This window comes from Mytilus edulis, chromosome 5, assembly GCF_963676685.1.
Source record: "Mytilus edulis chromosome 5, xbMytEdul2.2, whole genome shotgun sequence".
In the NCBI taxonomy this organism is placed as follows: Eukaryota; Metazoa; Mollusca; class Bivalvia; order Mytilida; family Mytilidae; genus Mytilus; species Mytilus edulis.
This window is the reverse complement of record NC_092348.1, coordinates 63,255,264-63,327,352: the sequence shown is the minus strand read 5'-3', so window position 1 is coordinate 63,327,352 and position 72,089 is coordinate 63,255,264. Positions and strand designations below refer to the sequence as shown.

At 31.7% G+C, this 72,089-nt stretch overlaps 2 protein-coding genes across 2 annotated transcripts in view; both read left to right on the top strand.

Moving 5' to 3' along the window:
• The first annotated feature begins 27,249 nt into the window (after nt 1-27,249).
• LOC139525180 (leucine-rich repeat-containing protein 15-like) lies at nt 27,250-64,732 on the top strand. Its single transcript, XM_071320370.1, has 12 exons — nt 27,250-27,310; nt 29,339-29,510; nt 32,067-32,138; nt 37,537-37,608; nt 46,350-46,421; nt 51,311-51,382; nt 53,278-53,349; nt 54,937-55,008; nt 57,791-57,862; nt 58,453-58,524; nt 59,973-60,044; nt 64,657-64,732. Exons 2-12 carry the CDS (start codon nt 29,341-29,343, stop codon nt 64,730-64,732), a joined length of 894 nt encoding a protein of 297 aa, XP_071176471.1. The 5' UTR covers nt 27,250-27,310; nt 29,339-29,340.
• Nucleotides 64,733-70,450: 5,718 nt separating this feature from the next.
• Nucleotides 70,451-72,089, top strand: part of LOC139524194 (integumentary mucin A.1-like) — a 13,747-nt gene continuing 12,108 nt past the window's right edge. The window contains exons 1-2 of the mRNA XM_071318825.1: nt 70,451-70,586; nt 71,943-72,077. Of these exons, the coding sequence (XP_071174926.1) occupies nt 70,478-70,586; nt 71,943-72,077 (244 nt within the window). The 5' untranslated portion in view covers nt 70,451-70,477. The remainder of the gene's footprint in view (nt 70,587-71,942; nt 72,078-72,089) is intronic.

The window sequence follows — 72,089 nt, the reverse complement described above, 5'->3', positions numbered from 1 at the left end:
GGACAGTTTTCTTTTATGGAACTTTTTATATTTTACTTGTAACTGTACGTGTAAGTATACATGTAAAGAAAAGGGTTTATCATGTTTTTCTATATCTATTTTTCTTTGTTGTTGTTGAATTTTTGTACATTGAATGCCCTTTTTGGTGCGTCAATGTTGTTTAATACATATTTTGATTCTCATGGTGCCTAGGTCCCTATGGTTGGTGTCCTAAGTCCATATATGTGCCATATATATAGTTTATTTCTAGTCGTATAAGGAGATTTATACCGTCCTGTGTTTGTTTTTTTTATATAGCTTTACTGTTTTATTTACATGTATACAAAAAGCATAATGTGAGTACACATTCCATTTATTTTGATGTGTTTATACTAATTTTAGAGAAACAGAATAATGTATTTTATTTAACACGTTTAAGTGTGTTAAGTATTACATTTTTTTTTACTTAATTACATGTATCATTCCAGTGCTAACATAATTATCATTCCGGTGCTAACTTAATTACATGTATCATTCCAGTGCTAACATAATTATCATTCCGGTGCTAATTTATTCACCTTTATCTTAAAACGGTACCATATTTTACATTTTTCATTAATTTCATTTATTTATGTTGTTTTTTGTTATTGAGAGAGAAATATAATGCCAAAAAGTGTTCCGTACTAAATGTATAAATATTTTTGTCATAATTAAGTATCATGATTATATAATGTTAAGCGTGCCAAAATCATATGTTAATACTCAATCCTAAAACTATCTCACATATCTTTTTTTATTATTATTATGATCAGATATCATATTCATTTTAATTGTGTCATTTTTCTTGCTGAACAGTGGAAGTTCAGGGCTAAGAGGGGGAGCTGTGTAATGAATATTGTATTTTGGTATTCTCCCCCTTTTCAAGAATTTATATCATGTATATGTTTTTGTATGTATTTACAGTTATAGCAATAGTGTTATCATTTACTTTGCTCTTTTTAAGGTGGGGTCAACAAGTTTCATCATTCATATATATGGTTGTCAGTTATAATTAGTCAGCCCACTGTTTTTAAAGGTTGTTCTTTGTTTCATAATTGTTATTTAACTATTAATGACAGACATATCCTGTTTTGTTGACCTAGATTGCAGAGCCCTACCAGGTGCCCTACCAGCCCTACCACTGGAGCTGTAGTGCCCTACCAGGTGCCCTACTTGCCCTACCAAGTTATGTGTCACTTTTTCATTGGTTAAGAGAGTTAATTGTTTTATGATTATTCAGGTTAATTGGGGGAGTATAAATAGGGGGTTAGGCATTATTTTAGAGTAGTTAGAAGACAAGAGTTTTGTAGTCTGCAGGGTGAATTTATTGTAATACCGTCCGTATACTATGCATTGTTAAATTGCGTATATTCAACATGCCTTTTTAATACAAGTTGAACTTATCATTGACTTCGAGTTTCTTTTAGTTATACACTACTCAAGGATCCATTTATAATTTATGTGACCAGGAACATTCTCAGGACAACACTACCTGAAACTTAACAATACTTGGAGAATTAACCTGAGAGAAAGCGGAGTACTACAGGAGTATTAGGAAATTGCCATCACTTTCATTCGTCGTCGTCAGGTTCGGGCATTCCTAGTTCTTCCTGTTACTCGACCGTCCTCTCCGTTTTTCGTCACACTACAGTATAAAATTATGGACTGCAAGACATAGAAAACACAGGATGAATGAAACTTACTAGTTTAGGTGGAAACACAGTTGAAAACAACCACTAACCAATTTTGATTCAGTGTTGAATACTAGGATTGTATTCACCCTGAATTCAATCTGAATTCAAATTAAGTTATTGGTTGAAACAATGTTGAAGCAACCATTAATCTATATAGATTCAATGTTGATCATCAACGTTGATTCAACATAAGATTTCAACGTTGATACAAATTTGCAAAATCTAATAATAATTCAACATTGATTCAACATAGAAAATAAACATTGATTCAATGTTAAATCAACGTTGTGTGCCTGCTGGGTAACGACCTTGACACTGATAAAGGCTTGGCATGAATAAAAACAGTGATCGAATATCGTGGAATCGAACTGCTTATAGCTGTGTTTATAGAATATGCCATAAGTGGATTTAATTTGAAAGAAACCGGATGTATTATGTGAATAGTGAAAGATAATAATATCAACTGGAATGTACTTAGCAATCGTCAAGATTATTCTATTTTTAGAATTGGAATGTATTTTCAACAAATTAGTTATCAACGGAAAATCCCGTTACGTAGCTGATAAGTGAGACATAGTTATTGACAAATGGACATCTTTAATTAAACAATATAAAGAGAAAGTCCTATGTGTAATCAAGCATTTGAACATGTTATGTTCTATAAATAGATTGTACAAAATGTGTGATATCAGAACTTTAAGTCTGATGAATATGACAATAAATGATAGATATGAATATACTGTTTTGGACTTGTATTTATATTTACATTTCTGAATTCTAATATCTTGAATTATATCAAATAAATAATCTGTTTTATAATTGCTGTTATTATTCATACATGACTCAATGTGAGGCGATTTATATACAAATTCATTCTTTTTGTATCTTGTGTTACATTTAACTATTTCATATTTTCTAGTTTCATGAATATTCATCCCTGAATGTATGTAATCATTTATTACATCACACTCATTTTTTTTTTCATTTTTTACTTGTGATAAAAAAAGCTATCTAAAATAATTATATACAAATATTTACAATTGCTAATCGTGATTATTTATTTTGATCTTTTGGTATTACATAACTTTATCGTTTCTGGACTTAAGTTTTAGTCTTTTGTATAAGTCCAGCTTCTTTATGTTTATCTTCTGTCGGTGTTGTTGCATTTCTCTTGCCTGTGTTTTTAGCTTTAGGTGTATCAGTATTTTCAGCTGCTTGTCCATTAAAATACTGTTCAATATTTCCTTCAGGTTTATCATTCTTTTTGTTTTTGTTGTTTCTACCCCTTCTGTTTCTACTACGGTCTCCTACAGGATCTGGAAGGTCTTTCACATTATCTCAACTTTTTTTTGCAGGTGATTTATTGCCTTGATCTAGATTTATGCTGAATGACGCCATTGAGGTTAATGGTTGAAGTATCGATTGGGATTGAGGTGCTTCATTGTCTTCAGTATCTGCATCATTGGCATCTGATTGTTCATTAGTAGCGTCCTCGTGATTGCTACTTAAATCATCTGTACAATCTGCTTGCTTATGTCCAGGTTTTTTGCATTGTCTACAGACCCAGTCGTTAGGACACTGCATTAGTTTGTGGCCGGTCTGTAGACATTTGTTGCAGACTAACTTTTGACCATCTGTATTTTGCCCTGCGTGAAGAAAATAAAAGATAAATGATGTAAACGAACTTATTTTCTTGCTACAAGAAAAATGAAAAAAAATCCTTATCAGATTTGGGAAAATAACTTGACCGATTTTGTACTGCGATTGTACAATCCAAGATCGCGGTATACCATGAATGTAGCTCTAGTCAAAGACCAATCTAATTAAAAACCGATCTCTCATCGCTCCTGTTTCTGATATGTCGCGTGGGAGATCTAACGAAACCGGCTTTGAGGTCACATGTGAGTGAACTAAAAGTTATGAATTTATAAAGATATGCAAATGAGTTGACGACCTATTAATAAGCCAATAAAAAAAGTTTATGAATTATTTTGACTGACGATTTCGTCGTAAATAAAATGAGTTACATCCCTTTGCCTTACGTTAAACTTCCAAGATCGTGGAAGACTCAATTTCATTGGTCGAAAAAGACACACCTACAAGGTCACTCACATGTGACCTCAAAGCGGGTTTCGTTAGATATCCCACGCGACATATCAGAAACAGGAGCGATGAGAGATCGGTTTTTAATTAGATTGGTCAAAGACTATACTTTGATATGTTGGCCTCTCAAAGATCTTTGATTGTTTTTTGATGCTGGAATACGCTTTAAAAAACCTGTAATCTGTATTAGCCTTCTTTTATTGATAATAGATACAATAATTAATTCCTTAAACTTAGGATCACTTGCTATATATTGTTGATTTCTTATTGGAATCGAAAGATTTAGTCTCCGTTTTTGTTATCATCACACAATTAATTAACGTTCAAAGCTATTTTCAAGCATTGTGTAAAATATGAAGTAAGCATATTAAAGTACGTCACAGATACAAAGCATGTTCAATCTGAGATGAAGTAATAATAGTACATTAGTATTGATCGTCCTTACTTTTCATATTCCTTATAATATGGCTCTAAACACTACAAAATGTGTCTACAAAAGAGGGACGAAAGACACCAAAGGGACAGTCAAACTCATAAATCTAAAACAAACTGACAACGCCATGGCTAAAAATGAAAACGACAAACAAAAAACGGCACACATGACACAACATAGAAAACTAAAGAATAAACAACACGAACCCAACCAAAAAACTAGGGCTAATCTCAGGTGCTCCGGAAGGGTAAGCAGATCCTGCTCCACATGTGGCACCCGTCGTGTTGCTTATGTGATAACAAATCCGGTAAATAGTCTAATTCGGTAGGTCACATTCATGAAAGGGAAGGGGATTGTAGTTACGACGTAAGGAGTATATCCGATATCATTTGTTATCAACCGGTTTTTCCATAACGGTCAACTAACTCGTGATGGCGTCCGTAAAATTTACGAAGGGATGATTTCAACTTCACCATTTGGAACTCTTGGTTTAATAGCTTCCTTGTTAGCAGCAACCCTCTATAAAGAAAATCATGATAGGAAATGCAAGCACGGGAATATCGTATCAATTGGGAGATATATACTCCGTATGCAGGTGCTGCTGGAATGTTGCTACTTCGAAATGGAACGTTCACAATTGGAAAGCTGAAATCATCTCTTTTGTCGTAAAGTTTTGTTTTCAATCAACCCTCATTGTCAATTTCTAGATGTAAGTCAAGATATGAGGCCGACTTAACTGTATCTGTGGTATCCTTTATCTCTAGCACAATGGGATAGATGCGTTCAACATAGTCACAAAATGTTGAATTATTTAGTGATGTTCTTGTCACCAAATGTTGAATTATTTAGTGAAAGAACATCATCTATATAGCGGAAAGTAGAGTTAAAGGATATTGCTAACTTCTTAGCTTTCTTCCTAAGAAGTTCCTGCATGAAGTCAGCCTCATAGTAATAAAGAAACAAGTCGGCAAGTAGAGGGGCACAGTTTTTTCTCATTGGAATGCCGACAGTCTGTTGAAAAACTCGTCCTCCGAACGTAACAAATATGTTGTCAATCAAGAAATCAAGCATCTTAATTAAATCAGTTTCAGAGAATTTTTTGTTTGAATCAGAGTGATCCTTTACTAAGTAGGATTTATCCCTCCCTAAGACTAGATACTTGTATCTACGTTGGCCATTCTTTATTTATAAAGCAAAGCAATACCAACTTTTTCAATTTGTCTCTTAGTTTGGAATGTGGAATACTTATGTAAAGAGAAGAAAGGTCAAATGTTTTAATACTGTTACAAGATGAAAGAGAGTTAGATTGTATGTAATCTAAAAGATCTTTTGCATTTTTAAGTATCCACATCTGATTCACGCCTCTCTAGAATAGGCAGTTTCACAATAACTTTGAAGCCTGTCTTTGATTGCTGATAAAATAGATGTTAATAATTTAGAAAGAGGTTTCGTGGAGCACTTAAAAGAACCAGAAATATACCGTTGTTTGAAAGGACACTTATGTAGTTTAGGTATCCAATTCAGTGATGGAAGATCAAGTTCTTCATCTTTGGTTGAAATTCCAAAGGAACACAGAATAGACCTATGATTATCCAGGATTTCCTCTTTGGTAAGTGTCATGAGGGTATATGTTGAGTTTCCATGTGAATTGTCAATACCTAATTCGTTTATCAAGCAGTTAATAAAATTAGTTTTACACACAAAAACGATGTTGTTTGGGGGTTTATCTGCGGGGACAACAACATATTTGTCATGGAGGTAGGATAGGTGTTTTGCAACTTTTGGGTCTTTAAAGATTGACGTAGCATTGGCATTGATAGACCCATTCAGTTTCTTAATTCTGATTTGTATCAACGACCTCACTGCCTTAATTCATTCGGAAAGAGTGTATTCGTCTTCCTTCTCGCGCTTAGCCCATTGCCTGGCATAATCCTCAACTGAATCCATCAAAATTTTAAAGTTGTATTTCCAATTGATGGATTTAGGCTCACGATATTTCGGACCTTTCGATAACACATTTCGTAGAGAAGTGTTATTAACAATGTTGAGGTCACCGGTAATAACCTGGCCAGCAATTATATTATTATATGTGAATTGGGAACTAGCACAAGTGCAATCAGGAGGTTTAGACTTGAAGTTGTCAATATAGAGATCCTGCAAAACGTGTTTGTAATTGAGAATTTTAGTTGCAATAGGTTTGGTATAGGTATAAGAAATGATAGGTACAGACTGGTCTTTGAAATAAGGAGTATTTTCGATTGAACTAATTTATGATGAAGGATATTGCCTTAGTTGACGCAATCGATACCTTTGTTGGCAAAGGAAAGATTAAGGAAAGATCTTTTCTCTTATTCATCTTTGCCAATGCAGACTGGCATGAAAAGTCTGTGACTTGCAATATCCTAAATTATAGCTGTAATTTTGTATTGGTTTGAATGAGGATTTGTAACAGTGGATTCAAAACATAAATTAAACAGAGAATGAAGTTTTCAAAGGGGTAATGAATAAAGTTTCGTGCGAATGTGATGAATACCCAACTTTTTTTTATAAATGGCAGCAAGTCATTAATAGATACATCATGCAGAGAAGGAGATGTATAATGACGATGACCATAACTGCGTCTACGTCGAGGAGTCGAGTTGAAAATATTCATCACATTCACCGAGTTACACGAAGGACTAGATAGAATACCTATACCATAAATTTTGTCATTGCAACCATAAGGTGTCGCAGTTCCCAATTGTCTAATCCAGTTGTCCTTTTTTTGTCTACGGAGAGTCGTTGAAAGATTAGGAATGTTAGAGCTATGGTATATCTTTTCGATAATACGAATTGTCATAGATACGATGGAATGATCGGGCTGATTGAAATGCTGGTATAGAATGTCGTTAGCATTGAGGTTAATGTCTGATCTATGACCGCACATACGTTTGTTTAGCCTTCCTTTCGTTTACTTTCAATTTTTATCAATAAAAGTATAACAGGTCTGTTTATCATATTAAATTGAGATGACTAGTTCTCTAATCATTATGACGAAATATTGCAAACAAACGCAGTTTTGAAGGTATTTGCAACAAGAAGTTTCTCGTTCTCTTTATCAAGGGAGATAGCAGATGGATGATCATTGCATATAGTGAAGTATATCTTGTCGGAAAAAGCAGAAATGTATGCATGTGACGGTAAATTACCACCGATCAAATTTTTTTAGTTTATATATATACCACACCCTTCTACACATGCAAAAAGAGCGAGTCGTGATCTATTGTGATTCCCCACGTACGACAAGGAAGTTTTGATGAATTTTATTTTGCTTTGATTTTTTGTATCTATTATATCAATACCGATCTTATTCATTGAAGCTCCAGATGAAAAAGCAACAGTTGTCTCGTCAATCAGCGCTATGTCAAACCCAAAATTTGGACCTTTAAAGCTATGATAATTAATCAAAACATCCCCATCTTCTGACGTACAAGAACCAGTAATATTATTTCCGTCTGTTGTAATCTGCTTTTGTAGAATTAACCTAACATCAAATATTGTGGCGATAGGCAACTGTGCTTGTTTATCTTTTGTTTTACTAAATTCAATGTTGCTTGTTCGAGTTTTCATTTCAATTGATCCAAAATTCTGAACTCTCTGTACAACAGGATTTTCCTTCCACACTAGGTCAAACTGCTTGATTTTTTTAGTTCAATTAATGACTGGAAATATTGTTCATTTTCGTTAACTTTCAACTCAATTTCTTTAACTTAAAAATACTTTTGGAAATTGGCACGACATTCAGTTATTATTGTTTCTCTATCTATGACTAACGACACCATCTCCTGAATAATTGCCTTACATTGTCACTCTTTCTCTTTAAGATCTTTACTAATTTTTTTCTTAATATTGTCGAAGTGTTTGTTTATTTCGACTCTTTTATGGCGAATTTCTCGAACATGTCGCGTTTTCTTTTCTTCAATGTAAGTCACATTATCATATCGGTCCTTTTTTATTTTATCGATGTATTGTGATAAGTCGCTAAGTCTTGATTCTAAATCTAGAAACTGCTGAGAGGTCTTGATATTATTCGTGACTTTTTTAAGAGTAGTCACGTCACATTTATGATGGCCATTGATGCAATGTATACAAATTGGTAACGCATGATCAATGCAGTACTGTTGATATTGTTCATTGTGACACATGATTATTGTATGGCAGTTATGAATGCCGGAAGTGACTTGCAATTGGAAATTGGTATGGGTTCGTGGCTTCGTGTGGCTTTCAGTAATTTATGATGAACTTTGCACTCATCACAAATGCTTTCTTCACATTCTAGACACCAGTGGTTACACATTTTTGTTATCTGTCTTAGTGAACATATGCCGCATATGCCACATTTCGAATTAAAAGTATTTTTGAAATATTACGGCTTTAAACATGTATGTAGAATTTCAAGATAATAGATCGTGGTGTCTTCCATTCTATACACTGCTCAATGATGTTTCTAAGAGCAAAGATCTGATCAATGATCCTTTCCCTTTTCTAAGCCCAGCTTGTTCCTATCTTAACCTGTCATCCAGTTTGGAGTCTATTCTGTTTAACATTATTCTGCAAAACACTTTACTTGGGATCGAGAGTAATGTTATCCTTTCTAGTTGTCACAATTCTCAAGATCGCCTTTCTTTGGTAATTTAACAATAAGACCTTTTGTCTAGTCATCGTGTATCTTATGTTCTTCCCATATGTCTTTAAAGAGATCATGAATTATGACTGTTGCTGTGTTGATGTCAACTGTCAGTTGTTCAGCTTGAATCCCATCTATGCCTGATGCCTTTCCTGATTTCATGGAATTAATTGCCTTTGTTATTTCTTCTTTAGATGGTGGTTCAGTGCTTATATCTAGATCTTCAAATTGTGGTGCTCCCTGAAATTCATTTATTGGCTCTGGTCTAATACAGACTTGAAGTGTTCTACCCAACGTGCAGCCTGTTCCCTTTCAGTTGTAATGATTTTTCCGTTTTTGTCTTTTACTTGAGGTGGTTGTTTGGATTGTCCACATAGTTCTTTTGTGATTTTGTAGACTGTAATTAAATCACCTCTTGCGACAGCCTTTTCTGCTTCTTCAGCTCGTTCTTCCAGATGGTTCCTTTTATCTTTTCTAGCTCTTTTCTTTACCTCCTTATCCTTCTCTGCATATTCTTTCTGTGTTTGTTCTTTCAACCTTGATAACATAGTGCTGAGGACCTTCTCTTTGAGTTTTGCTCTTTCATCGATTGCTTTCAATGTGTCTGATGTTAAACATTGTTTATAACTGCTCTTACGGAAACCAATGATCTTTTCACTTGTGTTTTGATACACCTCTTTGATGTTTTCCCATTTCTTTTCTATGGAATTGTCTTCAGTTGGATCAATTTCCTCTAGTACTAGAAATCTGTTTCTGAGTTCCATGACACACTTTTGTTTGATTTCAAGTTCTTTCAAACGGTTGACATTGAGTATCTTTCTCCCAGGTTTGTTATTGTATGGTACTTTTTTCAGCTTTAGTTGGAGTTTAGCTATAACTAAATGATGGTCGCTGTTAACATGCACAGGTATAAAAATTGTGGTTTTTATCCAACGCAACCATAGGTTTGAAGTTTGTTTTCAATTTAGACTTGTTTCAGTGTTTTAGCTAGGATTTTGAAACCTTTAGTTACTTTTGCGGAAAGACAAAAACTTACCTCTTTTTTTTTTTTAAAGTTGAAACCAGCTTAGGACAAAGGCAATAAATTCATAAGCGTATAAATAAATAAAAACCACATCATTATTTCATGTTTAGTATTTTATTTTCTATTTCAGTATTTCATGAGTAAACAGATACAGATATAACAATAAATCCTGAAATAAAACAGTATTAATGAATAAACAACATATATATATTACACAATACATAAAAATAGTTACTATTTGATCTACATAAAAGCTACTATTACACTATCACATAAAAATAGTTACTATTTGACCTACATTAAAGCTACTTTTAGCATAAAAAAAGAGTTGCTTAACATTCTCTGACAACTAGATCAAACTACATCAAAGTTTACATTAGAGTCCACTAGTAAAACAAAATCGTCCTGTCCTTAGCCTTGCACCACAACTCAAAAGCCCTTCTAAACCTAAAAGACCTCAAATCAGAAGGATGGAGACAGATCTTGAGAAGAGTGTTGACAGATAAGACCCTCAACCTGTTACTGAGATTGTACCTACTGAAACCCCTCTCACAATCAACTGAAGATAAAGCAGAAACAAGACAGAAAGAAAGAAAGTTGGCCACATTAGGATAGTCCACTGCAAAGGAATCCTTACACAGAAGTGAAGACAAAGCACTGTCCATCCTAACAACTTTGTAACCTGGTAAGACCTGCTTGAACATCAACCACTCCTCCCTGAAATGAACCTCACTAATCAGAGCCTTGTGACCACCTTTATCCTGACCAAAATGCTTGCACAGAAAATCTACCTGCTCCTTACCATAAGAAAGCAACACCTGACTACCATCACTGGGAACAAACTGGGGGTCAAAGATGGATAGACTCTGGAAAATCTGCTGAGAAGGAAAACGACTCTTCAGATTCAAGACCAGCTGATCAATGAACTTGACCCTAAGACTCTCAAAATTAGACCTCTGACTGGGACTGTCCTTGATAAGATTGCCACCAAATAGAAAGTTACCACTCTCCTGAACCTCAGAGGGGACTTCAGACAGAAAAGACTCCAACTCAGGCCCAGCAGTAGACTTCATACCAAGAATAGCAGCACAGGCAGGGTCAATAACATCCTTGATAACAGAAAAGGTCAGATCCTCTCTCTGAAATACACGACTCACTCTACAAACAATACCCATAACATCACCCATGAAGTGAGAAACAGCTAGAAACTCATAAGTAAAAATAAACCTAACTAAGATAGTAGTCGCACAAGTAATATACACAATAAACCCTGTATAACATTAAGTTTTGTTTGTAAACCGTAGGAAGTGCTACCCAGAAAACTATCCACCCTGTATCCATATGTTCACCAAACAATATATTGTGTTAACATCTTTTAAATTGTAGCAACTGGTGTATACTGTTTTCATTGTTATTGCGGTAGCGATGACTAAAGATCATTTCTATTTTATGAATATGAGGTTTTTTTTCTACACATATTTTTTTACAGATAAGTATTACTTGATTTATTTCAATGACTGGGCGGGGTGTAACCGGTTCGCATATCAAAGACCAGCCCATCTATAGACAGGTGTTTTGGGATAAACTCATCAATGAAGTGTCCAGTTATTCGTCCCATATCATACATTCAGTTCATTTGTATATCCATTTGGTGACACTGATAGGTGATTAGAAATCAATAATAACTATAACGGAATTCATCCTTATCACACACATCTTCTAATAATTACATTAAATGTATGTTTCACTATAATACTAGTACGTTATTCTGATTGGCTAACTGTACATCACGTGTTATTCCTTAAGCAGTTGTATCACACAATAAAACTTTTCATTCATGATGACACGAGGTCCCACAATAAAGTGCACAGGTAAATGAAATAAAAACTTGATAAAAGGCGTGTTTTCAGGATCCCATAGGTAAAAATGTAATTATAAGTATTGAATGCTTTTTTTTTTTGTAACTTAATAGGGTTGTAAAAGCGTTGACCGAATAAACTTACAAAAAAAGAGCATTCAATTCTTAAATAGACTGTCAATTAAAACGTTAGCTCCGCCCGGTCAGTTGAAATAACATTGGTAATAGCAAATGAACAGATATAGTATACCTATATAAGTAATAGATAATAAATTTAAAGTATTATTAATTTAAATTATATAATAAATCATTAGTGTAGGTATTGTCATTAACGTAAGGTAAAGAACTAAAACTTTGATTTTGTTTTCTATTTCTATTTAATATTCATTTGATAAAATTTACTGTTTGCAATAGCATTAATTTAATTATTCTAAATAATAAGGATGTTCTTATCACAAGCATAAAAACATAGCCGTATTTGACACAACCTTTTTCAACTTTTGATCTTCAGTGCTGTACAACTTTGTACTTTTTTTCACTTTCGATCTTTTATATCTGGGCGTCACTGGTGAGTCTTGTGTGGACGAGGTGCGTTTTTGGCGTATTGCATTTTAAACCTGATGCTTTTTGTTAACTATTAATCATTTGTTTCTTTGTCTAATACGTTCTCCTATTTATTTGTATTGTAGTCCTGTAATATTATGTTGTCATTTCAATGTTATATTTAACATTGCCATTAAAGTGCGAGGTTTGGCATGCCGCAAAACCAGGTTCAACCCACCATTTTTTCCTTTAAAAATGTCCTGTACCAAGTCAGGAATATGGCCATTGTTATATTATAGTTCGTTTCTGTGTGTGTTACATTTTAACGTTGCGTCGTTTGTTTTCTCTTTTTTTTTAGTGTAAATTCACATTATGATAAGACGTGTCACGGTATTGGTCTATCCCAAATTCATGTATTTGGTTTTGATGTTATATTTGTTATTCTTGTGGGATTTTGTCTGATGCTTGGTCCGTTTCTGTGTGTGTTACATTTTAGTGTTGTGTCGTTGTTCTCCTCTTATATTTAATGCGTTTCCCTCGGTTTTAGTTTGTTACCCCGATTTTGTTTTTTGTCCATGGATTTATGAGTTTTGAACAGCGGTATACTACTGTTGCCTTTATTTATCTGACAATTTGATCCCTATTATACATGTCAAAAAGCTTTTACATAAACAAATTGTATTTTTCGTGTGAAATATGTGTTGCTGTATAATGATAATTTGCAATGAAATGAAATGTCTTTTCACTTGCTTCTGTGTTGATATTCTTAAATTGTTCATCTTCTACGACATTGTGATTTACAAAATGTATTTCGTTCACAACTAGTCTCGATGCGCTAGAATTAATAAGCAATATAAACGCTATGCTGAAAACTATAAAGCATTGCAATATTGCCTAAGCGAGTAACGTAAACATATAGAAATGTAGGGAAAGATAATAAACGGGATATGTCAATATATATAAAAGGGGTCTGTACTGATAACAATAATATCAACGTTTTTAATCTAATGATTTTTGAAAGTGACAATATATAAAACATTGATTTGTATAATATGGGAACACAAACGATGTAAGCATAAATGTATAGGATTGTTATACAACATGTATACGATGTAAACAATGTAAACACTATATTGTTAACACTTCGATGTATACGATGTAAACGATGTAAACACAAAGGTGTAGAATAGATTGAATATATACACGATGTTGATTTACCAGAGTGCAATAACACAATGATGAGTTGTATAAATATAGAGCCACGGCATATCACAGAAACATGAAAGGGCATATAGACAAGGCAAATTAGCAAAAATGAAAGACAAGAATACGAGAATTGTCATACAACATACTAGTAACACAATGACGGGATGAACAAATACCGAGCTACGTCAAATATATACCAATAAAAACAGTTTAATCAGTAAAAGTAATATTAATATTATAGTAGGGTGCCCAGGATCGAAACAGACGTCTAGTTAACTAGTTTAAGTTAACGGATAACACACGGCTATATTTATATGCAAACTATTGCAAAATCATTATATTTTCCAATCATGAATGTCGTCGTAATCTCCCGTGGTCACGTTTTTCAAAATTTTGTGGTTTCTCAGGGTACCCAAAAATACCTAATCATACAGGCCATCTTCAAAACGAAAAATAAAATTATTGCTTTCTGTGTTATTTGTTTTAATGATACTTATCATCTAGCTTAAAAATTAAATTTATCATATAACGAAAGCTGAAAAGATTTATATAATTTAAGTATAAGTATTTCATGATTTTAGTAAGACTATTCTTTTAGCTGAAATTTACCACATTTTGAACGAAAGAAAATTTATTGCGTGTTACTTTCATGTGATTTTTACTCTGATTGCATCAATAAGACATGGTTCATATGTGTGCCAAATATCATTCGTGTAATATTAATCGGTGAGAAGAAAATAGCAATTTAAAACACAAATTTAGTGATAATTCTGCCTTGTTTCAAACACGCCTTTTCTCGTGACGTTAATCGTTTTGTAGCTTACACTATAGGTCATTTTATAGGACAATTTTCCCTAACTTCTATTCTTCTTTTTTTTTTTTTTTTTTTTTTCAATTGGTCGATTTGTATATTTGGGATAATCCAGTTAGTTTGAAGATCGTTGTTTTGTAATTGGAAACATGTTTTTGTTTGTTTTTATAACTTTAATTGGTTTTTTTTTTAATTGATAGTTTCGTTAGAATTGTAATATACAAATCAAATCGTTTGGTCACGTTTCAGACACGGAAAATGGAACACATTTACAATCCCGTTAAACTATGCCCATCAATCCCGAAACGAAGTAAGAATGAAATACAATGGAATAAATGTGTTATGTGTCAGGGTTCTTCGACTAAATTGCTTAGTAATATACGAGGAATTAGAAACAAAAGCTTTAACGAGGTTATGGGATCACGGAAATATTTTAGTTTATTGCATGTTGCTTCAGACCTAGACCATCTCCGTACTGCATGATTACAAAATGTTGTACCATTATTCTTGCTATTAATCTTACACTAGCAGACACAACTGCAGTTATTTTAAAGCTGGATCAAGTTCGTTGTTCGCCTGTAAAAGTGTTTCAGGTCAAATATAAAAGGTCGTCAAATTCCTGACCCGAAAAAAGTTCTTTGAGTCAGTGAAAACCAGCAGGCCTTAATCAGATTCCTTTGCGAATTGATTGTTCAGCATCATACATATGGTAGATCAACAGTTACTATGCAACATGAGGAAGTCATATTCTAGCTAGCACCTTCATGGACCCTAAATCAGTTAAGAAGGGGTATTCAGGTTTTAAGAATTATTTTGTACGCCCGATGAAGTAGATACTCGCATTATTTTTCATGTAGACAAAGAGGTCGGTGTGAAAGGAATCAAGGGTAGGATAAAAATAAAGTCACAATATACAACTGTTCCGATCTTATGCTTTCATTACTCTATGCACCATACGCATGAGCTATCGTTTCAAAAAGGCACAATAACTTTCACAGTAGATTTACACCGCTATATACCTGTCCACGAAATATGCCATCTGTAATGTTCTAACAGCCTTACATGCTGCAACATGATATACCATGATGCAATACAACGTAATCGGCCCTGTTCGGTAAGCGCACTGCTTTGTTTAGTCTTGAAGGACAACCCAGATGATTTTACCGATCTGTCACACCTTTCTTATTGTGACAGCGATGAATCTATAGATGCAGCTATATTAGGTTATTGTTAGGTTGAATAGTCTCAAGTCAAAACAAAAATAGATCATTGTGACCTAAACAAATTGAGCGTAAAATGGGCTACAATTTAAAATTTCTCCCTGTGAATCTACTTTTAAAATAATATGTGATAAGAGCTTCACTCCAGACGTTAATTTGATGTCTTCTCATATAGCAAAACTAACCCTAATATTCTCCTATTCAGTTCGAATGGGAAAAGAAGAATGACTTGTTCCTGTCTATCTCGAAGGTCATGTATCATTAAAAATTCTACAAAATTTAGTTTGTACTTGTAAGGGGAAATCTGTGTTTTCAAAGGGTTGCATTTGCTTCGAACAAAATCTATCATGTACAGATGTATGCTCATGTCAGGCAAATGACATATGTCAAAATGTAAATACTCGTCTGGTTGCATTGATGACAACGGAGATGACAATGTATAAGATTTCATTTTTCTGTATGCACCTTATAAATCATTTTTAGCTATCGAATGAAAGTGAAAATTAATCAGTCCGTAACAATAAAAAAAAAAACATCTACTCAATTTTGAAATCGTGGGAATTATAGTTTTAATCTATCTAGTGGGGATTCCGAAAGATATGTAAAATATAAATAAAAAAAAGACCCTGCAATATGTTCTCTTACCTTGGCGTGGTTGGTGGGCTTATACTAAAGGAGACCATAGAACGTAGTAGGTAATACTAGCCTCGATCATAATTTTCTTTTTGCACTTGTTGTTTTATTTCGTGTTTTTGTCATGCTGTTGTCTGCTAGTCTTCATTTTATAAGTTTTTAATGATCCTTTGATTTTTCACGCCTTTTTTGTTTGCAATTGTTTTTAAAATACATCGGTGCTGTACGTAACCCTCTCCCTTAATATATTTTTGGAATACTTGTAGACATTAAAGCCAATTGTTGCTCATTTAGTCATCTATATATATGTAGGATTGGGTGTTTTACCTGTTTCTAATAGACGTTTTGTTTTCATAACTTTTACCCCCCCCCTTTCCACCCCTTTCTCTGTTTGCAGTAATTTTTACTTCTGTAAACCAAAGCTATACACAGAGCTTTATATTCAACCAAGTTCGACGTTAATTTCGAAACAAAACATTTATATATACTCTTTCACACCAAATAACAGAAATCTGATATTTACTTAGAAATTGACGACCACCTTACTATCAAAAGACGTGAAAAACACATTTTGTTTGCAACAAACGATTAAATTTAAGATCTAGAAAACATTTTTAGATCTTACTTGTAACGAGTTGAAAACAAAAATTTAAAATTTAGAAAATGAAATAGGTCAAGGTCACTGTTATTAAACAGCTGTTTGAAAATTTCAACTTTGAACCCTATATGCAAAAGAGTCAATTTAAAGTCATTTTAGGCGATGAAAATATGAAATAAGTTCTAAATGTAGATACAAAAGACATGTTTCTATAAATTATTTGTTTTTATCTTGCTCCAAATGCATAAATGTAGGAGAAGCTATTTAAATGTGACAGAGCATTTTTCTTAATTTTTTGCTTTGACCTTTGACCCTGTTTTAAAAAAATCGTGACCACGACAAACATCGAGGACAACGCTATTTCGATAAGACTTGTTCTCCTCTTTCCAATGATATAAAATATAGCCGTGTGTTATTCCGTTAAGGCAAATCGATCAAATTTGTTAATTGGGCACCCTACTATTAGGACAAACAAAATAATAGTATAACACGTTATTAAGATGTTATACAACGTCAGTAACCATAATCTATACTTCAATACCATTGTGTATTATTTGTGAAGTTGATACGGACTATTTATCAACAAGGTCTTGGTACCTTCCGATGATTTTTTTTTAGAAAATTTACTAGACGTACTTTGGCATACCCCTGTTTCATCAACTTTCTGCTCAAACACTGGTGACGTTTTAAAAATGTTGAGCAGGAGCTACAAGCTCTTGAATACCGTATAAGTTGGAAAATGTATATTCCATATATCGACGAAGTTAGTATATTGCTACATTTTGTACTAAGGTTGGGCGAATTGATAATTTCAAAATTAAAATTGTCTTGTTTGTCATAGATTCTGGTTAGAGATGACCATGTATGTCAAATTCGAGTTATAAGTCTAAAAATGAAAATGAGGAAGCGTTGTCTTTTGTTTCAATAATTTCAAGTTCAGGGAGACATATAAATGGCATCCAATCAGAAAAATTTGGATTGTTAATGGAAAGAACATCATCAATATATCTTAAAGGGAAATTAAATCACCTGGCGTCTTTTGTCTTCTTGTTTTTGATAAGTGTATGAAGGAACTCCGATTCATATTAAAATAAGAAGAGGTCGGCAAGGAGAGGCGCACAATTGATTCACATAGGAATTTCGACAATTTGCTTAAAATTGTATCTCTAATTTTAACAAATATGTTGGCAATAAGAAACGTCAGCATACTGATCACTTGTTCCTCTGTGTAGCATGTTTTTCCTTTTTGTTAACAATTAACAACAAATGCCGTAAGGTTAACAAGGGTAATAAATTTATAGCATACGCCACCGTTTTTATGTTGAAAATCATTTTCGATTATATCTTTTAGACTATTTTTCGATTTCACATGGGGAATGGTGCTATACAGGGCTGATAATTTTGATCGAGATTTAAAATTATCTAGAAGTTTTTTATGGTTTTGAAGAGTCCATATATGGTTATTGCCACTACGCGAGTTAACAGTTTCCAAGTATTTCTGAAGACCCGCATTCACTGCAGACAGAACTTTAGTCAATGTAATTGGCAATTATTTAGTCGAACATGCAGATGAGCCTGCAATGTACCGTTGGTTGTATGGAATTTTGTCAAGCTTAGTTATCTAATACAAACAAGGTAAATTCTCCGATTGTTTGTTCAATGCCAGGTTCATTGAAGTCATGATGGACTTATGATTCGCCATAATCACGAAACAACGTTAACTATATGTGTCTAGCCACTTCCAGGCGTATGAGAGTACATTGTCTACCATTTGCTTTTCGTTTATTTACCGAGAACATTCTGAAACAAAAATATCTGTCATATTATGATGACATTTAATTAATTTTGTGGTGTAATAAAAATTAAACGAGTCAATTCGAATACCGGCATTATAATAAAACTGTTCGATGACGATGTTATATTTTCGAAGGCACTTAAAATATAATTCATAAAAACCAAAACAGATATTGTATTTTATTGGCGCTAATTAGTAATCTTCAACAGCATATTTAAATGAAAATTGGAAAAAAATCAAGTTTATCATTTTGCAAACAGCTTTAAGGTCTATTTTAGAAAATGTAATTTAAATTTGATTTAATGAAGTTAATTATGAAATTATCAAAGGAATTTTTTTTTATGAGTCATTTAATCTACATATGATTTATCATGCACGTCTCTATACACAGTATGGGACGCGAAATAGTTTATGAGTAGTTGTTGTCATAACATGTATTAAATAAGGTAAATTAATTATAGATATGATTTTGACTTCATTTATGAAAATCTGTAGAGTAGAGTATTTTGATTTTTTTTGTATCAATTCAAAATGTTTATTTATATAATAGTTCTTGAAAATAGGTCATTATCGTGATATATGGACTACCCACAGGACAGTGGTATTGACTAAGATAGTGATAATGACTGAGCCGAAGGCGAGGTCATTATCGCTGTCGCAGTTTTTCAAGAACTATTATGTTTATTTCATTGAGAAACCATGTTTTGGAAAATTCTCATAAATTCAAAATGCCTACAGCGAACTCGAGTAGTTGTACGATTTGTATGGCAAAGAGTGAAGACCAGTCGTAGTAATACTGCCATTCATTTTATTGCAATTTTTCAGTATATAAGTACTTAATCAAGTTACCTTTAATTTTATAATTAACGAAAACATATAATAAACAATTCAACAATTTGAATATAATACTAAAAACAGGAACATGTTTTATAAAAGGTACATCTCTTAAAACAGAGAAACCACGCCCCACCGGTACCGGTCATTAACAGAGAAATCACGTCCCAACGGTCATTATCAGACGGAAACCACGCCCCACAGGTCATTATCATGTAAAAGTTCGTTAACGACCGGTTTTCTGGTCCGTTTTTTTCCTGTTAATGACCGATGGAATTTATTACTGAAGAATAATGAATGTCATGTGACCCCTTTTAATCCAATAAGAGAATCTTATTCTCAACCGATATGAAATAATTAAACGATAACGTTAGGCTTTTCAGATTTTAATTATGATGTACAGCTCAGTGCACGCAATATAGCCAAAGTGAAGTGTGTATTTCTTCTTCACCAATGTATATCAGTATTTAATAGAATCTTAATATGCATCATGCTTATAAATGTTAACGGCGTTTTCAAAAAAGACTTTCTACCTCCATAAGTCTGGAAAAGTTATGTCACATATGACAAACCGAAGAACATATAAGGTCTTTATAAAATTCGGACACATAAAATTATTTTTATGGTAGATAAGAATCTTAGAAATCATATTTCATACGTGTTGTGTTTCGTCTATTTATTTGACATCCGAATATAAATGTTTTAAATATTCATTGCGTACATATCTCAATCATTTGTCAATATTGAGAAACATTTCGACGAGCCCGCTTTAGAAACGTAGTACTTTGTGGACTTTAGTGTGTATTCCATTTTACCATTGATTTACTATAACCCCTTAGTATATTTATGTATTGGAAAATAACAGCTATTGGTTATTCGACATTCACTATCGAAATGGCTGATAGCAGTCGGTTCGATGTTTATTACTAGTTAAAAAAAATTGTTTTATGAAAAGCAAGATAGTAATATTAAAAGGATTAAACATTAGATCTTATTGATTGTGACCAATTCTACTGATATATCGTGACACCAAAGCGCCTGCACTGTAACCGGCGAGCTAGACCACACGACCACCTGGGCTTCAAAATGAAGCTTTTGGTAGCCGGGTGTTACCTTATTATGTATAGGTGCCATAAAAAAGATCTTCTTCGATATATACGAAAGGCTTAAAGTGTCTCTTTTGAAATAAAAATCGTCCAAAATTCAAGTAAAAAGACACAGACCGTTGCCTAGTTCTTGCTGATATCAGAATCTTCATAATATTATGAATATAGTTAGTTGATATATAGATATATTTTCTTTAATATGGGGTAAACTTTTCGTCTTCTATGTTTATGGAAGACCGAAAGTGGCATAGAGGTCTAGCCATCGCCCTGTGCTCTTTATCTATGTTTTCTTAGATTATTAGCTGAAAAGTGATAATTTAAGCCAATCGTAGATATCGAAGATGATATAATCTGGGAAATCCATTTGATACGATATGTACATATACATTGTATAAAAGATCGTTAACATTTAAGGACATTGAAAAACCTAGGTGTTTACATTGTAAATTAAGCGGTATCTGGTAGGTTTTCCTTATATATTTTGAACATAAAACTAGCCATTTGAGCCTTCCGTAAGCATAAAATTTTACCCAAAACCCTTTGGTGTCATTGGTATCTTTATATAAACTACGTATCAGCATTATATTATGAAGATTGAGAGATCAGGCAGGTCTAGCCTTCGCCCTGTTCCCTTTTATATGACTTTTCGACAATTATTAGCTGAAAAGTTGTAAAAGAGGGACGAAAGATACCAAAGGGACAGTCAAACTCATAAATCTAAAACAAACTGACAACGCCATGGCTAAAAATGAAAAAGACAAACAAACAACAGCACACATGACACAACATAGAAAACTAAAGAATAAACAACACGAACCCCACCAAAAAACTAGGGGTGATCTCAGGTGCTCCGGAAGGGTAATCCGTTTTAATTCTTGCTTCCTATACTTATTTCTATTTAAATCTTTACACGACGAACTTTACACCAAAAGTTAATTCTGTTTATTTTTCGAAACACTAAGGATTTTCTTATTCCAGGCATAGATTTCCTTAGCCGTATTTGGCACAACGTTTTGGAATTTTGGATCCTCAAGCTCTTCAACTTTGTATTTGTTTGGCTTTATAAATATTTTGATATGAGCGTCACTGATGAGTCTTATGTAGACGAAACGCACGTCTGGCGTACTAAATTATAATCCTGGTACCTTTGATAACTATTGTTTGTTTTAAATGCTTTTCAACAAATTAAAATAATAAATTTAATTAGGCTAAAAATATTCCTTTACGACGAAAAAAGGAAAATTTTCGATTTATACTTATTAGTCACATATTTGTAATTGATGCATCTATTTTTAATACCCTATAAAAACTCTAAAATGCATTTTTTTTTTTAATTTCATACACTTAGAAAGCTTGGTAATAAATTTATGATGCGGAATAAAGTAATTTTAAATCTTATAAAAACGTAACGTCTCTTTTACTTTTATACTTTTCACTAAAAAAGTATAACTGAAGTACTTTACCTCTTCAACAAATATTTCAAAACGAACATAAAAGCCAGAGGAAATTGAAGGAACTGTCTTTAATTTGTAAGTGTTTGTTTTACTTTAACAATATATGCATTGTTTTACTCAAGCTTCAAATTATGAAGTAAGATATATTTTAAATATAATATGCTCACATAACAACGACTTATTTGGACTTCTATAATACATGTCTTATATTGTTTCTGATTTTTCTGATTACTTATATACATGTATTGCACTTTCGACGATTGGGACTTTAATTAATTCCTCGCATATATCATCTTCTATCGACTTACATTATCTGACTGAACCATCGTCGTGTCATTCTTTGTTGACTTTAGAAAATAAAATGGAGATATTTATTTCAGGAATATGACAGTTGTTATCCATTCATTTGATTTGTTTGAGATTTTGATTTTGCCATTTGACAAGACAATTTCTGTTTTAAATTTTTCGCGGATGCAGTATTCTTGTTATTTCATTTTTTTTAATTCCAGATTAAATTCAACTAACGACATTTTACTTTCTTCGTGGTTTTTTTAAATTATACTTGTTGGCATCTGGTAGTTTTGTATCGCCAATATTTTTCAAATACTACTTAAAAATAATTGTTATCAAAATTATTTAAATCAATACTATGCTCATTTTTCATATTTATTTTTAACTTTGTCTATTTCCAATACGGCATGTACAAATATTGTAAATGATTTATGACACAGTATTTTTATTTTCATTGAACCTGTTAAATTGTTATCTATATTCACTCTTTGGCGTCCGTCCCTTCGTATGCACAGGAGGTATTTGTCTGTTTTACTAAATGCAGCCTAGTAAAGTTATCATTGACATTCTCCCATACTCTGAATACAAAATTTTCAAGTTTATAATTATCTAATATATCAACATCACAGACATATTAAAATACTTCACGAATCGTTTCATCGGTATATTATGGGGCATTTTTTTGAATTGGCAGACGTTTGACGTATACTTAACGACATTTAAAAATGACCAGACGGACCAAAGAAAAAAAACAATAAAGTTTTAAAAATGTTCAATCTGAAGGCGTCTTATATCCTTTTTACTATATACAACGTGTATAACTTTATCATGAAGAGTGAGAAAACGCCATCACTTCAATATATAAGTTTGGGATATGATTCGTAACTGAGTAGCGATTTCTCGTCCAGTCTGATTTCAGATTCAAGCCACCATCTTTTGGTCATGGTCAGAAACGTTATAAATTTCATTAGAGTATGTTTATGCGCGATATGGCATGCATATTCGACACAAATCCTTTAAATTTTCTTTCATCCAATGACTTTTGATTAACAGACTGTCCTTTAATTAGACGATGTAAGCTTACACCTGCATATATACTGCAAGCTTTCTTAGGTGGGTTCTTTCGTCAAATTTGTTGAGGGGAAAGAGATTTTAATGCATAAAATGCAACAATAATGCGCAATTTTTATTAAACATTCATATATTTATTCAATTATTTCTATGTTTTTAAACAAGTAAGTTGGGACACGCTAAATATTGTTTGATTGAATAAGTTCATTAATATATCCATCATGTCCAGTGGCCTACATTTAATAAATATTCGATAAACAAACTATATAAAAAAGTAATTCATGCAAAATTGGTTGACAACAACGAATGGTGTGTAATTTAGAATTTTGTAGAGAACTGTGGGAATGTTTGATAGAAACGAAAATTTAATCTTGTACATTGTCTAATTAGAGGACGTTCTTTTAATCAATTTTCATTGGATAAAAGATAACTTAAAGGATATGCGTCGAATATGCATGCCATATCGCGCATAACATACTCTAATGAAATTTATAACGTTTTTGATCATGAGGTGGGGGTAATTTGCCTCACTTTGAATGACCACCTTAAAAATCCGCCCTTGTATTTATTTCCAAAAGATGGTGACTTGAATTTGAGATCAGACTAGAAGAGAAATTGCTTCTCAATACCGAATCATATCCGAAACTGAGATATGAAAGTGATGGAGTTTTCATTTTTCATTTTTCAATATTAAAGGTCAAATTTTTCATTTTTTTAAATCAAATTGGAAAATGGTTAGGGTTATGAATTCCAATTTTTGCTATTCAGAATGAAATTGAAATATGTTTTTTTCTAAAACAAGCCAATGCAAATATTTTATTTTATTCAAACTGTTGACTAATTAAATCATTTACAAATACAAACTAATTATCATTTGTTTACTATCCTCGTGAAATCAAAAAATGTAATTTCATGAAAATAACAAATTTCAAATATCATTAAGAAAGGGATTTTTCATAAGTGTCTTTAAAAGATTTTTGTTTCATTTTTCAAACCAATCAACTTTAAAATTTGCAAATCATTTTGAAAAACCTATTTTTGTCAGTTTAAAATGACGCTTTTGTTTATTGATATGCATGGTCTAAACAGAATAAGCGACGTGTAACAGTTTACAAGTAGTCGTTCTCAAATATGCATTTGATACGGATCATTAATTGCGGATTCCATTAATGAAAATAAATCTATAGAGCAGAGAATTTCGATTTGTTTTTTATTAATTAAAATATATTCCAACGATAACGTAAAGCTTTGTGGAGTGTTAAGCAGAGGGTGATGGCTAGACCTCTAGCGATTTCAGCCCTCCTTAAACATATAATACAAGAAATTTACCCCAATTCCCTTTGATGTTATTAGTATCTTTATATGAACAAACTATCTGCATACTATTAAGAAGATTGAGAGATTAGGGAGGTCAAAAAATGTTTGGGTTTTAAATGTTTTTCCAAAATTTAAATTATAGATATGATCTGGAAAAAAGTATTCGGTTATGACGCAAAAAAAAAAAAAATGTCAGAATTGAATCTCGTTCCGGAAAATATTAGCACAAATATGTGACTAATCAGGAGATTTTCAGACTTATGGAGAAACCTAATCTAAAATATTTTTATTACATATTTATCCTGTGCATACTGAGAAAGAACATCCTGCTAAAATATTATAACATACTTTTGGATCCAACAGTCAGTGTACCGGGTCTTTTTGTAAATCTCCATTCGGAATTATGTATTAAGCTTTTTGATCAACAAATATTTCATTGTTGACTGCACATACATTTTATTAGCGCTTATTTAATATACATTTTGTATAACGGCCTATTTGAACAAGTTTCAAATGTAGTTGAAAAAACTATTGTTGGATGTTTTAGATATATCACGTGCCTTTGATGGTCCTTTTGATTCTATTGATATTTTTGATTTTTCTACTCTTTACACTACACTTCCACACTATCTTATCAGACACAAGTTTTCCTATTTAATTAAATGGTCATTTGGTAAATCTGAAGGCAAATATATTTGCTGCAACTCATTTAAAGCCTTTTTTCTAATAAGAAACGTGAATATGCAAGATATACTTACTGGAGGTGTGATGAGGTGGTTGAAGCTGTTAATTTTCTCCTTGATAATATTTATGTACGTTTCGGCAAGAAAGTTTATCGACAGGTTGTAAGTATCCCTATGGGCACTAATTGCGCCCCTTTAATAGCAGACTTGTTTTTGTACTGTTACGAATCACAGTTTATGACTAAACTCAGTAAAGACCCGTCGAAATTGCATTTAACTGATAAATTCAACAACACTTCCCGTTATCCTGATGATATTTTTTCGATAAATAATCAAGAATTTTCTCAATATACTGCTGAAATTTACCCCAAGGAACTAACTTTAAATAAACCAAATTTAAACGGTAATAACTGTCCTTTTCTAGAATTACTAGAATTAGATATTTCGGTTTTCAACGGATAACTCCACACTAAAATTTACGACAAAAGGGACAATTTTCGTTCCCTATTCTTTATTTTCCTGTTTAGATGGTGATGTTCCTTTGACACTATCTTACGGTGTTTATATTTCACAGCTCGTTCGCTATGCCCGTGTCTGTTGTGACGTTTTTGATTTTAACGAACGTAATCTATATGTTACTGGTAAATAATTAAACCAGGGATATCGTTACCATAAATTTCTTAAAACCTTTACTTAATTTTCCATAAAGATTTGGTTTTGAAGTTTAGTAGTACCTGTAGAAAACTTCATTCAAGTGGGATAGCACATCCTCATTTTTGCGGAAATGCTGTTAACCGTGCCCGGAAATTTAGAAATGATCCTGGTAAACTTATCATTCCTTTAAATAAACTAAAACACAAGGTCATGTTTTTCTCTGACTGTTTATGACGTCTTTACACTAAATCCATTGGATGTTGGATGTGTACGGATTGATAATTTAGTCTTAGATGCATGACTTTTTTATTAGTTGTTAGTGGCTTTAAACTAGCTGTCAGTTAACTGCGAGGACTCTTAAATCTGTTGTTAGTGTTTTTTTGTTGTTGGGATGTACAAGTACCCGGCCACGTCCACTTGTATTTTTGTCCATCTAATGAGTTAAGCCTTCTTCAACTGATTTGTATAGTTCGTTCTTATGTTGTATTGTTGTACCACTGTTCCATGTTAGGGGAGGGTTTGAATCCCGCTAATATGTTTACACCACCACATTATTTATGTATGTGCCTAACCCAAGTCAGAAACCTTTAATTCAGTGGTTGTCGTTTGTTTATGTGGTACATATTTGTTTTTTGTTCATTTTTTTTATATAAACAAGGCCGTTAGTTTTCTCGTTCGAATTGTTTTACATTGTCATTTCGGGGCCTTTAAGGCTGACTATGCGGTGTGGGCTTTGCTCATTGTTGGAGGCCGTACGGTGACCAATAGTTGTTAATTACGGTGTCATTTTGGTCTTGTGGAGAATTGTCTCATTGGCAATCATACCACATCTTCTTTTTAAAACACAGATCTTTGGTCTTTTTTATTAGAAAAATTAATGTAATTTAAATTTGCAATGAAATAAATTTTGTCTAGATGATTGATCACAGCCTGTGGTAGATTTTGTTTCTAAAAACGTTTATTGATGCGAGTATATTAATAACATACGTTCTAAAAAATGACGGTACATAATGTTCTAAAATAAAATTGCTACAGTAATTTTTATGACGTCATTCTATAAAAATCTATAATGTATAAAATTTTGGAATTTCATACACTAAGAAAGCTCGATTATAAATTGATGATGCAGAATAAAATAATTTCAATATATACGTTACGTCTCCAGTACTTGCATACTTTTCAATAAAGAATATAATTGAGGTCAAGTACTAGTACATATCTTCTTCCATTAATATTTAGAAACGACCATAAAAGCCAGAGGAAATTGGAGGGAACTGTCTGAAAACCATCTTTAATTTGTAAGTATATGTTTTATGTAAATGCTTTTCAACAAATTAAAATGATAAATGTAATTAGGCTAAAAATATTCGTTTACGACGAAAAAAGGAAAATTTTCGATTTAAATCTTATTAGTCACATATTTGTAATTGATGCATCTATTTTTATGACCCTATAAAAACTCTGAAGTGCATATTTTTTTTAATTTCATACACTTAGAAAGCTTGGTAATAAATTTATGATGCGGAATAAAGTAATTTTAAATCTTATAAAAACGTAACGTCTCTTGTACTTTTATACTTTTCACTAAAAAAAATATAACTGAAGTACTTTACCTCGTCAACAAATATTTCAAAACGAACATAAAAGCCAGAGGAAATTGAAGGAACTGTCTTTAATTTGTAAGTGTTTGTTTTACTTTAACAATATATGCATTGTTTTACTCAAGCTTCAAATAATGAAGTTAAACATATTTTAAATTTTACATGCTCACATAACAACAACTTATTTGGACTTCTTTGGTACATGTCTTATACTGTTTCTGATCTTTCTGATCACTTATATATGGCTATTTCGATGATTGTGATTTTAATTAATTACATTACTACATAATTTGGAATATTACAGAATTTAAAAAAAAAACGGGTCTATTTCCAATACGGCATGTAGAAATATTGTAAATGATTTCTGAAAGAGTATACTGAAAAAAATCATTTAGTATTTTAATGTTAGAAAAAGGATATTCATGGTGACTGTTAAATCAATTCTTGTACTTCACGTTGCTTTTTTAGTCAATCGATTCGATTGCCACTAAACCACAGGCAAAAATATATAATATTGCTCTTCTAAAATACTTATAGCAAAATGGGATTTAGATAATTATAACAATCACACGATTCATTATCTAATGAATACTTGCATTCATATGGAAACCAAAATACTATTAATGAAGGCAATCGCGGTGAAAAGTAAGTATATATGTATAATTGTACATTGTAAGTATTATAATTGTAGACAAATGTATGTTCAAATGGTTTTTTTTAAACAAAAAATGAAAAGTACGTTTGATTTTCATGAATATTTTTTTAAATTGGAAAAGTTTTAACAGAATGCGGTTGGATTTTATAATTTTATAACCGAATGAATAACGCGAACGTAATTGAAAAGGAACACCTACAAGATATCAATCCTTTATACAGGATTCTGTATCTGCTACATGAATCGTGATAGACGTCCTTACATTGGTAGCATTTAACTGTCTTGTTCTATGTTCTTGAACATACTTTATTTTATTAGTATATCATGTATATGACAGACGACATAAAGGTGAACTACGAAACGAAATTTCAATTTTAAAATACCTATCAGTTAATAATTTACATTTCGTTTTGCTTCTTTTTTTTAAATTTCTTTGTTTTTGCCTATATACATACTTAATTGTAACACACCCCATCCTATTCTTTACTTTCATATAATGGCTAGCCAAAATGCAATACTAAAAATAGATTTAGAACTGAGCGTATAAACATAATATTTATGAAATATGAATTTAAAGGCGCAATTACTACTTGATAACTTTTCATTAGAAAAAATGGGATGCATAAAGCATCAATTCTGAAAATCATCCAGACTTTCAATCCGGTATGTTTACTAAATGACGTTACGGTCAAGGTAAACAGCGTCTTTCACACAATGTCTTTATACTTCTTTCAGTCTGAAAATGTCACAGCAAGTCTCATATAACTTACTTTCAAAAGTTGAATAAGTTGTCCAAATGAGAAAGTATTGGTGTTTAAGATTGAAGTTGAAATATATTTCAAACGGTTGTTCGACAAATTTAACTTTTTATTTTTCAAAAATGTTGTTTTTTATCTAATTTTTGAAATATGAATATCATATTGCACGTACATACTACCTGAAACGTAGTGGTAACATTGAGCATTTTGTTTTACAAAAGAGGGGCGAAGATTCCAGAGGGACAGTCAACATATTCACCATGTATCTTCTAAATAACATAATATCACTTTAAGTTTAATTGTTTTTTGCAGGTATGTTGTATCAGACAATGCACTTAATAATCGTCTTTATTGTATGCACTGTTTTAAAAAGTACAATCAATGGATGTCCACTTGTATGCAGTTGCACGGACACGACGACTAAGTGCAGCAATAGTAATCTAACGACAATTCCGTCTGAAATTACTAATTCGACAACCACATTGTGAGTAGTACCTTTTTATTTTTGAGTTTATTTATATAGTAATATGATATATCATAATCAAGATAAGTTTCAGTGCACGTGACTTGTATCCTTAAAATAATCTTGATTATACCTAAACTAAACGTTTAAATATTCAAATAAGTGGGAGATACCGATCAAAACCAAGAATCGATAAAACCAGACAAAACACATCAAACGAATGGACAACAACTGTCATATTACTGACCTTGTACGGGCATTTTCAAATGTAGAACCTGGTTTTATAGCGCTAAACTTCTCACTTGTACGACAGTCGCATCAATTACCATTATATTGACAATGATGCGTGAACAAAATTTCACAAATAGGGTACTAAAACAAAACAGACCCCACCAGAAACTATAGTGATTTCAGGTGCTCTGTCGTGTTGCTCATGTTGTTACAAAGCCGTTAAATATTCTAGTACGGTAGGTCTCACTCGTGAAAGGGAAGGTGATTGTACTTACAACATAAGAAACGTATCCGATATCATCAGTGAATTATTCTTCAAAGATGTTTCTTCGCTTATTTTGACAAAATTAAACTAAACTGACTGCTAAAAGTGAACTATGATCACACTTTTTTACTTTCATTTATTGAAGAAAAAAAATTGTTTTCAGTTTTTTATAGCACCTAGTGAATGACCCTTTAAATCAAAAACAGAGATGAACTCATGTTGTCCAGAAGGGAAAGAATTTTCTGGTCTCACTGGTACAAATTCGTTCGGTAACTAGGACATCGGTGAAATGAAGTCTGCATCGACTAAAGTAACAGTTTCAAACGTTCATACCGTTTTCATATCTTCTTTCGCCTTTCTTAAAGTGACTGCCGGCGCTTCAGACTAACCTAGAATTATTGAACATGCGTTCGATTCAGATACGTTCAAGAATCATCTTTTTTTTTTTTTTTTAGATTATGTTCAGTCACGTCCAGTCATGTTCAGTCATGTTCAGTCGTGTTCTGTTACATAATTGATAAAAGGATCTACGCCCCTATGGATTGCCGAAGTTTTTTTTTTTTTTTTTTTGCTTTTTTATTTGTCATGGCAATATACATGTAATTGTCTTCAAACAAATAGAATAAATATACAAGTTAACTATCAAACACTAATGGATGGTCAGTTTATATAATATATAATATTATATCTGCTTGGTCAACCAAAACTCAAAATATAGACGATTCCTCTTAAAGGATGTCTTTAATACAGTTTAACAGCTTCAGACATATTTTTTTTTACCATTTTTCTATATATCAAAGTCCTTACTTTACCTAAAAAATTATAACTATTTTTTCTTACCCTTAATTTTATTTACTATTTTTATGCATTACATATCTAAAAATGAATTTGGAAATGATAAGAATAACAATCTGTAAATATATTCCGTCCACACTATGGACTATAGATCGTGTATACAAAGGAATTAAAAAGACAATAACTTTGTCCAAGAACCACACAGGATGGAAAAACTAGACCATCCTATAAAAACGTGGTTTAATGGAATTTCTTAAGATCGTGGTCAACTATGCGGAGTTTGGTGAAACACTTTCTTCTAATAAAATCGTTGTACCATGTATAAAATTATACGCACAATTGTCAATTCAACTTGCGTGGTTGTTTTTTATGACGATTAAGTTCAATAATTTCAACTATCAAGATAAGGGCTTAAATAATTGAAGTATTAAAAAAAATGCTTCTTTAGATGTAATTTTAAAACAAATATGAGTTATCGTTTATTAAAAGAAACTGATGTTATTTGATGTATCAGACTAATTACAAATATGAAATTTTTTTTAGAAATCTATATTAGACTGTGTCTGAAAATAGTATTTTTCGAATGAATCGAGGCATATTATGGACATGAAATATTTTCCTCCAATATATTTTTTTTTTGTTTTGAAATAAATATTCTTTCAGACATTTTAAAGTACTTTAGTTGAAAATAAAAGTCTCAAGCCATGTCAAACTGAAATAATATTTGGTTTATTTAGGCCTCAACACAAATGTTTTTGCACACATATGTACAGAAAATATAGGAAACACATATTTGTTACTTTGTTCTAATTTCTATGCTGAGATGTCATGATAGCTGACTATGTGGTATGATTTACCTACGTGACTTAGTGGTCACATTTTGTAAAAACAACGTTTTCAAAACCACGTCTATGTTTATGATGTTCATAGATATTTTGTTTTGTTTACCTACTGATTTCAATATATGATATCTATCTGTAATCTCAAAGACGTAACTTGTGATTGGTGCCAGTATAAACGCACATGGATAACGACTAAATTCAATTCTGAGTACGACTAAAGGTGAAAGGAGGGGTAGTACCGAATTTTAGAATTTACTCCCACATTTTCGTGGAATATACTTGCTCAAAATATTATTCACAGCCATGGCGCGTATGATCATCGATAAATTACTTTTGCCTATTATTAAAGTTGTCAATTTAGTTGTGATATGGAAATACAAATATTTTATCAAAACGACGTTCTTAGTGTGACGTATATTGAACATTTACATTATTTTGTTTCAGAGAGTTGCAAAACAATCAACTAACTACAATACAACAAGAAGCATTTCAAGACCTACCAGCGCTAAGATTTCTGTATGTATACAATGTTACTTTTATGATATGTTATCAAAAATCAAATGAAAACAAAACCTTAAGTCAATCAGTGAAGAGTTTGTTTGGGACTTTCAATCGAACGACCTTCTGCCTTCGAATGAAGTAACTTTTTGGTGACCTTTTTTTTGTTCAATTCTCCACACGTAACAAATATTTTGTCAATCAAAAAATCAAGCATCCTGAGAATGTCAGCTTCAGAGTATTTTTTGTTTGATTCTTTATAAAGTAGCAACTCTTTACCAAGAAAATCATAAAAAGAAAAACAAGCCCAGGAATATTGTTTCAACTGGTACAAGAAATATATGTATTATGTAAAATTTCAAAACATTAGTAGATATTTCACTTAAATTAATATATCCATCAAGAAATTATGTTTACGTTAAAGTAAGGACAAAATTAAGGACAAATGACATAAAAGTTAACAAATATGGCTATCAACAATGAGCAAAACCCATATCGTTTATTTAGCTCGGAAAGACTAAAAAATTACAATTGTTAAACAATTCATAAAAGAATACTAACGACCTGATTTTTATAAAAAAAAAAAATGCAATCAACGAGAAGCAAATAAGTCATACATCAACAAACCACACCCGCTTAATTACAAGCTCCTGACTTGGGATTGACACATATGTGACCCGCCATAGCATTTGCAGACTTATGGAGGTAGAACGTCATTGTTACAAAAATTATAAACATGATAAATATCGAGATTCAATGAAATACGTATTTGTGAAGAAGAGATAAACACTTTCTTTGGCTTCTTTTTTGCGGACACCGAACTATACATCATATATAAGTTTTGAAGAAGTCTGAAATATATCCATAATAAATGCACCGTATCAAATGCATATAAGAGAACACCTACTTATAAACTGTTACGCGTCGCTTACTATGTATAGAGACATGCATAATAAATCTAAATTAAAAAAAGGAATTTTTAAAGCTTACTTTGATAAATTTTAAACTAACTTCATTTCAACAAGTTTAAATTAAATGTTCTAAAATAGAGCTACAAACAACAAATAATGCTATGCTCTAAAGTTTTTCTTTCATAAATGAAGTCTGAAATATATCCATAATAAATGCACCGTTTCAAATTAATATATGAGAACACCTACTTATAAACTTGTTACGCGTCGCATACTATGTTTAGAGACATGCATAATAAATCTAAATTAAAAAAAAGGAATTCTTAAAGCTTACTTTGACAACTTTCAAACTAACTTCATTTCAACAAGTGTAAATTACATGTTCTAAAATAGAGCTAAGAATTGTTTGTATTGTAGTAAATTACAGTCTTTGAAATTTTATTTAAATACGCTATTAAACATCACTAAAAGCCGATAAATACAATAATTTTGTGTTTCATAAATTAGTGGTTTCAATAAATAAAAGTCGCCATAGAACAGTCTCGACTCGTTTCATTGCTATTACAACAAATATGTCATAATAACATGACAGAGAGTTTTGTTTCGGAATATTCTAGATAAATATACAAAAATCTAGTTTTAGACAATGTACCCTCCTAAGACTGGAAATGGCTAGTCACATATAGTTAACAGTGATTTTCTCACAATGACGTTCTACCTCCATAAGCCTGGTTATGTCCTGGCTGGTCACATATATGATGTGGTGGTTTTAATGTAGTTTGCTTGCGCCAACCCGTCCTCCTAACCTTGAACTATGGTAAAACATGAGAACAAACTATAAAGATCAGTTAAAAGGACTTTACTTATAAGATCGAAAACATCTAACAAAAGAAAACACACACAGCGGCCATGACAGGTTATCTACATACCCCAACCACATGCAGTTCCTATACGAAAGATAATAAGTAATTTGATCTACATATCTCATTATACTCCACTCAACAAAGTTGCTGAGAGTATAATGTGTTTGACCCGTCCTTCTGTCCATCTGTCATGTCATGTCATGCCTGTTCATGTCATCGCAACTCCTATGAAACCACACAACAGAACTGCATGAAACTGTAGGTAACAAGTATTTACTATGTAGATGTGCATATCAACAGTAAATTACGATTCAATTTTATTCTATGAGGTATGTCCCTTTGAACTTAATAATCTCAATATACTACTGCAACAGTTTTCATCGCAATTCCTCTGAAATCTCAAAACAGAATTTCATGAAACTTTGTTGATAATAAGGAAATATTATGTAGATGTGCTTATCGACAGGAAACTATGATTCAATTATTTTTCTAGGAGTTATGCCCCTTTGCACTTATTTGCCTCAATATACTACTGCAACAGTTTTTAATCGCAACTCCTCTGAAACCACACATCAGAATTTCATGAAACTTCAGAGTTAATGAGGACATAATATGTTAATTTGCTTATCCAAAATAAAAATTTTATCAGTTGAATTTAGGGTTGAGTCTTTGAACTGAGTTATTTGTTGAGATTTTGTATGTCCAGTCTCAATTTGGTGCGTGGGCTATGTGAGCGTGCTTTAAATGATAATAATATATACTGTTGAATGTACAGTAAAATTTGTTATTTTTTAAATATTTTCTTTTTCTCCGATAGCATGATTGAACACCATAACAACTGCCCGTACTTATGCTCTTCGACATTTCTTCGGCTCGTATAATAAAAATAATACTCCTCTGTCGGTTATTGTCAATGTACTCTGTAACCGATTTTCCACTCATGTCAGCTGAATCTTGTTGTCCTATTCATATGTTAAGGATTGATCATAAAATTGCGAATGGAAATGGGGAATGTGCCATAGAGACAACAACCTGACCATAGAAAAAAACAACAGCAGAAGGTCACCAACAGGTCTTCAATGTAGCGAGAAATTCCCGCACCCGGATGCGTCCTTCAACTGGCCCCTAAACAAATATATACTAGTTCAGTGATAATGAATCCCATACTAATTTCCAAATTGTACACAAGAAACTAAAATTAAAACAATACAAGACTAACAAAGGCCAGAGGCTCCTGATTTGGGACAGGCGCAAAAATGCGGCGGGTTAAACATGTTTGTGAGATCTCAACCCTCCCCCTATACCTCTAGCCAATGTAGAAAAGTAAACGCATAACAATACGCACATTAAAATTCAGTTCAAGAGAAGTCCGAGTCTGATGTCAGAAGATGTAACCAAAGAAAATAAACAAAATGACAATAATACATAAATAACAACAGACTACTAGCAGTTAACTGACATGCCAGCTCCAGACTTCAATTAAACTGACTGAAAGATTATGATTTCATCATATGAACATCAGGCACAATCCTTCCCGTTAGGGGTTTAGTATCATACCATCATAACATATATGAGAACAACATAACCCGTGTCATGCCAACAACTGGTTTTTGAATAAATGTGTTTAGTTCCGATGCAGTATTAAACCGAACCTAAAAGATAAACCCAAATTAGTAGAAAGTAAAGTACAAACATGCCGAACTATGAGGAATATTCAAAACGGAAAGCCCCTAATCAAATAGAAATAAATTTCATATTCCTGATTTGATACAGACATTTTCTTATGTAGAACAAGGTTCTATAGCTTGATAAAACTCTCACTAGTATGAATTGTTGCATAAAATTATGTTATTTTGACAAAAATGTGTGAACAAAACAAACAGATATAAAAGGTAAAAATGTAAAAAAAAATATTAATAGTATATCCTCGTATTTGTCCCAATTGCATCACTTCGTGTAATTTAACCTAAAGGGTTAAAACTGTCGACTTTACAAGTAGTGTACGTTGTTTGTAAATCGACCACTGATTGTTACAATTGAGATTGTTGTAATATATTTGCGGAAATACGTCTCTTATGAACGGTAGTGTTAGTCTGAACCAGGACCTCACACTACGACTTGTTGTGTATATCTAGTATCACATACAAGGATTATATATAGAGCAATTATTACGTTCTCATCTTGAAAGATATCTAACAAAATGGGAAACATGCTTATGTTCATCAATTTAAACTCACGAGTATGGTGAACTACATGAGCCATACGTACGCGTGCAACTGAAGGTTTTTGTTGTTTTATGTTACTTGTTCACCTCAGATATAGTTAAAACATATTTGTACTTACTATGGGAATAATGTCGCAGACTGAAAATTAACAGTAAATAAGCAAGCAAGAAGCATTTACATCTTTTTCATTATTAATTTTGCAACCACACATAGAACAGGAATCACGAATCTACACTCTTGAGTTTGGATGAATACTCACTATATAAAATATCAAAACATTAGATATTTTAATTACAATTCATATTTGCAACGTAAAATTATGTATCTGGTAAATTAATTTCGAAACTTTTTCTTTAATTAGTAAGTTATCCACGGTTATTTACGGTGATTTAATGAATTAATTGATAGTGACAGAAACCGGATATATGTTTAAGTCATAATTCTAGCTAGTAAACTTTTGATCTTTATGGAAAACACGATGCCAAGCTAGTTAAGGTTCATGAAAGATTGAAAAATTGCCTTTCCAGTCGTGTCCGTGCATTTTCTCATGACGTGTTCAACCAAATCTTTTAAAATTTTAATATGTTGTTACTGATGACAAAATGGAGGTCAAGTTCAATAAAGACGATTTTGACTTTTACCGTTCAGGAGTTATGATTCTTGAAAGGTTGAAAAATGGCGTTTCCAGTCGTGTCTGTGCATTTACTCATGAACTGTTCAACCAAAGATTTTAAAATTTTAAGATGTTGCTACTGATGACAAAATGGAAGTCAAGTTCAATAATGACGATTTAAACTTTTACCGTTCAGGAGTTATGGTTCTTGAAAGATTGAAAAATGGTGTTGTCAGTCGTGTCTGTGTATTTACTCGTGAACCGTTCAACCAAAGCTTTTCAAATTTAAATATGTTGTTACTGATGACAAAATTGGGGTCAAATTTTATATTGACGATTTTCACTTTCACCGTTCATCAGTTATTGTTCTCGTGATATTGAATAATGCCAGGACACAAATAAATGTTAGGAAATCCGGTTTGCTGTCGCTCTGACAGCCTCTTGTTAAATCTAATTCAAATTAAAACAAATATTAAGCAAACTTGTCGTTGATAAAAAAAAAAACGCTTATATACATGTGTGTATATATTATATATATACATGCTTACATAAATCTTGTATATTGGTAGGAATAAGGGCGAAACCTATGTCCGGATTTGATATTTTATAAATCTTTATCTTGTTTTCCTCTTTTGGTTCATGTGTTTCCCTTTGTTTGAGTTTGTAACCCGGATTTGTTTTGTCTCAATCGATTACTGACTTTTGAACAGCGGTATACTACTGGTGCCTTTTTAAATCTATCAATGATAGCAAATAATACCTTTAGTGTGAAATATATTGAACATTTCTATTATTTTGTTTCAGGCATTTGTTCAGCAATCAAATAACTGCAATACAGCAAGAAACATTTCAAAACCTACCAGCGCTATATGAGCTGTATGTATACATTGTTACGATATTTTATTAAGAAACCAAGGATAACAAATTATATGGTTAATCAGTGGCAGAGTAGGTTTACTGTTATCAATAATTATAACATTTTTAAATTCTTCAGTTGGCCATTGGTGACAATATTTATTGACTTACACTTGTTAATTCTTTCGATGGAATCGTTTCTAAACTATGATAATTCTTGGTATGTTTTATCATATTTCTACAAACTTTTTACAATCTTTCTTTAAAAAAATTATAATGATAAGTACTTATTAGAAAACTATTGCTCTGTAACCGGGATTTGTTTTCTCTTAATCGATTTATTACTTTTCAACATTGGTTTAATACTTTATATAGAAAACAATCTGTGAATATCGCAATTTTTCTTGCTGGTAAGTTATCCACAGTAACAACATTGTCAATAACACTTCCCTGCGAAATGTGTTATTTAAAGGACCGAAATATCGTGAGCCTAAATCCATCAATTGGAAACACAAATACTCCCGGGGTTGTGTTTCTTATCATGATTTCCTTGATAGAGAGTTGCTGCTCACAAGGAAGCTATTAAATGGTGAAGAAGAAATCATCCCTTCATCAATTTTACGGACGCCATCACGAGTTGATTAAACATTATTGAATATCCGTTTCACAGATGATAGCAGAAATGTTCCTAATGACGTACCTACTATACCGTTTCTTTTTCACGAATATGACCTACCCAATTAGACTTGTTACAGGGTGTAGACTAACATAAGCAACACGAGGGGTGCCACATGTGGAGCAGGATCTGTTTACCTTACCGGAGAACCTGTTATCAACCCCAGATTTGTGGTGGGCTTCGTGTTACTTAGTCAATGTTGTGATTTTTGTACTATTACATGTCTGTTTTTCTTTTTTTTTTCATTTTTATCCATGGGCTGTCAGTTTATTTTCGATTTGAGAGTTTTAATGTCCTTCTAGTATCTTTCGCCCTCTTTTAAACGTGATTGAGTGAATGAATTGAATTGATAGTGACAGAAACCAGATATGGGTTTTATCCTCAACTTTAAAGAGTACACTTTCGATGTTTCTGGAAAGCACGATGCCAAGGTTCGTGCATTCATAACTTAGTGAATAACCTGGTGACAAGTAAATATCTGCTGTTGTCATATACTTCACTTGTTTGTGGTTTAAGTTTCAATTTATTGTTTAAAGGTTTTTATAACTTAAACGACATATAAGGACTGTAATTGAAACCTCAAGGATTGCCGAGTCTAATATGAAGTGCACTAGTAGCCCGATTTCAGTCTGAAACGGTCATTTTGGTCTGAACATATCTTAATTGACTGGATTTACTACTAGATAAAAACGTTCAGATTTTTAAGACCGTTCAGGCGCCGTCCCGATCGATAGTCTAATTAGGTAAATCAGTCCATAAAGGCATGTCAAGATTGTCAAGACTGAATCTTCCAGCGAGCTGTTTAGACCCGTTAAGACCGTGTCAGACCAATTCAGATCAAATCTAAAAATTAACATTCAAAATTGTCAGACCATGTTTAGATCTGTTCAGTATGCCGGTTTGATACCACGAGCTACGCCCCTTCTGCTTGAGTAGTGCATTTTAGATTAATTTTATATGTATTTGAAGTTAAAGTATTATATCTCTTGAATAAATAATTATAAAAAAAAGTAATTCAAGGTTAAATCCTCTTTATTTCTGTTGTTGTTTTGTTGAGGAACTACTAAATTATTTGTCTGTTTATGTTGCTTATTTTTTTAAATAAATATTAGTTTATTTATTTATATTAACTATAAAATGCAAGGACGTATATTAATTATACACACACAAACATGTTTGCCATACATTTGACCTTAAAATACTGTGAACCCTTTGTGAACATATTTTTCGTATTTGAAAATTAGAAACGGAAAAATCTTAAACGTATACTAACCTAAAAAAGGCGATTTTGTATAATTGCCAACGAGACAATCCAGAAAAATGAAGCGAAAGCAAATTAACACATGCGTATTTTTGTTTTAATTCGTATTCTGAACGAGAAAATCCATAGAAATGAAGCGAAAGCAAATCAACACATGCGTATTTTTGTTTTAATTCGTATTCTGAACGAGAAAATCCATAGAAATGAAGCGAAAGCAAATTAACACATGCGTATTTTTGTTTTAATTCGTGTTCTGTTGATATGTCCTACTTTACTATTACCGTTGGAGCTGGGTTTCTTTTTTTTTTAAATTATTTTCGTGCTAGTTACTCTGTTAAACTCGGAAACTATTCTATTACCAACGCTTTGTATTGTACATCATATCATTAAACAATCATAGATTTGAAAAAGGTCGCCATAGTATAATCATGATACTGCATTCAGTCTGTGTCGAGACAGTGTTAAAACTATAAATAAAGTAGCACCGTGTTAAGATTTTCATTCAAACAATTAATGTATCCTTCTGTTTATTTTCTAACCCATATGATATATATATATATAGCACCAGTGGCAGATTAACCGGGACTTCTTAAACTGGCCGTTAATTAATACAAACGTCCACGTGCGTGATTAATGACAACTTAACGGCGAGTGTGTAAATATTGACACATGTGTGTAAAGTCTCTGCATAAGTTTTGATGTAAAATACATTTACATGCATCTTGATTTGAATAGTACGAATTTATATCGGTTTAGAATACAATACAGATTAAAATCGATTAACAGGTGAAACTTCTGATCTGTTTTTTTAAAGAATAGGTACAAATATATGTTTAATGTCGATAATGGTAGTTACAAAAAAATGTACATTTATATTTGGATATCTGTTCATTCCAAAATTTAGTACTCACAAAAACATAATTTGTGGATGTTTTTTTCTTATTTTTCTTCGAAAACGTCTTTTTGTGAATTTACTCAGCAACAAATTAAACTGGTTATATTTTTTTAATACCATACATGTACAATATTTGTTTTTTTTAAACGGAATGTCGTATTTCCTTCCCCTCTTATTTCCTCCAGGACAATTAATTGACATTAATCAAATGCTGTATTTTTTCACAAGATCTACTTTGGAGCAGAATCTCGGACTTATACATTTCTCTCAGAAAAGCCCAAGCATACAGTTCTAGAATTTGTGTATTTTCTTAATTACCATGTACATGTATGAGAATAAGAAAAGGTCACCATTTATAAAGATAAATGATGTAATATAAAGAACATATTAATTGATTGTTTCGTTGTTTAACATCCAGTGGCAAATATTTGATGCATTTAAGGCTGGCAAATATTCAGTATAAAGATAAATGGTAAAATAAGTAAAAGATATAGAAATATAGAAATGATGATCTCAGCTCCCCTCCGCTAAAAAAAACTCACTAGTACTTGCATATATTCATCTCTAAAAAAAATCTGGATCCGCCCCTAGTATATATGGCTCAAATTTTAAAAAAAAACGTTTTTGTTAAAATGCTTGAGTTCAATGGCACGTGCTAGTAATCCATGATTCATAACGCTAGAAGTAAATGACTATTTTACAATATACAATACAAAGGTACCGTACGGCTAAAAGTTAAAGAATTTAACGTATTTAAGGTGTTGATGTTTGACCGTCAGTTTTAATATATGCTATGTATATTTTATATTTAATAACATAATGAATCTGAATCTATTATAGCTTAGTGTGTGTAGTTTAAAAATCTTATTATAATACTAAATATTTCTAAACCCTATACCAAAAGATCATGCTAAATATTTGAGCGCTGCATGGCAAAGGAGAGCCTTTAAATTGTGTCAGTTATATGAAGTGGTGGGTATTTGTATTCTATTTATTTGGCAAATAGTGTCACTATTCATACTATTTATATTTCACAACTATATATACTTTAAGTTGTGAATTGTGATTAATTGTTGGTTGCTTATTGTCCAGTGGCAAATTATACATGCATGTTCAGGACCGGAAATGTGGTTTTATGACATGGAACCCACCAGTGTAATGTTCATGCGGTTTAGTATTTAAGAGTAGCTTGAATTTCAATAACATGAACATGAATTTTGAATAAATCGAAATATTACGGGAGCTAGACGCATGGATCACACGGACTTCATTTTTTGGGGTCCGTAGAAATACCGCAAAGGACTTCCTTAGTGCACTAAGAACAAAAATATCTGATGGAATGATAAAACTGTCACACAGGACATGGCATATAGAAATAGACTTTGTAAAAATTAAAAATTTTAAATTTTATAACTATATCTTGTTTAATTAGAAAGTTATCTAATGTTTTCTCCGGTGCATCCGTTTTCTCGACACGTGCCTCAAATAGCTGATTATCACCTTTAGTGTAATTGGTAGAAATTCATGTTCGCTCAACCTTGACCCGTGTATAAGAATCCGCGTGCATACTGATTAAACATGTATATGGTATTTCAAATTGGGAGAGATCCGTTTGCGCCAAAAATGCGTCCTTTTGCGCCACAACTTTTTTCTCCAATGCTACGTTTGCGCCACCTGTTTTAAAATTACATGGTATCATTTGCGCCAAAAAATAAAACATATGATTGCTCCAGTTAGAAGAAACATGACTTCTCTCCTCTTTTTTGGACTTGGAACCGGTATTTACATACATGGCAAATGTTTCCTTTTCTGAAGCATACTTTCTTCTTAATGCTGTTGCATGGGCACTACCTCATTTAATGTATGTAGTAGCTTGTAAATTCACTTTATTGTCCAAAACGACGAACATTGAAGGATGAACTGCATAAAACAGTTCATAATAATTCCTGTGTTATGCTTCTGCTCCATTACTGGTAGTTCTTGCGGTAGATATAGTTTCAGCCCATACGGATGGTGGGAACAAAGCACTGTGTCATCTACATATGTGGCTAAAACATAATCAGCAACAGCTTCTATTTTCTTCTCTTTTTGCATATCTTGTATTAAATATTCAACAGAGAAATATGTTTTCTTCTCTCTCTGTACATGGACTGACTAATGCATCTCAAGTCATTTTTCTTTGAACATGAAAACACTTATTTCAATAGGTAAATTTTGTTATTCCTTGAACTATATTCATATATATGTGAATCAACTTTGTAATTAAAAATATCAATAATGATCAAATAATTGTTATGAAAACAAAATGTCAAAGTGACTTGATACTGAAATGGCTTCATTCTGCCAAGAAATATATTTTTTTCATGATTAAATTTTGCTATATTTGTTACAAAAATATTTCAAGATCTTTCTCTAGTATATTCGAACAATTGTCAACAACTCATGTGTAAAATTGAGAAAGGATATTCTGTCCTGTGACTTTTTGTCCTATCAAATTTGTGAACTTTATCAGTCCTGTGACTTTCTGTCCGTTTACCTGAAAAAATATGCTTGCCTTACAGAAAGATTTTTGTATTTGTTTTCCCCACATACTGAATGTTTTAAAACAGGTGTATATAAATTTAAAATATAATAGAGAGACAGCAGCCCAGACCAAAAACAAGTAAAAGTACAAAGATGAACTTTGACTAATCATGCTCAAAGGGCAAATTCTATATAAAAACTGACATAGTTCACATGAAAATAAATAGTTTAGGCCACACTAATTTTATTAAAAGTTCTTTGGATTGATAATGTAAGACACATTTATTTATATTTAACTTTTGATTACTTTCTGTGGGTAGTAATTATTGTACATCACACACCAGCGGCTATAATACATATATACATGTGAAGATTAGTTGGTTATTGGTTCTAAAAAGTCCAGTGGCAAATATTTCATGCAAATTTAGGATGTGACAGTTATCAATACATCAATATACAATATGTTAGTACAAATAATTAAGTAATCTTGAAAGGCTATGATATTTTTTTTCGTTGATGCCTTACATTGCAGGAAGACTTCAAAGCAAATATTTAAAATAGCCTTCCAAGAAGTCCTAATTATTTGGACTGACAATATGTAGGGTTATGTCTTGTAAAAGGCCATCCCACACAACAACAAACTTCTGAATGCCCAACATGTTAGGACAATAAGCATGGTAAGTTAATGAACAAGGGTGAGTCCAGCCATTTTAAAGGGCAGATTCAAAGAATGTAGGACAGAAAGTCACATTGTATATAAACGTCTATGTCTACCTTTTTAAATGAATTGATCTTCCAAAAAAGGGGGGTTCAATCACATTAACATTTTTTTAACAAGCCTGGGATCATTATACTAGTAATAAGTAGTATAATAGTTCAAGAACAAGCCTACGTACATTCTAACTTAGCCTTTGAACAGGTTACTATGAACGAGTGTGGTGATAAAGAACGTCGACTCATACATGTATGCACATTTTTCCTTTGAAGTTCGAAATCTTGGATCCATGATCGTTCTAAGACATGTTTTAAAATATTATTCATTTCTACTCACCAATTGCAATTTTCAGCTCAGCATATATTGTACAGTAGTGTCCCTTCTATCATATCTACGATTTAGTGCAAATGATAACTTCGTCAAAGCGATGTTTTGCCGACATGAATACAGCAAAAATAAAGGAGGGTACGGTAACGTTAAATCGTTTACGGGTGAAGAATTATTATCCGTTTTTGATAAAACTTGACAGATTTGATTAATTATCGTCGGAAAATGTCCCTAATGGCCGGGCCTAATGGATAGTAGTTCAAATTAAACCAGATGTATTATGATGCATACATGTTATATATGTAACTCAGTCATTAAATTTACTTCAGGTACACCGACGTTACATTTTCATGATGAGTTATCAAACCTATTTCAAATATAAATTTGAATTAATTCGTTTATGCCCTTTTCTGCAATAATATTTAAACTTTTTTTTTTAACGAAGGCTTCTGGTACATAAAAAAAGTTACAAAAGGCTCTTGAATTATAGACACAATAAAAAATAAAGATCGAAAGTCAAACGCACAAGTCTGGCAAAAATGAGAGAACAATGTCTTGACAATGAACGAAAAACGACAAAAGAAATATAAAAGTTAAAGTTTTTCCCTGCCTCAAATTTACAATAATTAAAATGCAATTTATATCGGTAAATCAAAAGTGAAATAATAATGCATATTCATTAATAATATTTAATAAAAATAGTTAGTCTACATAAATAAATTAAATTAAACATATTAAGAAAATATAATTACGTTTTCAAGTGTTTTTTCATTTTTTAAGGGTATACAAAATTAAATGATCTGTTACGTCAAGGTGACATTTTTTCACCACGACATCAGGCTGTAACTGCATTAACATTTATTTGCAATCACTTGTAAACCATTAAATATAAAGTTTCAGGTGCTTATATTCAATAAATTAAATAAATATTATTTAGGCACTAAATCCGTTGATTTTTAACTCAATTTGCAGCGATTTGTGCAGCAGTATGACTTTGGGCTTATAATATATAAAAAAATAGGAAGAAGTAAGAATTAAATTGATTATTTTTTATTTAATTAACATGATTAAGAGGACGTTGTAGACGTTTCAGTTATTATAAACCGTCTTCTTTCTAATTTTTATTTTATTCTTAAAAGGGGAGCAACCCCTGATAAACACTTGAAAAGTTTCACTCGTTTTTTGTCCAAATTATTAAAATCTGAACACGACTTGACACGGTCTGACAATATCCTAACATAATTTTGTATCCATGGTCTGTTTTGGTCTGACACGGTCTTAACAGGTCTAAACAGCTCGCTAGAAGATTCAGTCTTGTTAATCTTCACATGCCGTAACGGACTGATTTACCTGATGAGACTATCGATCGGAACGGCGCCTGAACGGTCTTAAAAATCTGAACGTTTTTATCTAGCAGTAAATCCAGTCAATTAAGATATGTTCAGACCAAAATGACCGTTTCAGACTGAAATCGTGCTACTAGTGGTGTATACATTTAAACATTTTTAAATCCACTTCAGCTAAAAACAAATATTTAGCTAACAAGTCAATGATAAATATAAAACGTTTATATATTAATATGTAGATATAAGAAGAAGTGGTATGAATTCCAATGAGACAACTCTCCATCCAAGTCACAATTTGTAAAAGTAAACAATTATAGGTTAAAGTATTACCTTTAACACGGTTCCTTGACTCACAACGAACAGCAAGCTATAAAGGGTCCCAAAATTGACTAATGTAAAACCATTCAAACAGGAAAACCAACGGTCTAATCTATATAAAAGACGAGAAGCGAGAAACACTCATGAACCACACCACAAACGACAACTAACGACAACTACTATAATCAGATTCCTTACTAGGAACAGGTGCAAACAAATGTAACGGATTTAAACGTGTAGATAGGCGCCAAATTTCACCTTAACCTGAACAATAGTGGAACATTACCACATTGAAAGACACACTATAAAATATCAACCTATATGACTTATCTCAATCAAAAGACATTTTCACAAAAACAAGTGAACACACACTGAACGAATAAATTTGATCTATGACACTATGCATAAAACAAGGCAGTTAGATGTAAAACAATATCGTAAGACAACCATTCCCTCGAACAAATTGCCCCAAAATAAAATAACGTACACAGGGAAAATAAAAATTATTTTGTTGTAAGGGATACAAGGAGTACATATTTGTATATATTATATGTACATGCGCCTTCATAAATCTTTTTTATTGACGGAATAAGGGTCGCAACCAATATCCGGATATGATATTATCCAAAATTTTATAAATCTTTGTTTATCTCTGATAGTAAACGAGAAATATATTAAACATATCTATTATTTTGTTGCAGGCGTTTGTACAACAATCAAATCACTACAATACAACAAGGAACATTTCAAAATCTGACAGAGTTATATCAACTGTATGTATATATTGTTGTGAGATTTTATTAAGAAACCAATGATAAAAAGTTATATTGTTAATCAGTGGCAGAGTATGATTGCTTTAATCAATGATTACGACATTTTAAAGTTCTTCAGTTGACCATTGGTGATAATGTTTGATTGACCTATTTTTGATTATTCTGATTGAAAAGTGCTTTAACTATTTTTATGGTTTGTATGTTTTATAATATTTCTACAAACTTTATACAAACTTTCTTTGAACAGTTATAATGATCAAGTAAATTCATTAAATGTTCTTAGAAAACAATCTGTCAATGTCACTTGTTTGAATACCTTTAAACTATTGTTGTCTATATGAAAAGATGTTAATCGAATGGTGTCAAAATCTCTATATAATATTAATCAAATTTTGACGAATCGACATCTATGGAGATTTAACAATGTGTTTAATGTAAAAAGTAAAATAATAAAAATACAGATAATTCAAAATGGAAAGTCCCTAATAAGATATCAAAATCAAAAGCTCAAACACAGTGAATTAATCCAAAGTCTAAAGACAATTGGTGGGGCTAATACATCACACATTAGACACGAACTAGAAAATATGGATTTAAAAGATATTAAAACTTTTTTCATACAAGTAGGAGGCAATGATGCTAGCAACAAGCGTGATCCTGAACTCGTTGAATGTGAATTTGTTAATATGATCGACATAATTCGTAAAACAACTAGGAATGCTAGAATTATTTTAGCCGAATGTCCACCACGAAGAGATGCAAACGTAAAAATCGTTAACCCCATAATTGGGAAAGTAGCCGAAAGTTATGATGTGGAATGTCTACAAACTGTCCAAAGCTTTATTAGACAAAATGGTCATCTCAACAGCGGACAAATCTGCCGTGACGGAATTCACCTCACTGACAGAGGAACGGCAACACTTCTCAGACTATACGATACACTTGTCAAAGTCACCAAAGAAAAGTCGGACACAACATCTTTAAATCAAAACAACTCTCACGTTGGTGTTTGTTTTTTCTGTGGCGAAGAGGGACACAACTCTCGATTTTGCCGCCATGAGACAAAAATACTGTGTTGGACCTGCTCAAAATATGGACATAAAATGAAAAACTGCTGGTATTCATCAAATTAGGACACTGGCAATGCATGTTATGCCGAAACTTTTCTTTTACAAACAATGAACAAATTTGAATGTTTAAATAACATATGTACCTTGTGTGATAATATTGAATGTAAATGTAAAGGAATGGAAAATGAGCAATACTATTCTTCCATAAGTGCAGAAAAAACTTTACACTTACAAAACACAACTTCAAGGAAAAACCGATTTTAAATAATAACAGAAAAGAATCAATAAAAGCAACAAAATATCAAAATAATGAAAATAAAACTACAAAATGTTTTGGCCTTAAGAAAAATGGATTAAAAAATTCTCATTTAAACATAAGAGGGGTCCTATCTAAATTTGATGAAATGAAATTATTTATAAATCAAAAAAATAACACACATATTATGGGAATATGTGAAACATTTCTCACAAGTAACACGGAAGGCAGTTTTATTAGTATTAAAGGATTTGAACTTGAACGCAAAGATCGATGTGAAACAAGTGAGAAAAAGGGAGGGGGTGTAGTTGCTTACGTTTCTAGCTCTTTAAAATACAAAAGAAGAACTGATTTAGAAATAAGTTCACTGGAAAGTATCTGGCTTCAGATCCATTTCAAAAACTCCAAGTCCCTATTAATATGTTTTATCTACAGACCTCCTGATATGCCACAATCGTGGATTGATGAATTTGAAAAGGAAATCGAGAAGGCAAATGAATTAGAACTAGAAATGATAATAATGGGCGATATCAATATCGATTTTACAGGGGGGTGCTTGAACAATAAATGGGAAAATCTTTTACTAACACAATCTATTGTACAATTAATTGATACTCCTACCCGTATCACATCAACATCAAGTACTATCATTGATCATGTTTATACTAACCATCCTGAAAATACAGTTGAAACAAATGTCACAAAAATAGTCCTAAGTGATCACTATCCAGTATGTATTACGAGAAAAATAAACCAACAAGATGTTCCAAGCTTACAGCATAAACAAATTAGGTATCGATGTTTCAAAAACTTTAATGAAAACAAGTTTTTGGAGGATTTAAATAAGACAAATTTTGCTCAAATTGAACAAATAAGTGATACTCAATCTGCCACTGACATGTGGTATAAACTATTTCTGTCAGTTATTAACAGGCACGCTCCTGTCAAAGTAAAAAGAATTAAACATATACGCCAACCAGATTGGCTTACAGATGAGATAAAAGACGCTCAAAACAAAAGAAACTATTATCAAAGCAAGAGGGATTGGGAAAAACTCCGTTATTGGCGCAACAAATGTACTAAATTAATAGAAAAATCTTAACAGTCCTTTTTCAAGCAAGCAATAGAAAATAACAAAAAACCTAAAGAAATTTTGGCTTTACTCAAAGATTTAAAACCCAAAACCCAAAATGAAATTCCATCTACCATGAATTTTGACAATAAAGAGTATGATAATGTGCAAGATATAGTAAATCATTTCAACACTCATTTTACAACAATAGGTGATAAATATGTTACAAATAGCACGCAATATCAAACAAATAAATTAAATGATTATGTTCAAGATAAAACCCGCTGGTGTTAGATTAACGATTCCGTTTATTAAACTAGACGAAACAACGAAATTACTTTCTAAACTAGAAACATCAAAAGCAACTGGACTTGATGAAGTTGGTCCGTTTTTCATTAAATTGTCATCGAAAGCTTTAGCCCCAAGTATAACGTATTTAATAAACTTAAGTATACTAGAGGGTGTTTTCCCAGAAAATATTAAATTAGCTAAAGTAACTCCAACATTTAAAAATGGTGATAAACATATGCCAGAAAACTACAGACCTATATCAATACTTCCTACATTATCAAAAATATTTGAAAAACATGTCACAAAACATTTTTATCTATATCTGTCAAAATATAAAGTATTACATGAGGCACAATCTGGATTTCGATCTAACCACTCATGTCAGACAGCCCTTACCGAATTGATTGACACCTGGCTCAAATGTATTGATAATGGTAATGTTGTAGGAACAGTCTTTCTAGATTTAAAAAAGGTCTCGTTAATCACACCATTATCTGCCATAAATTACATTTATACAAAGTCTCTTATCATTCAATAAAATGGTTTGAGTCTTACCTGTCTAATAGAAAACAAAAAGTGTGCTCTGGTAATACAGCCTCAGAATCTAAATGTATCAAATATGGGGTTCCCCAAGGGTCCATCTTAGGTCCCCTTTTGTTCTTCTTTTTCATAAATGACATGACTTTAGAAGCCACTCATACAGCCATTGATATGTATGCTGATGATACAACACTTCATACATATGGAACAAATAAGGAAGAGATAGACAGGAAACTAAATTACGATGCCAACACCATAAATAATTGGTGTCTGAACAATAGGATGGTTATAAATCCCTTAAAAACTACTTCTATGTTGATTGGAACAAATAAGAAACGGACTTTGCTAGGAAATGATATGAATATATGTATACAAGATAGCCCAATCACACCCGTTGAAATACAGAAACTTTTGGGTGTATATATTGACAAAAATTTGGACTGGAAATTTCAAATTGACTATGTATGTAAAAACTTAAGTTCTCGTATCGCACTGCTATCTAGAATTAAGAAATTTTTGGATATAAGTAGTAGAAAGCTGTTTTATAATGCTTATATTATGCCCATATTTGATTTTTGTTGCTCAATATGGGAAAATTGCTATGAGGATGGATATAAAAAAAAATCTTAAAATGCAGAAAAGAGCTGCAAGGATTATACTTGATGCACCAATACTAACACCTAGTATAAATTTATTTAAAGAGCTAAAGTGGTTGAATTTCAAATCTCGAATTTCATATCATAAACTTATTCTTGTTCATAAAATTCTAAACGATAAAGCACCTCATTACTTAAAAAAACTCTGTTGTCCAATTGTTACCCTACATAGTAGAAATATAAGGTCATCTGCAAATAATAATTTAGCTGTTGTACGACCGAACACAAATTCAATGAAGAAATCTTCTGCATATAGCTCATCTTTACTTTGGAATAAACTACCAAATGAAATAAAATGTTGTGAAAACCTGGACACTTTTAAACAAAAATGTGTTGATTTTTTGTCTATAAATGATTTATAACAACTTACTCAAATATTCTAATGATTTGAGTGTTATGTATATATATATCAATAAATTTATTTTTATCTTGTTCTACAGACAGTTTATAGTTAGTATGAATAGTGCATTAACATAATATGTTAGAAACTGTAAGCTTTGTAATATTTGTACTGTTTGTTCTTTGTGAGGGCCTCAAGGTAGATTAGCGAAAGCTAATAGAGTTATCCTCTGTAAATAAAGTCATTACTTACTTACTTACTTACATATTAAACAAATGGATAACAACTGTCATATTCCTACTTTGGTACAGGCATTTTCTTATGTAAAAACTGATGGATTGAACATGGTTTTATAGCTAGCCAAACCTCTCACTTGTATGAGAGTCACATAAATTCTATCGACAACAACGTGTCAACAAACCAAATACAATAGCTGCGAAGGGTAAAAAAAGGTACATTCTTATTCAAACTCATACGTCGAAAATCGATTGACAACGACATGGCTGAATAAGAAAAAGACAAACAGACAAATACAGTACACAAAACATTACATAAAAACATACACTGAACAACACGAACCCGACCAATACTAGGGTAATATCAGGTGCTCCACAAGGGTATACATAACCTGATAATTCTTCTAAACATTATCATTTTGTTTCAGATATTTATACAGCAATCAAATAACTACCATACATCCGGGAGCATTTCGAAACCTACCAAAGCTAGGCCGCCTGTATGTAAAAATAAGTACAATATTTTGGATTAAAGCAAATAAAACGAAATTTAAAGTCGATCAGTAGCAGAATATGTATGCTATTATCGATATTTTGTCGTCGAACAGTGTGAACATGCGTGAACCTGTTCGGTTTGAATTGACTAGGTTTACGAATAATATTATTGAAAATAATAACTCTAAGAAACAATTTGATAGTTTAAATAAATTTTATAGTAGGCGGCTTTCAATTGAGAAGTGAGTTCTGTAAATTGACATCCATCGATTAAACAAGTGTTTACACTGCAGATTTCATAACGATAACAAACAAATACTTACAGATTGTATGAACTTCAAATATACTTCTATTCAGTTTTCCGATAAAGATGACATGGTTTTGGGGTTTTTTTCTGGAAATAAGAGGTATACTGTTGTTAATAAAAAAATATTTACAGTTATAGATTAGACAAAATGAACATTTTAAAGGAACACAAATTTGAGACACGAAAAGAGGTCCTCAGTCGTTCTTTTTTTAGATAATAACAGCAAAAAACTAAACGCGTATATAAAAGAATGCTTCGATTCTACACCTTTTGATAGAGCATTTGCATTATTCATGTATCTGGGTACGTGAAGGGATCTAGATATACGTATTGTGCATATTTTTTATAAAATAATGACTTAGCCCCGACCTCAATTGAAACTAAATAAACATTAAATGCATTATAAAATATATTCATCTGGACCAACTTGACTTATTATATCCTTTCCAAACATACGTGTTATACGATACATCAATACGGATACGCCAGGAAATACGTCAATAATGCAAATGCACTATAGAAAACTATTAAAAATAATAACAATTGCCACTGTACATGTATATTACACTGCAATCATAAAGTACCATTTTCAGATTTAAAATAAATGGTGGCCAGATTTTTTATTTTCTTATAGATTAACAATATTTTGTAACTGAATTTCATTACTGCACGGACAAGTGATATGACAACATTGACATTGACAATGTTCATTAAATGCTCTAAAGCGCCTTTAATAAAAAAAATTAACGGTACCAATTTTCTTGCACCAGATGCGCATTTCGACAATACATGTCTCTTCAGTGATGCTCGTGGCCAAAATATTTGAAATCCAAAGCTTATATAAAAGATGATACATTGACAAACATGAATTAGTGTATGTAGAAGAAACATTTTAGTTTTGTCACTTCTTGTTTGATTGATATATTCGTTTTCATACCAATAAAAAGTCGAAACTTGGTAGAGACTTGTATAAACCTCAGTTATTCCCTTGTGTTTGCATCCTTATCTCTGGACATACACGTATCTATGATAAAATAACATAGTTATTGTGCCAGACAAAATAAAGAATGTGTCTTCTTATCTCCAAAAATGATACAGTATACGGTCTTGGTTTTTTTATATTACAGAAATTAAGAAGCTTGTGCATTTCAATATTTTATCTTCGTTTGAATATTACCACAAACTATGTATATGAAACAGTGATAATCTAATTTCAATAGTTGCATTATAATGTGCCCGAATCAAAGTGAACATAGTTTTCGAAAAGCACCCATTGACATAATGTTATTGTATTTTTCAAATTTTGAACCAATATATCAAAGACATAAGCGTAATGCAATCATTTTTTGTGTGAAATATTCATAAAGTGTAATCATTTGTTTGTTTTGGGGTTTAGAAAACATAGAAAATGAATTTGCATGCATTGTACGTTCTAAGAATTTGTTATAACTAAATTATTGTGACAAGATATGTATGATGACCTGTTTACAGCTACACACTAATTAATGCACATGTATTGACCATTATATAATTGCTTATGTTGTTTGTGTTTTTCATACTTTAGGGTTTTTTTTGTTTTATCTTTTGTTTTAGTTCTTTGCAGAAAAATCAAATAACCATTATACAGCAAGGAACACTCCTAGATCTACCAAGCCTGTACATGGTGTATGTATATATTGTTTATCTTTAAAATAACTTTTTGGAATTTCGAATCCTCAATGCTCTTCAACTTTTTACTTGTTTGGCTTTATATATATTTTGATATGAGCGTCCCTGATGAGTCTTATGTAGACGAAACGCGCGTCTGGCGTACTAAATTATAATCCTGGTACCTTTGATAACTTGTTTAACCAGACACAAATGAAAACAAAATTTAAATGTCAATCAGTTGCAAATTATGTTTTCTGTAATTAATTATTACACCGTTACAACTATTGGCTACCCTTGACCATGTTGACAGAGTATAATAGTACTTTAATTGTTAGCAATTATTCTAAGAAAAGACTTTATAGGCCTATATTCACGAACGTAATCGCCCTTTGCAAAATCAACGTGTTCTGCAAATAGGACGACCCATGTATATACACTGCACGTGTAATTATGTAACAAACATGTGTTAAAATACGAAAACATTTTAGGGATATTTCTCGAAAATATTGTTATTAAGATAATTATGAATGGCAAATAGTACAATCATTCCAGTAAAATACCATAAATTTGACTTATTTGAATATCTATTTAAAAAAGCAGTTAATATAAATCCACTTGCAGTCTACTATGTTTTAAGTAGACGAGTGTTTTTTTACATTTATGTTAGATTTATGAAAATCTGTTGTACAGTAAAATAGACTTTTCAGATGATAAAAAAATGAACCGATAAAAATTTAACAAATTTTAAGTGTTCTTTGGATTGCATTCGAAAGATAATAAGTTATTTTATCTATATATCTCATTGATATTGAGAGATACATTTAAATGTAAAGTAACGTCAGTTTGTTTTTAGTATTTTCTCATGTTCTGATGAATGATTACCATACCAGATGATCAAACCAGATTACTTCAGCGTTTTAATACTTGTGTTAAAAATGATACTTCCCCGTCAGCTAATGTATCATAAAAAAAAACGATTTCCATATTTCAACTGGTCAGGTATTTCGTAGATAATTCTCAGCAACATACTTAAAATTGTAATGATATCCCTCGGACACGAGTCATTAATGTGTAATTGAATGAATGGTACTAATAGGGACGATTTACTTGTTTTTGCGGTCATGCACACAACCTCAATTAGAAAATGTTGTATTTTGAAAAACATAGATGCTTAATTTCTCGTTTTGTCAATTGACATCGTATTCTGCATAACTATCAGAGTTTGCATAACTTTTAGAGAAAAAATGAGATATATGTTCAGTTGGCACATAAGAAATTTGGATTACTGATAAATCATTTACAGTCGATTTAACTGCAATGTATATGAACTGTTTATAGAAACTTCGCGGATAATCGAGACAAATAGTAAGTGCAAACACTATCTTTTTTCAAATTCACAGTCAATCAATTATGAATAATGAATTTTCTTTTAAATAGCATTTGTTTTCTACAGTGAACTTTCCTTTTTTTGTCACTTAACATAGCACCTGATATTTAGTTTGTTAATTGTTAATGTGAATATGTAGTTTAGTTTCACATATTACGATAAACGTATATACATACTTCGGTTATGATATTTAATCATTGTACACATTTTTCCAGGAGTTTGAGAAATAACAGACTGACATTTATCGGGAACGACACATTCGAAAATCTTCCTAAGTTAAAATATCTGTAAGTACAAATATTAGCAATGATTTCACAATTTTAAATATTCCTAATACGTATTATATTTGAAGTAGGCAATGTAAATACGTTATGTATACATCGAAACGTCTTATTCCAGACAAAAAGACTCCATTTTCTGTCCGGAGAGGGACACCGTGTATCCCCTTCCGTGATCTGTATATTAAGAGACCCCTTTAGTAGATTCTGATACCCCTGTTTTGACTTTTATGTCTGTTTATTTTGTAAACACACCGTTGTCAATAAAATGGAATCGTATGCGACTGTCATACAAGTGAGAGGTTTAGCTAGCTATAAAACCAGGTTTAATCCACCCTTTTCTACTAAAGAGTCAGGGATATGACATTTGTGTCCATATTTTTAATATGTTTTACCATTTGATAAGCGAATTTCATTGTTGAATTTTCCTTTGAGTTCAGTTTGTTTGTGATTTTCCTTTTCATATAAACATTTATAATGTAGCTTGTGTGTTTCTCTTTAAAATTAGCAACCGCTGTCATCGCTGAAATTACGGGCTTTGGACTTTGATAAATTATTGAAAACCACAGTTATATGGATTTTTTCTCTGTTCCACTCCAGATTTTGAGCTGATTTTTGATATGTGAGACTACCATCATGTTCGTGTCCACATGTGTTTATATTGAAATTGCAGGTTTTTCAACTTTTTGGGACGGGGCCATTCGTGTCGCTTTGACACATCTAGTTACACATGACTTACTGACGCGGTATCAGAGATTGATATTTTCATATTTCTTCTTCGTCGTCTTTGATAATGATATTAATAGATTTAACGTTTGTATTGACTAATTTGTTGGTTAGATTGGGGTTCATTACTTATGACAGATACGTAAACCTTGCGTTTTCAGAGCTTGTTTATTAAATAAGCATAACAACACGCTTACAAATTAAAATCAGATCATAATTTTTTTTATTGAATACCACATCTTAACATCTTGCATTTACAGAATTCTACTTCAAAGAGATTTAAGTGTGAATATATATTTTGTTAATTGTTTTACTAAATATTGGCTACCATAATTCTATAAAGAGTTATCATAGCATATCAAATCAAAAAGAATGTTAGTATACCATCCCTATTTATATCAATAAAATGTTTGCAATCGGAATATAGATATCTGCAATCGGTTTAAAATTTCAGAAGAATTTTTATTAAAAATATTGTAGGATCATTATAATACCTCATATCATAATAATTTGTTAAGTTATCCTTTAGTGATAGTAAAATCACAAAAAAACGAACTCATAGGAAAATTCAAACTGGAAAATTCCTAATCAAATGTCAATACAGAAAGCTCAATTACATCAAACGAATGGACAACAACTGTCATATTCCTGAATTGGTACGGGCATTTTCTTATGTAAATCAAATTTTAAAGCTGGTCATTCAACATAATCAAATCATTTGTTTGGTTTGAAATCCACAAGTAACACAAACATTAACTTCACTGATTGTTATTTTTAACTTTTACTTATGGTTAACAATGACCGCTGAGGTTCAAACCAATCTGTTTACCCTTCCAGAACATCTGATATCACGCCAGTTTTGGTGGGGTTCGTGATGCCTAGTCTTCAGTTTATTATGTTGTGTCTGTGTACTATTGTTTGTATTTTTTTCTTCTTTTTTTTTATTTTTTTAGCCATATCGTTGTCATTTCGAAATGCGCATCTGGTGCTGGAAAATTGGTACCGTTAATGTTATTGTATTTTATCTATGAGTTGTAATGTCCCTCTCGTATCGATCTATAGCTCCTCTTTTACAAATATGAAAAAAATGATTCCTTTATACATTTGTGCATTTCAAGATTTATACCATTTTACTGTGTACTGCATTCTACCACCAATATTTTGATATTGCTGTATAAATTTCACTCGACAATATTATGGCCGATGCAAATTTTCTACATTACTAGTAGTGAATCATCTACTTAAGGTTAACTTTTAAAAGTACTTCCTAGAATACTTTGATTCGCTTTTATATAAATTACTTGAGGGACACTTTTTATTAGCGTTGTCAGTTTATTTTCGATTTATGAGTTTGACTGTCCCTCAGGCTCTGGTATCTTTCGTCCCTCTTTTATTAGTCTGATTTGGCTGGTGAAAATTTATCGTATGTAATTAGTATTTTTTACTGTTTTTTGTGTATAATTCTAAAGGCTTTGATTATTATAGTTAAAATGGTAAACGGATAAGTATAGTAAATAAACAAAAATACCAAAATCTGAGGAAAATAAACAAACAATAATTATAGATTAAAATGTCAAAAATCGGGCTACACCAGTCAGCATTGTGTTTTGATCCTGCTTATAAAACATGCAAATGTGTCAACAAAGAAAAAAAATATGGCATAAGGACAATTCACATAGTAAGCAAAAATGAAAGACAAGAATAAAAAAAATAACCATTGCACAATAACAAAATGGCGGGATGAATTCATGTGTTTGGCAAAGGATACTTTTGTTCACGAAACGCTAGTCGTCTGGAATTCAAAATCTATATTCTGGTATCTAAGATGATTTGTTTGGGGAAAATTATCAAGTACAAATGTAGTACAAACTGTCAATATAGCCTGTTTGAACATTTGTAAACTTTCAATGCCTTTATTGAAGTTGTTAATCGACTGGCGTCATAATCACATCGTTATCATTATACAATATGTAACCAAACTGGATACATCTTCACATATCGATGATAATAAACAATTGGTATATAGTATATAATAAATTAATCATTCAAATAATATTTTTTTCAGATATTTATACAATAACCAAATATCTACAATACAACTAGGAGCATTTCAAAACTTACAAGACTTATACTACCTGTATGTATACATTGTTTTGATAATTTATCAATACAAAAATGAAAACTTTTATCTAACCTCAATCAATGACGAACCATGTTTACTATTAGTAATGAATACGATATATTGAATTATTCCGTCCACAAATGTGACAGCTGTTTTCCCATTCGATTAGACTGTCCATAATGTATTAATCAGCGAGAATGTCATTACAATTCAAAATGAAAGACCAAACTGACACATGTTCATGAACTTCAGACATTATAGCCCATAGGCTGTACAAGAGATCGACAAAACCCTTGCAAACCGAAAAAAGACAGACTAAAACATAAAGCTTCGAACCGGTGGTTTAAAACACATCATCGATACCAAGATTAGAAAAAAAGATGTGTGAGAAAAAAAACTATAAACAAAAACATGTTGATTAACTTCATCATGCAGAGCTCTCATTCCTTGTTTAATGATATTGTTAGATAGTGTCAAACTTTAACACTAGGCATTTTAATATTTGTGTACGCCCCAGGACCAAATAGATGACAAGCCACAACCAAAAGAGAAAAACAATTTCTTTAGTGTAAAATGTATGAAACGTTACCATTATTTCGTTTCAGGTATTTGTACAGTAATCAAATAACTTCATTACAACAAGAACTATTTCAAAACCTTCCAGCGCTATACCGTCTGTATGTATAAATTTTTACAGTATTTTATCAAGATGAAAATTAAAACTGAATCTGAACTAAAGCATTGGCAGACTTTGTTTTCTATTCTCAATGATTACTATTCACAGAGATGAGTGATGAGTCTTTTGCAGATGAAATAAAAAAAAATATATAACGAGTTTATATTAAACAACTTATTGAAAACACTTTGTTTTTAAATACTGTCCAACTATCATATAGTTCATTAGAAAATAATCTGTCAATGAGATTTGTTTGAACATCTATCAACTGTTGTTGTCTATATTGAAAATTGTTAACTGACTGGCGTTATTGACAGATTAATATAACAACATACAAATTTATAGATATATATGAGCTACCTTGGATAAAATCGACCTTATTGAAATGCATATAAATATCTTTGATAACTAGTTATGGGTTCAACAAATTTCTGTTCAAAGTCTGTAACTGTTTTTTATCGTTCTTCCCTACGCCTATACCACCCTGTATGTCGCTCCGTAATTCTCGTATCAAAGCTTTTAAACGATATCAGGCATTATAATTGACGTCACAATGTGAGAGGAGAAGTTATCAGCGACGTCACAATGCCAGAGGAGACGTTATCAAGCTGGATTTTGTCAAGCGTAAAACTTTCCTAGAAAGAGGGAAAAGACCAGCAATAGAACGATAAACAGATAATCGGTTTTTCTTCGTAAAGATATCGTGAAATATCAGCCGCTCGACACAATGTGAAACTTTTTAGCTCGTTCGCTGCGCTCATTCGCCAAAAAAGTTCACATTGTGGCTCGCGGCTGATATTTTACGATATCAATGTGTAGAAAACATGATAATCTATACGTATTGAGTTGATATAGGAAACAAAACTCACGTCCACTTGTATGTTTGTCCATCTGATGAGTTAAGCCCTTTTCAACTGATTTTTATAGTTCGTTATTATGTTGTACTGTTATACCACTGTCCCAGGTTAGGGGGAGGGTTGAAATCCCGCTAACATGTTTAACCCCGCCACATTATTTATGTATGTGCCTGTCCCAAGTCAGGAGCCTGTAATTCAGTGGTTGTCGTTTGTTTATGTGTTACATATTTGATTTTCGTTCATTTTTTTATTTTTTTACATAAATAAGGCCGCTAGTTTTCTCGTTTGAATTGTTTTACATTGTCTTATCGGGGCCTTTTATAGATGACTATGCGGTATGGGCTTTGTTCATTATTGAAGGCCGTACGGTGACCTATAGTTGTTAATGTCTGTGTCATTTTGGTCTTTTGTGGATAGTTGTCTCATTGGCAATCATACCACATCTTCTTTTTTATAATATCACCACAATTCTTCTTTTATTTTGTATTTGAATGTTCCAGAAACGATCATAGTCGTATGTATGCACTTGCAGTTGATCAATTTATATCATACACCACACATATATTAAACAGTACCAGGGCTTTTTTTATAGATATCTGTACAGCAATCAAATAACTAGTTTACAACAAGGAACATTTCAAGACCTTCCAAAACTGGACCGACTGTATGTTTACATTGTTTTTATATTTTATCATGACGTAAAAAAAATTATTACTAAACTTATTCATTGGTTGATAAGGTTTACAATCAATGTTAATGATATATGGAGATATTAAACAGACAAGTGTCAAAATGACAAAGAACATGAGATATGGAAGTTATTATCATTCATTATTCAAAATGTGCCTCGCGATTTTCATTCATGACATAGAAAATAAACACATCACATACACCAGGATTAAAATTGTGTACGCCAAACGCGTGTTTTGTCTTAAAAAAAAACATCAGTAAAACTCGAAACAGAAATGTGAAAAGGCAATATGAAGTAAGAAGGTGAAGAACTCTGAGGATTCAAATTTTCGAAAAGGATGCCTAATAAAGCTGAGGTAATATTTTTCTTCAGCAGAAAAGCCTTTTGAAAAATTAACAGTTATGTAAACAGTCAATTTATAATAATGACAAAATTAATAATAGTTATTGTGAACATAGAAGTGCTGACTACTAGACTAATGACCACATCAGGGAGAAAACATCAATCAGTAACGTCCGGCGTAAATACAGAATTTCAATCCTGGTGTCTATGATGAGTTTATTTATTATTATGAGCATTGCAACTGTAGTGACTGTAGTGCATGTCAACACAGAAGTGCTGACTACTAGACTGATGACACATCCAGGAAAGAGACCTCAATCAGTAGTGCAATCAACCAAGTGGTGGTAAATAATCTCATCATTGATACCAGGATAACAAAAACTTTAGTCTGAGCAAATTAAACCATACAAAAACATGTTTTCATCTATCTCATGAATAACTCCCATTACTTTTACTGCCGCACACAATTTTAATCTATGATGATTTTATATTAAAAAACTAATTAAACATACTTTGCTTTGATTGATCATTTAAATAATTAGAAAACAAACTGTCAATTTAGTTTTTAAAATCACTGTTTATTCATGCTGTGACAGTTGCATCAAATTTCATTATAATGACAATGCATGAACAAAACAAACATACATAATAGGTAAAAATGTCAAAAATCGAGGTACAGCAGTCTTATTTAGCCATGACGTTGTCAGTTTATTTTTATCTCATACGTTTGAATATCCATTTGGTATATTTCGGCTCTTTTTGTTTTTTACATTTTTAAGTCTTAAATTAATAAGTTGAATTTACATTATAAAATGGTTGTTTGGTACGTTAAAAAATGTGTGGTTCACAATTTAGGACAAACACTTTAACGTAAGTTGAATAAAGCTTGTTTCTTGAATACACAACCCTCATCTTACAAATAAGTCCATAAATTAAAACGAAAACCCCATACAAATCTTGCATTTTAAGAAAGCTAGTTCAACGCGATTCATAGGTGTGTAAGAAGAAGGCGAAAGGTGAAAAGGGAAGGGGATTGTAGTTACAACATAAGGAACATATCCGATATCATTTGCGAAACGGTTATTCCAAAACCTTACGGTCATTTGTAAATTAGATTTCAAATATCGTAATAAATTTTTATCTCTTTTTTTATTAATAACATTTTACAACTGAAATACAGATTACATAAATGGTATATAATTTTTACAAGATTTTATCACAAATATATCGGATGTGCAGAAACACACTCTAGGTGTAATGTCACCAATCATAGTACGTCATATCCGGTTGAATCCGAAAATATGTCCAAAAGCAGTTGTAGGTAATTAATCATACATTTCATTGCATTAAAATAATTCTGGGTCATAAACATAAACCTTGGGTATTTCAAAGTACCATTTTGTTTTTATTTCATGTTTCTATAGAATATTTTGGAAACTTGAGGTTACATGGTTACTTAAGGTTGTACACAGGTTTAGAAAGGGGGACATTTTGATTGGTTAACTTTCAGTGATGTTTATCTTTTTTCTATGCACTTAAATGTAATGTGATTTTTTTTCTATAGTACTGGACTAGATAAAACTTTACTCATGCCAAGTATTTCTTTATTTGAAACAAAGATAACTTCTGCACAATTTTTTGAAAGTGCAAATTCAAAAAAAGATTAATTTGGGAAAATCAATGGTGGTATTACACCTCTTAATTCAAATCTATGTTTTATATGCATATATTATCAATAATGAAAACAACATTAAAATTTGTCATATTTTTATCTATTTGAATATCAATCACATTTCGTTGATACTGTGATCCCTGATTTACAGTTACAAATGTACAAATGTGTTAATATCTTAAATCTTATAACAATAGAAGGGAACTTTTAAATACATTATTGATCAGCAAGATAAGATGAACAATAAAGACAAATGGCAGAAACTGTCTGACGATTCCTGATCTCCCTTTCAATACGATTTCTACTAAAAATAATTATATGATATAAATTATAATAGATATGTCGGCAATACGTGAATTAAGGCGAAAATTGTTGCATGTTATAATAAAGTAATCGATCTATGGGATGCAGCCCCCAGAATGATGTAAATAAGGCGCGAACACAACGTGAGAACGTCACTTATTTCTTATATTGTAACGTAAAGCTTTTGTGACGTGTAATTGGGCATTTTATAGATCGATTACATTAATATAACATGCAACGTTTTCTTCCATAATTCACGTATTCCCGACAAGAAAGATAGAATCTTAAATATTCAAAAATGATGAGCAAGATTTGGCCTACTAAGAATTCAAATTTTCCTGATGTAATTAGTAGACTGTTTCTTTTTTAGGAGTTTGTTTTATCCCCATTTGTGTTTGGAGAAAAACCCAAATAATATCATAAAAATAGAGTAAAATTAAACAGACAGAAATTAAAGATACAAAAAACAGAGATTTTTGTAATTAATTCAAGTTTACTCTTCAATGCTAGAGAGTGTCCTTTGTTGAATTGTTGAATATGCAAATAAACCAATGTTAGGGAAACAGGGTCTTGAGAGTCTCTAGATGTTGTTGTCCTATGAGGATATACTGAATGTAGTTGAATGCATTAACTCTAATCAAAATTGTATTTCTATATTCCGTGGCCACTTACACAAATATGTAGCTGGCCTTTCAATAATAAAACACCATAAATATTCCGGTTTCAAGGTTTCTTTTTAATGAATCGACTATTTAAGTCTATGGTATTTATATTATATAAACTATTGATGCCTAAATTAATCTAATGAATTGACCGGCTTAAGAATTTGTTTTCGCTTAATCGATTTTGGCTACTGAACAGCGATATACTACTGTTGCCTTTATTAATCAATGGCAAATAATGTTTACTGTTTTCTTTGGACAAGTACACACCCGTGATATCGCGGGTCCGTGACTGAATTTAAGTATATTACTATGCCTAAGCCTTATTTTAGTAATTGGTATTGTCATCTGATAAAGTCATGTCGATTATAAGATACACAGTTTTCTCTGCTTTCAAATCTTTCTGTTTGAACCCGTCGACCTGGAACTTATCAATTATTGGAAATATTAATTATTTGGAAAACAAAAGGTCCAGGCTATCCAGGAATGGGGCATTTTTTAATCAACAGCATTGTCCTATATTAGTTATCTTAGAAAGTCTTGCTGATTGCTGAATGAAGCTACAATAGGAAAAAATTTGACAATGATTGAATTTAGTAGTGTCAGCCCTTTGATTATGACCCGTGTATATAGCAAAATCCTAAATACACCGTTTGGTGGTGCGCCTGTCAAATGCGGAACGTACAGATAAGGTAATAGCTAACAGGTGAATATACTATTGGTATCGGTATCGGATTAGACCCGGAACTTGTTAATTATTGGCAATATTAATTATGTGGAAGGGTCTGGAGTGGTGTAATTTTTAATCAACACCATTGTCCTATATTAGTTATATATAGAGTTGATTTCTTTGATTTGCCGTTTTTACCCGATGACGGCTGACAAATTGGACCTCGTAATTTTAGTATTATAGATATGTTGAGGGACAGAGTTCTTAATGAAAGGAAATCCTTAGACGTTTTTTGGCACAAAAGTTACTTGTTTCGACTTAAATATTACATTTGAGGAGTATTTGAAAATAGCACGTTTGAATAATTGCGGCTTGACCAGTAAGTTTTATGTCCTATCTGTTAACAGGTTTCCAATGTAATATAAACTGTTTGACAATTGACATCAACATATGACGATAAAGTGCTAATGGTTCTCGAAATGTTAAATGTACAATTGAAATAAAGTATAGCTTTAAATTTGAACAGATTTTCATGTAGCATTAAGCCACAGAAACACCCGAATAATGAAAAAAGTATATATTTGTAAACCAAAAGTACTTCGATGAAATATCTTTGGTACGCATGCAATTTGACAGCTTGTTAAACCCTCTTCGATCTTAATTATATAAGTTGCCGTCCATGAACATTATCCAACATGTCAAACGTTGGTATTTATCTCTAACGGAAGAAAAAGTAATTTTTGCAATTGTCTCTTGACCATGTTGGCAATATAATCACTGAAATAAGTTTTTCAGATTAATTGTGTATTCTTGTGTATATTATTGCAATGAAATTGTCCTAAACAAAACCTTTTCAAAGTAAATCTAAATGAATTTGTGGTGATAGATATATATAGGAAAATTTACCTTTATAATTTTTTATTTTTTTTCCTGTAGATACCTGTCAAATAATGATTTAACCGTGCTTGAAGAAAATATATTCCAAGACCTGACGGCGCTTGAAGACTTGTAAGTGAATGTATATTATATCTTATTTCTCCGTTTATTAATATATGATTTCCAATTACAACAAATGTGCATGAAAAACGTTTTTTTTTAAGTCTTTTCATTGTGGATTTTGAAAAGCGTTCTGTATTTTTTCTAGTAAGCATGCATTTTTTATTAATATATTGTTCATCATACATGCACAGTTCGTCTGACGATGTAAATCATTAATAGATTAGTTTATTGTTAGTGCTCAAGGTGGCTTGAGTGTCTTCCTCCATCTTGAATTTGAAGTAGCAGATCATATTAACGGCTGTATTTTCTAAAAAAAATAAAACACTATATTTTTGTAAGATCCATATTTTACAATTTTGCCACATAAGGGAAGATAACTCAGATACAGTCATTTTATAATAGAAAGAGTTGTGAATTTACCTATTTTGATATGTTGCAAGAAAACAAGTCTGGTTGCCCTTGGTAAAAAAAAGCGCTTTCTCAAACCACACCTCTTTTGGGGAGAATTGTTGACATACTGGTTCCCAGATATGACCTCTATGTTCATCTCACGGAGACATAACTTGGGACTGTCACCAGTATACAAACATACTTCTGCGGTTAAAAATGAATTTTAAAGTAGGCAAAAAGTAAAGTTAGGTGTAGTACAAAATTTTAGAATACATTTAAAACTTTTACAAGTTCGGCTCATGCAGTTTAAAAACTTGTTAAATTAACGTATAGATACACGTGGTATTTGTCGTCAGATAAGAACGTTCATATCATATGATATGTGTCACCAATTTAGTACATACATATGCACATGATACTTGACAAAAGAGATGATTTCAACTTTCCAATTGTGAACTTTCGATTTGAAGTAGCAACATTTTGAGCAGCACCTGCATACGGGGTATATATCTCCCAATTGATACGATATTCCCGTGCTTGCATTTCCTATCATGATTTTCTTGATAGAGGGTTACTGCTCACAAGGAAGCTATTCAACCAAGAGTTCCAAATGGCGAAGTTGAAATCATCCCTTCGTAAATTTTACGGACGCCATCACGAATTGGTTGACCGTTATGGAATAACCGTTTCACACATGATATCGGATATGTTCCTTACGTCGAAACTACAATCCCCTTCCCTTTCATGAATGTGACCTACCGAATTAGACTATTTACCGGATTTGTAATCACATAAGCAACACGACTGGTGCCACATGTGAAGCAGGATCTGCTTACCCTTCCGGAGAACCTGAGATCACCCCTAGTTTTTGGTGGGGTTCGTGTTGTTTATTCTTTAGTTTTCTATGTTGTGTCATGTGTACTATTGTTTTTCTGTTTGTCTTTTTCATTTTTAGCCATGGCGTTGTCAGTTTGTTTTAGATTTATGAGTTTGACTGTCCCTTTGGTATCTTTCGTCCTTCTTTTGTCGCCAATTACGTACATACATATACACATGATATTTGTCACCAGTTAAGTATATACAGATACGCATGAAATATGTCACCGTTTGAGTAAACTGCATGTCGGCTACTATTGTCTTTCATCCATTGTTGGTTTTGTGGGTTTTCAAAATGCAAGTAATTTATCTCTTTTTACTTATTTCAGTGCATGAATAAACATCAGTTCAGCATTAACTATATTTACACATATTAACTACTACTTTTGTTATATTTTACACCACTGGGTCGATGGCACTGATGGTGGATGTTTCATTCCGAGGTTATCAAAAGCCAAGTAGTCAACACTTCGGTGTTGACATGGATATCAATTGTATGGTCATTTTTATAAATTTCCTGTTTATAAAATTATGAATTATACTAAGGATTTTATAATCTCAGACATAGATTATTTTAGCTGTATTTGGTATAACTTTTTGGAATTTTGGGTCCTCTATGCTCTTCAACTTTGTACTTGTTTGGTTTTATAACTATTTTGATGTGAGCGTCACTGATGAGTTTTATGTAGACGAAACGCGCCTCTGGCGTATTAAGTTATAAGTCTGGTACCTTTGAAACTATAAGTTCCATTGTCAAATTATGTAAACTAGATGTAAACCGCATGAACTCGATAGTTTAAGAAGAATTAAATACAAATGGATAACACATACCATTTTCCTTACATAATTTCATTCGTTTATATTTTGTTCAATATTTTAAATTACAATTGTTAAATGTTGTTAAGGTACTCGTGCATTATATTAATTGGGTTGAGAGCTCGGAGCAGTCTCCCATAAATAATATAAATAAATGCAACAGTAGTATACTGCTGTTTGAAAGTAATAAATCGAGGGAGACAAAAACAAATCCGGGTTACAAACGCAACCCGGAGAAAAACATCAACTATAAGAAGAAAACAACGACACAACAGAAACACTGAAGTGAACAAAAAACAAACGACAATTAAAAAAAATTGTATACTTTTGAAAAATTTGAAGTAGAACAGTACGTAAAACCGAAGTATTTCCTTTCTTTCTGTTGTTCCTCGAACTTCATGTACATGCCACCATTTGCAATAATGGGTTTATTCAATGATTAATTGATAATCTTATTCACAAATTAAGACGCAGGGATTATGTACATGCTCCATGAACGCTGTAAAACGAATGATTTCAAAGTTTAAATGTATTGTTTCTCTTTTTAAGGGATTTAAGTGACAATCCACTGACATGTTGTGAATTGTTAGGCCTAAAGTTATTTCTACAAAACAAGACAAAACTCGGTGATGCAGGCGCAATGTGTCATGGAATAAGCACAATGCTGGTTGACTTTAATTTCAAAGATTGTACAGGTACAAATATACTATAATTTGAAGAAAAAAACAAATAACAGTGTTTTATCTAAAATAAATATTTGCTAACCTCAGCATGTTAATATTTCAGAACATACAAGGAAAATATGTGAGGGAAGTAAAATCTTTCATATGAGAAAGTTTAACAAATTTTATCAATGTTTGAGTTGAAATTAAAATGATCAAAACAGATTCTAGAGGACATTTTATGGTTATTGTGAAGTCATTTATAACGACAAATACCTTCACATAGGATTTGGTTAGCGTTGGCGTATTTTATTATTATTATTATAACTATTATTACTATTATTATTATTATTATTATTATTATTATTATTATTATTATTATTATTATTATTATTATTATTATTATTATTATTATTATTATTATTATTATTATTATTATTGTATCAATATGATACAATGTTTCAAAAAACACCTTACGTAAGGGAAGTAATTCTACCTATAACAACAACAACTCATAGGAAAATTCAAAACGGAAAGTCCGTACTCAAATGGCAAAATCAAAATCTCAAACAATTAAACGAAAGAAAAACAACTGTAATATTCTTGACTTGCTACAGGCATTTTCTTATGTATAAAATGGTGGACCAAACATTATTTACAGCTAGCTAAACATCTCACCTGTATGACAAAGGGTGGGCAAACAGAAAATAAGACATACATGTTATGACGTAGAAGAAATAACATGTTAGATAAGATACTAATTGAAACTGTCCGTATTAACTAGTGAGAAATTCATACTCATCAAACCATGTTAGAATGTTATTTATCATGTGTATCAATTTTGTATACTTAAGGTTATCGATGGTTTTAAAACGAGAAGGTGTACCTCAGCGACAATCTTATCCAAGGGCGACAGCCCTGAAATGAGAAATGGCCGAGAAACATCCTCGCAATTGAAAGACCACTAATAATCTGTTTATCACTATTTTGCATATGACGTCATTGATAGTTACATTGACAATGTCACGTGCGCCCTTGGTTTCTGAAGATAATTTCCACCTCAAGCGTGTGGCATCATATTGAATATTATCACAAAAATAAAGGAAAATGCAATAAATTGCAATAAGGAGCACAGTAGATGCATGCTCGATATTTTATTATTCATTGTAGAGAACGAAAAAAAAAGTAAAATCCTTCAAATACTGAACTCCGAGAAAAATTCAAACGGAAAGTCCCAAATCAATTGGCAAAATCAAATGATAAAACACATCAAACGAATGGACAACAACTGTCATATTCCTGACTTAGTACAGGCATTTTCAAATGTAGAAAATGGTAGATTGAACCTGGTTTTATAGCGTTAAACCTCTCACTTGTATGACAGTCGCATCAAATTCCATTATATTAATAACGATACGTGAACAAAACAAACATAATAGGTAAAATTGTCAAATAGGGGTACAACAGTCATCTCCGTGTCACAATCTCAATAAGAACAAAAACAAATAAATATTAAACAAAGAAGCACAAAAAAGCATCTATTAAATTTAACAACCACATTCATTCCTTACGTATATATGTATTTTAAATCAACCAATAAAGGATTGAAATATTTGACGTCCTGTGACTGAATAGCAATGTTCACATCAAATCTAGTGCAGAGTCGAGTGTTTGACGTCAGATGTAAACGTCACACAGGAAGAGATATAAAACAATTTTGTCGTATAAAGTATTTTCAAAATTATAATAGAACAATAACATAATGGCATTATAATAGAACAATAACATAATGGCATTATAATAGAACAATAACATAATGGCATTATAATAGAACAATAACATAATGGCATTATAATAGAACAATAACGTAATGTCATTATTATAGAACAATAACATAATGGCATTATAATAGAACAATAACATAATGGCATTATAATAGAACAATAACATAATGGCATTATAATAGAACAATAACGTAATGGCATTATTATAGAACAATACCATAATGGCATTATAATAGAACAATACCATAATGGCATTATAATAGAACAATAACATAATGGCATTATAATAGAACAATAACATAATGGCATTATAATAGAACAATAACATAATGGCATTATAATAGAACAATAACGTAATGTCATTATTATAGAACAATAACATAATGGCATTATAATAGAACAATAACATAATGGCATTATAATAGAACAATAACATAATGGCATTATAATAGAACAATAACGTAATGTCATTATTATAGAACAATAACATAATGGCATTATAATAGAACAATAACATAATGGCATATAATAGAACAATAACATAATGGCATTATAATAGAACAATAACATAATGGCATTATAATAGAACAATAACATAATGGCATTATAATAAAACAATAACATAATGACATATAATAGAACAATAACATAATGAAAGCAGAGATATATGCAAATGTCATATAAGTCGGTGAAGATGTAGCTGGTTTATTATTGAAAACAACTATGCCCTACCTAATGTTCAGTTCATTCTGTTTTTCAGATAATATCCAAATAATTTTTGGAAGAAGACGAAGTCATATATCACATATTTGCACTCAAATGTCTAACCTATGTTTATATTACTTTTAAATGTGTTCATTCAATTTATTCCTCCTGTAATATATAATGACTACTGTATGAATTTTTGTTGTTGTTATTATCCTTTATTTATTAGTTTTAGTAGTCATATTCATATTCGTACGACAAAGGGAATAACGCAGACCTTACTGGTTACGATTCGTTTACCTTAAATAGTTGATGTGATCTTTGTTACTATAAACACTCAAAGATAAATGACAGAAATATAAGACTGCTACGGTTGGACGAAGTTTTAACATGATTAAAGTTGTTCTAAATATTGCTTAAAATGACAACTTGTTTATACTTTGTTTTTGCATATATTAATAAACATTAATAAATTGATTAATTTTGCTTACCTGTACAGCACAAGAAAGTGACGTCAGAACAACAATGGAGACAACGACTGACGCTCTAGCGTCAAGCCTAAATACTGTTGAAACTACAGCAATTACAACACAAGCTACTCAATCAACATCAACAGTTACTATGGATACTCCAAGTAAGTAATGACGTTTGTAAAAAATAAAATTACAAAAATACCTAACTCTAAAGAAAAAATTCAAAACGGTAATTACTTGATCAAATTGCAAAATGGAAAGCTAAAACACATCAACGAATGACAACAACTGTCATATTCCTGACTTGGTACAGGCATTTTCAAATGTAGAAAATGGTGGATAGAGCTTGGTTTAATAGCGCTGAACCTCTCACTTGTATGACAGTCGCATCAAATTCCATTATATTTACGACGATGCGTGAACAAAACAAACATAATACGTTAAGTTGTCAAAATAGGGGTACAGCAGTCATCACCGTGTCACAATCTCAATAAGAACAAAAACAAATAGATAATAAACAAAGAAGCACAAAAAAGCATCTATTAAATCTAACAACCACACTCATTGCTTACGTATATATGTATTTAAAATCAACTCATAAAGGATTGAAATATTTGACGTCCTGTGACTGAATGGCAAGGTTCACATCAACTCTAGTGTAGAGTCGCGTGTTTGACGTCCGAATGTAAACGTCACACAGGAAGAGATATAAAACAATTTTGTCGTTCAAAGTTTTTTCAAAATTATAATAGAACAATAACATAATGGCATTATAATAGAACAATAACATAATGGCATTATAATAGAACAATAACATAATGGCATTATAATAGAACAATAACATAATGGCATTATAATAGAACAATAACATAATGGCATTATAATAGAACAATAACATAATGGCATTATAATAGAACAATAACATAATGGCATTATAATAGAACAATAACATAATGAAAGCAGAGATCTATACAAATGTCACATAAGTCGGTGAAGATGTAGCTGGTTTATTATTGAAAACAACTATGCCCTACCTACAAAAAAATGTAATGTTCAGTTCATTCTGTTTCTCAAATTATATCCAAATAATATTTGGAAGAAGACGAAGTCATATATCACATATTTGCACTCAAATGTCAAACCTATGTTTATATTACTTTTAAATGTGTTCATTCAATTTATTCCTCCTGTAATATATAATGACTACTGTATGAATTTTTGTTGTTGTTATTATCCTTTGTTCTTCAGTTTTAGTAGTCATATTCATAATCGTACGACAAAGGGAATAACGCAGACCTTACTGGTTACGATTCGTTTACCTTAAATAGTTGATGTGCTCTTTGTTACTATAAACACTAAAAAAATAAATGACAGAAATGTTAGACTGCTACGGTTTGACGAAGTTTTAACATGATTAAAGTTTTTCTAAATATTGCTTAGTATGGACACTTGTTTATACTTTGTTTTTGCATATTAATTAACATTAATCAATTCATTAATTTTCCTTACTTTTACAGCACAAGAAAGTGACGTCAGAACAACAATGGAGACAACGACTGACGCTCTAGCATCAACCCCAAATACGGTTGAAACTACAGTAATTACAACACAAGATACTCAATTAACATCAACAGTTACAATGGATACTCCAAGTAAGTAATGAC

Excerpts from the sequence above, each read along its gene's own strand:
- LOC139525180 (XM_071320370.1), top strand. The coding sequence starts at position 29,341 with ATGTTGTATCAGACAATGCACTTAATAATCGTCTTTATTGTATGCACT. Across the intron at positions 51,383-53,277 it reads CTACCAAAGCTAGGCCGCCT|TTCTTTGCAGAAAAATCAAA; the intron begins GTATGTAAAAAT and ends CTTTTGTTTTAG. Across the intron at positions 58,525-59,972 it reads CTTCCAGCGCTATACCGTCT|ATATCTGTACAGCAATCAAA; the intron begins GTATGTATAAAT and ends CTTTTTTTATAG.